Source organism: Glossina fuscipes, unplaced genomic scaffold, assembly GCF_014805625.2.
Source record: "Glossina fuscipes isolate IAEA_lab_2018 unplaced genomic scaffold, Yale_Gfus_2 61594, whole genome shotgun sequence".
NCBI lineage: Eukaryota > Metazoa > Arthropoda > Insecta > Diptera > Glossinidae > Glossina > Glossina fuscipes.
In genome coordinates, this window is record NW_024003803.1 from 1 (window position 1) to 66,834 (window position 66,834).

At 33.5% G+C, this 66,834-nt stretch overlaps 2 protein-coding genes and 1 long non-coding RNA gene across 4 annotated transcripts; 1 reads left to right on the forward strand and 2 right to left on the reverse strand.

Moving 5' to 3' along the window:
- Nucleotides 1-8,877: 8,877 nt before the first annotated feature.
- Nucleotides 8,878-41,959, forward strand: LOC119643740. Of its 2 annotated transcripts, XM_038043200.1 has the most exons (6): nt 8,879-9,124; nt 16,654-17,004; nt 17,072-17,957; nt 35,589-35,803; nt 35,869-39,390; nt 39,452-41,959. In XM_038043200.1, the coding sequence occupies exons 3-6, from the start codon at nt 17,086-17,088 to the stop codon at nt 39,472-39,474; spliced, it is 4,632 nt and encodes a 1,543-aa protein (XP_037899128.1). In that variant the 5' UTR covers nt 8,879-9,124; nt 16,654-17,004; nt 17,072-17,085; the 3' UTR covers nt 39,475-41,959. The 2 variants fall into 2 exon arrangements, with proteins under 2 accessions (XP_037899127.1, XP_037899128.1); XM_038043199.1 differs by having other exon boundaries at nt 8,878-9,124; nt 16,654-17,957.
- Nucleotides 19,657-20,726, reverse strand: LOC119643742. The gene is made up of 2 exons (XR_005248407.1): nt 20,154-20,726; nt 19,657-20,088 (listed from the first exon to the last, which is right to left on the reverse strand). It is a non-coding gene; the product is annotated as an uncharacterized LOC119643742 (long non-coding RNA).
- An 8,479-nt stretch (nt 41,960-50,438) lies between the features above and the next one.
- LOC119643765 lies at nt 50,439-52,310 on the reverse strand. Its single transcript, XM_038043230.1, has one exon. It carries the CDS (start codon nt 52,308-52,310, stop codon nt 50,439-50,441), a length of 1,872 nt encoding a protein of 623 aa, XP_037899158.1.
- Nucleotides 52,311-66,834: the final 14,524 nt, after the last annotated feature.

The window sequence follows — 66,834 nt, forward strand, 5'->3', positions numbered from 1 at the left end:
TCAGAATATAAGTATAAACGTTAATAAAGACTTTAAATTAATAAAGACTCAAACGAACCTTTAAATATTGGGTGGTATCACTACAGACGTAAGAAAGATTATTATTGCGAAGAAAATTCCCAAGTCACCATCTGCAATTGACCATTGTTTGTGCATCGCAAAGGAATTGAACATTCCCTTAAAAAATTTCCCGCTCTTTTGGTGTTAAACCTCCCTGGATTTTGAAAGACTGCTCTTTTGACATCTCACTGTCTATGCACAAGAAAGAAGATACTCCAAATTACGTCTTCAGGAATCTAATAGCTGAGAAAACCCAAGTATTGGACAATGCTGGTTGGAATCTTTTGTACACAGACGGCTCAAAATCTCCTGGTCTGCCTCCTGCTTGTGCGGTGGTAGATGCTACAGGACGGGTTCTTCTCAACCACATATTTCACGAAAGCACTTCAACTTTCACAACGGAAGCCAGAGCTATCCTTCACGCTGCCAACCTTGCCCATAAAAACAAACTCAAAACCGTCATTGTTACGGACAGTTTGTCTGTATTACAAGCTACCCGGAACCCTTCGACTTCGAGATGGAGCACCATCAACAAATTAAGGAATATAATATTCCCGACGGAAAATTAAAATGTTATGGGTACCAAGTCACATCGGTTTACTGGGAAATGAGCAGGCTGATCGAGCGGCAAAGTATGCTGCTTCTGCTCCTCTGATTGTGGATGATGATATGGAAAAGTTGGATCTTCAAAGATACATTGGAAGAAAAGTTATAGAGAAAATTGCAAGAGAAAATTTACAATACCATCATAAACACTACTCTTCCATTAACCCTCAATTAACTCCACTTTTATATCCAACAAATGTTGAGAAAACCAAGGTTCAAACATTTTCGAGGATTCGCCTTGGTCATACAATTGCAACTCGCCAATGGATCTTAAAGAGGACTTCCTCCCCAATCTGCAGTTGTGGACAAACTCTCACTATAACGCACATTCTCTGCGACTGCCTTAACTTTTCCTTGGCTATTGCATTTGGAACGATTAACCTTTTGGACATTCTAAAATCAGCTTCAGAATCGAATATCAATTCTATATATTACCTTATTAATACTACTAAGCTCATTATCTAATGTACATTTATTTAAATTAGAGCCGATAGCCTGTGTTGCTAGTGCTCAATGTCTTTTTTTTTAGTCTAAAAATGTATTTCATTAGTCTAAAATTATAATAATAATAATAAATTCGCGTTATATTTTTCACAATTGAGTTACTTTATATCGATTTTATGGATATAAAAGTGGAATTCCGCGAGTTAAGCAAAGAATAGAAATGTAACGTATTTTTTACGTAATTCAGTTTCATTGTTCAAAGTGTAGTTTATTTTCTATAATATATCAATTGAATTAAAATGTGGAAACACGAAATAAATTAACTCTATCAAAAATTTTTTGATGGTGTTTATTGTACTTGTCACTAGCTTTTTTAGTTCTAGAACCAATCTACTATTTTTGCATTTAACCAGTATCTTTCTTTACACTAATTTTACACGAAATTATAATATTATAAGAATCAATATGATAGTGTAATGGAGCGAATTATGTTTTCTAATAATATTTATATGCATATTATTATGATTTTTTATTGATAAATTATGCCATTCCAATCTATATTTACCATACCGTTTATCTTCACACACTCGTGGGGACATTTCTACCTGCATCATATGAATCATCGCAGATATGTAGAAAACACTGCACAAACCTAATGGAGTTTACAGGAAAAGATAAAAGTTTGAAAATGAGACATGCGTGAAAGAACTTGTATAAATAACAGGTGATTGCAAAAATTTTGATTACTTTTTAACTTGAAAAAAGCATTTATTGAAAAAAATTTGTACAATATATATTAATCAAAATAGTCTCCATCATTTTTTATTTTTATATTTTCGGCAACACGGCGATATCTTGTCGAAAGAACTTATATTAGTTTGGCAGCCATCCACCAACGGATCCATTTTCGCACTTCTTCCATATTGCGGACCCGCGTAACACCCAAGCCATGCTGTACCGATTTGAACAAGTGGTAATCAGGAGTCGCAACCCTTACAACACGTGCCCAAAGAATGACATTTTCAAGCAATTCGTGTCGCCACTTTTAAACCGTTGAATCCAAAAAAAAAAAACCGTTGAGATATGATGGAGCGGCATCACTGCGGCAAGACTGTCAATGTGTTTTGTGGGATTCGGCAGCAGATGTCTTCAAATAAACAACAAAAATAATGAATTTGGAAGAAGAATTTTTAGCGCTCTATGACTAGCGTCGGCATACGCTGAACAAATCAATAATATTAAATGAAAAGCTGTTATTTTATGTAGACAAAGGTCAAAACCATCGAATTCAACTTTATATACGCTGGTATTTCTCATTTCTTTACCATTTTTGCCCGTAAGTGCTGCTGATGAAAATTTCTACAAACACCTAATGCATGTTTAATATTTATTTTAAACATGCTTATATAAGTGTGCCGACTGGATTCGCTCACGAAATCGTTTGTTTGCATGTATATCGCGCTGTATGTACAATAGAGTGATAGGAGGACTCTTACGTATGAATGCATATGTATTGCGTATGAAAATGTAGACAATGCAAAGCAATACGTACATGGCAAACATGCGTACGACTTACTATAGAATAGGTGAGCTCATATGACGTATTGCATACAAATATGAATAAATATTATTGAAGATATATAAGTGTTTTTGAAGTAAAGATATAAGTATAGTCTCTCAATACATGTGAAATTGGTTCATTCAAGATATTTATATGTATATTGTAACGTCCGCGTACAATTATGCCATTATGCAAAAAAAAAAAAAAGAAAAAAACCATCTAGTCATCTATCTTGCAAAATGACTCTATTATCCAAGAGAGAACTATGAAAAGAGGGAAATTCCAGAGTCCGTCTGTGTGATTTGAGCATATTATTTTTTTTTGTTTGTTTTTGAAGTTCTGAGCAGTTTTGGTGTAGTACTTTCTCGTGTTAATGTCTCGCTCAACGGTATTTAAGAGAAAAGAAGGGAAGAAATTAAACACGACCAAAAGAGAAAAAGGGGGGTCATAGTGAAATACACAACAATGCAGTAGACAGTTCTGGTTTTGATATTTTGTGTTCGAAAAACAGGAGAGTCTAGAGAGAGTCTAAAAAAACCAACGCGTTAAGAGAGACGTTACAGAACTTAGAGGTTTTTGTTCTTAGTATCGGACAAAATGCACAAAAGTGTTAATAGTAAAGCAAAGTATTAAAGAAAACTAGAAAAAGAAAAAAAAAAAAGAAAAAAACCAAAACGAAGAAATGCTTATAAACACAGTACAACGATACAAAAATTTTATAAAATACTTTATGAGAAATGTGAAAAAGGATATATACATATGTTTGGATATAAATGCAAATGTTAGATCTTTTTACCGTTGAGTCATTGAATAAATTAATTATGTACATGATGAAAGGAATAAATAAAAGATATATATATAGAGAAATTAAATATACATACACATGTTTGCAACTAGCGGCAATAAGTGGACTTTTTCTTTCTTATAAAAAAAGAAAGAAAAAAAGAAACTGTTAAGCTTTCGAACGGTAAAGTATGGCAAGGCCGAGAACGGATGCAAAATAAGAAAAAGAAGGCGCAATGAAGAAACAATTTCTATGCGAAAAGCAAATAAGATCACGCATAATAGATGGAAATATACAAAACTTTATATATTTGAAAAGTAAAAATAATAAGGACGTGCGACCACTAAAAATTAAGATTCGAGCAAATAACATTGTTTTCAGTTTTCAATGTCCAGCTTTTGAATAAATTGCTACAACTCTGCTTTCAGAAATTTATTTTAGAAAAAAAAAACAAAAAAATTGAACAATTTTTGAGGGAAATTAATTGGCGCCTGCTTGTGTGCATTGGGAAAGAAAAAAACAGGGAAATCTGCAAAAACAAAAGGGAAAAGTAAATGTGGCACCATTTCATTTACACCGTGTGCGACGCTTACGTCACCATGACACACTTCATGGCAAACAACTCTCAACGGCAATTCACTGCACCAATCGCTCACTTAACGTACACGAGGGTGCAAATAGCAGATAAAACTGTTGTAACATTAGTCATAAACATCATCGCCACCACAATAATAATCGTGTTAGGAGCAAGAAATACAAATAGAATGTAGAACGCTAACGAGTGCAGAGGTTTGACTAATTTACACCTGCCTACTATAACTAATTTGTGGTCCGATTTGTGCGTTCCAGATAAGAGGAGGAGAGCTGCACCGATGGCGGAAACGAACATCCAATTTTTGCCTTACTGTAGTCCGCCAGCCGAATAGCCAGCTTCATATCTCTATGTTGAAGCGTGAGATAAGTCATTGTTTTAATTTTTATTTTTCTTCTTTTTAGTTGTGGTCAAATATATATGTAAATAACGAAAAAAAAGAGAAGGAAAAAACAATAATAATATGATAAAAATATATATGTTTAAAAAAGACTTTAAGAGTATAACGCAATCTTTACACTCCATAACGCACATAATATAAATATAAACAAAAAAAAGGAAAGTAAGCATTATAGGTGCTGCTGCGGCGGAGTATGGGTGAGTGTGCGTGCGGGCGAGGTTAGGGGACAGGGAATATGCACTGACGGACTAGGAAAGGACCAACGAACCGCGAACAGTGCAGACAACGGGCCTCACAGACGAATTTAATCGTGCGCCTAGTCGAACCGCGCGAACACATTAAAAAATGAAACATTACTTTATTTTTTTATTTTTGTCATACGGCAAGTCGTAGAAATTTCGCAAGGCTCTACCGCGAAGGAGCTAGGCCAGTGTATATATTATTATAATGTTAAATCCATGTGGATGGCAAAATGAGGTTTCGTTGATTTTGCACGTCACATCTTTTATAATCATTTGTATTGTTGGTGTCGCTTGTATTTTGATTTTTACTGGTCCAACACTATCCGCTTCGAAATTGTTTTCGTAGTGCTTATTTTCATTGTTCAACTTGCAAATATCTAAGCAAGTCTTTCTTCCGTCTTCGCCCCTCGAAAAATAAAATAACCTTATACCGAGTCAGGCCAGCAATTTCGTACGCAGCATTGTCGGTTTTTTTTCTCAAAGGGACCCACGCTTCTATGGACCACACTTCCCTCTCGAATTAAGTAGAGAGATTGCGAAAATCTTTTCTTTGAATACATAAACCTAGGCAAAACTTTAAACTTTAGCTAGCGTGTTGTAAGATATCCCTCTTCGAAATGAATACGTGGTGTAAGGACTTCAGCAGGACTTTTGCGTTCCAGCGGATATTTTCTAGCCATTTTTGCTTCATTTCATCATTTTTTGGAAATTGAAAATATCTAATTTTGTATCTCAAATTTTGCTGACTACATTTTTTCTTTTGGGTTTCCTACAATTAATGTTTAACAATTCTTATGTTTTCGGCCTAATTCTTCATTTTACAGAAATTTTCTTGTTTTTTATATATAAATATTCAACTCTTATTTAATGCATGGCGCCAAGCAATTTATATGTACTTGCCTTACTTTACTTAAGAGTATATATGATATATTTTAAATGAGAAGACCCTTGAAAATAGCAGCGAATGCATATTATTTTCAATCTTTTCTTTTGTGATGACAATTTATAAATTCTTTTTTAATTTTTTTAAAACCATATGTTGGCAACAGATTAAAAAATTAGAAAATTCCGTTTTTTAAAGACCTTCATTTAAATGTAGGAATTATATTATAGTTATTTTGAGGACCACATAATATTTAATTCAAAAACATAACCATTATTGTAGAATATAAATAGTATAATAATTGTACAATATAAATAGAAAGTTAGATATCATATGTCAAATACATGTGTAACCCAACAAAATTACTACATGTATAAGTAATAAGCAAATTAAATAAAAATACATATAATAAATTACTACATAGCTTATTTAATAGTAAAAAATGTCTTTAAATTTCTTAATATGAAAATTTTCATTAAAATTTGTGTAAGTATTTGGCAAACATAAAATTTGTAATTCTTCAATGGCAAATAAACGATGAAAAGAAATCATGTGACACATATATTCTCTTGGGTTTTTTCGAACATACATACTTATATGTACATCGTGATGCATATTCACTTAAAAATGCAGAATTCTTTATGCTTCCGCTTTGCAAACGCTTGAAAGAATACGACGTCATATTAGGAAACCATTAATAGAATCTGTGCCCACACAAATCATGAGGATGAGAGAGCAAGTTGTCAAATTGCTAGTAATTAAGGCGTTGCAACTGTTACTCATAATAGATACACAAGAAGGCCGCACTAATCTTCTAGTTTGAACTTTTGAAAAAAATGTCGGACTATTGGTATATTTCGTTGTCCCCGGCATCATCAAAAATTATACCCGAATATAAATGATTGTTTTTCATGCAGACGCATAGATGCATGCATATACGCAAACACTCAAACCAGTCGGCGTTTAATTATGCTATTGCAACATCTTAAGAGAACCCACAATGAAGCGGGGCTTGATTGCCAGGTATAAGAATTAAAGATGAATAGATTGAAAGCAATGAATACGAATACGACGAAGACGCTCTGGATGAAAAAGTTCTTAATTTTATTCAAAGCTTTACGTAAATTAGCAAATCATATCGATTACATATAACATGTTAACAAATTAAGCAAAAAGGCGAACACGTACAAACTTTCTTGCACTAAATAACAATAAATTTACACGAATATAGAAGAGATGGAATTTTTCCATAAAAAGGATTTCTTTTGTTGGATGATATACCTTTTTTTGATTGAATTGATAAATGACAAACGAAAAGTACGTAAATGTTTGCATCTCATGGAATTTGTGATATCACCAACGTAATGCGGAATATGCGTTATTAATTATCGTTAGGGGCGATTGTAATAGTGATTTCTTCTCAGGACAAAAAACGCGTGTTCCTTTAGTTTCTTATTTCTATTCCTTACTACTGGGAATTTACTCACGCAAGTTACTCTTCAGCAGCAAATCAAAAGTACATGGGTCCATTCTCATAGTTTTGTAACATTTATCATGGTTTTACAACCAGATATTTTTAAATTCAAGCAATTGATTTACTTTGATAAACTTGTTATTCAAAAGCTTTATTCATTTTTACATTTATTTTGCTATTGTTGTTTTTCATATATTGGTGATTTATATTCATGTTGATATTCTTTATTATTAACATATCAAATCCCAACGTAGCTGTTTACATATAGACAAATTTTCTTATTCTCACCTATCCAATTATATGTTAAGGAAATTATTCTACTTTAACTCCAATTTTTCTACCGAATATCAGGTTTTCATAACAAAATTTTTAACCTAACCTACGATATAATGTAACCATTTAGCGTATAATCAAAATAACAGGAATCAAAATACAAAATAGTATATATAGGAAATTAAAAATTAACTTTCGATCTTTCTTTTCTTTCTTATTTTCTTTAAAGAAAATGTTATATAACTCCCCCTTGCCGGATACATTATATAATAAAGCCGATGGCATTTAGGAAGATAACACAATCAAGCTTGAAGTTTTAATCACATGGTGCTTGATTGCTTTCTTAAGTGTGGGAATTGTATTCGTTAGGTTATGCAAGTTATTGCACATGAAATTAGAAATTTCAGGTTCTGACGTCTATTCCCCATTTATGCTGTTCACAATTGTATAACTCATGTGTTATTTATTTCAAGTAAAACTCGTAAGTCTTGATAACTTCAATAAAGAACAGGACATATTGAAGTTTTGGGTCGATTCAAGCAAAATCTTTAATGAGAAAAGATTCTTAGTCAGAAATCCTTACCACTACACAATACCTTGACAGTATAGTTATTCGGAAGTTATTATAATGAAAATCTGTTGTAAAAATGACTATTTAAGACTAATTTTTGTTAGACACACAATCTAAATTAGAATTTTGAGAAATTAATAAGGTCAAAGAATGTTTTATATTAATTTTCTTATTTCGACTCTCCGAACCATATGGCTGAAACACAATGAAGTTTCGCTTATATTGTCACAAATTAAGTAAACAAATAGTTGACGCAATGAAAGCTGCATTTGTTTGCCCTGCAACATTATTTTAGAAGAGAAAATAAACATGTTTATATATAGTAATAATCATTTTGAAGTTGAATAATAGAAGCAAGAATGAAAATGTAGTTTATGACCTTTCAAAAACACTTTAGCAAATGCAGTTTATATCGAAAATTTATCGTTTTTATTGCCTTCTTAAATTTTCTTTAAAATAATGCATGGTAAAAATTGAAATTGCACACAATATAATAAGCAAAAGGGGTTAAACCAACGGAATATGATATATAATATGAGATAAACAACTTACAAATTTGAAATAAGTTTTCCTATTTGTTCTCCTACATTTTTCTTCCTCTTGTTTAATTTCTACGTGTACATACACCACCATATGATTTTCCAAATCCCTCATAGACCTCATTGTAAGAACTTGAACCATTTCTGGAGATGCGCCGCTTCAATGAGTCCGCTTACATTATTTTCCGTTTGTGCTATTTTTATTTACAGACCCAAAAACGAAGTGAAGTTTCAATATGTCACTGCTTCTAATCTACAAATTCCTACAACTCATTGTAAAAAGTTGGCAAAGTTTTATACCTATTCCGGAAAACGTAATTTAGCTTGGCAATCCTTAAGGAATTTTCTGCGCTCTAAAATTATAAAAATTTGGCAACATGATTAATTTGTATACATGTTAGGGGCAGCCATTTTGTAAACTATTTTTGTGTTTTTGTGTTACAAAAACGGCACATCTTAAGCACGATCTATAAATTAAAGAAAAAAGGTGTAATTTAAAGAACTGCGAGAATTTCTTAATTTCTATATTAACAAATTATACGTGTGCTTAACTAATTTCGGGCTCTTAGACTAATTTGATAGCTTGGTCATTGTTTTGGATTACGTTTTTTACAGCGTGATTTTTAAAATTGTAATAAAGAGGAAAATGAGAGAAAGTCAAAATATGTATTGTTGTTAAAAGTAGAGTAAACAAAGTGAGTTTAACTAAGAAATTAATAATTCTACTTTTTGTCTCTTTTTCATTTTAACAATTTAAATTTTTGATATCTCAACATGGCTCATCCATTCCACATATGTGTTCTATTTCTTGAAAAGGTACATGTATTTTTAGAAAATAGTGCATCCTTCACATATCAACTTTTTTTTTTTTTTGGTATGTCGAATGGAGATGGACTAAGCCAATAGATTTGTGGCTTATATGTCCAGATATCAACTTTAACTAACTACGCGAATCGTAAATTAAAAATATGATAATAGTGCGCTTCAAATTTGTCAAATTGTGATATAGTTTCACGCTCTCTAATCACTTATTTTGTAATCAAAAAAAAAAAAAAAAATACAGGCGTAATTTGACAATTGGTGTTTACCTTTAGGTGATATTGGAATTATCTATGAGCGATGAATATTTCAACAAAGTTATTGTTAATTGAACTGTTTGCTCATTTTCAAGTGTGAGTAAAATAAGCCAAAATACATACATACGTTAGGTACAATTTGCTGTCTTGTTACGTATACGTACAAGTTTTGATAACAGGCACCAAGCGACTACCGTTCGCATAAGTCCATAACTGCAAATATTTTTATTTTGTGAAACATGATATAATTTTCCTTGTATTCCTAACATAGAAAAGTAACGCATCGTTCCGTGTACATTAATCAACGGAAACCGGCATAAACCACCTTAACACAAGTTTATTTTTACTCAATGCAAAGTTTCAATATTACGCGAGAAATACTTAAACATCGCAATCGCCTGATGATTTCTATTGAAATGCAATATTCCTCTGCTAGCTGAGCGCCAGAAGTTATATGTAATCGTATGCTATACTTATAATCTGAATATTCCATATCTAATACATAACACAGGATTTACTTTTATATGACATTAATTTAAGTTCCGGATACGATATATATAATATACCACGCTTACTTAAATATTTTGAAATTCATTTTATATACTATTTTGGCAATCAATGCAGCCGAAATTCACATGTGTCATTTCCGAGTAGACATTCTTCGTCTTTTATTAATGGGAGTACAGACACATTATTCCACTTTCAGCACGTATTCAATTACTCCGGTATATCGATGGTGTTTACAAATGGAGTCTTCAAATACACAATTCGTTCCCACTTTCGCATCACACTAATGCATTATCATATTTGGGATTTCAGTAACCTATAATATACAGGGCTAACTTTGCACATTGTCAAATCTTATTTGACTATACCCCTTTGTTTCAAGAATGTTGCGTCGTTGCAGCGTACCTTAGCAAGACAACAGAAGTCCCGTAAATTTCTTCAACAAGTTCGCCATACCGGATTATATTCTATAGGATTAATTACACAAAGTAGAGAAACAATTTGATTTAGCTTAAAAGTTGTTGATTCCTACTTTATGTACACAATAAGTCAGATTTATATTCGATCTCGTACTAATCTCTTGATATCAACTATTTGCGGAGAGTTCTTCAACTTATTGATGATTGTTTATATGTAGGTTAAACGAATCACACAGTTTCGGAAGAAACGTTTTAAACATTATAAAAAAGATTTCTTGTGAAGAATGTAAGAAAGGCAAGAAGATAATATCGAACATATAAGTTTTAAGAAAGCGTTCAAAATAGAGGGAGCAATGGGAAACCTTAGGTAGTCGAAAACATCCATTACAATTTTTTCGATCGTATTGGATAATCTGACAGGTAAAAGGAGCAATTATTGGTGCAAAGAATTTTAGCATAATTCTGCCACTTATAGAAAACTAATAAGTGGATTATAAGGTGCAGGCCTCGTAGTTTAGAGAAAACAAAACCTTTTTCAAACCTGAATTTAAGAACTTTTTTTCCATGTTTTTGCCACTGCCGTATTGATGGCTCCATTAATATTTGTTCTTTTGATCTTATTTGCAGCTTTACAGTAGAAATCTCTATTGAAGCTCGACGATTTTTTCAATAGCTTAACTTTTGCGGGCTTTCTTGGCGATTTTAGAACCTTTTAAAAAAGAAAACATCGACGCTACTTTTTAAGCGCAATTTTTCGAAAAATTCGAGGATTCGCAATTCTCGCAAGGCGGTCATTGTTTTTCTAAAGAAGCCACGCCTCTATTTTGTTTCTAAAAATCTAGAAAGCAGTAGTGTACCGTAAGATTTGTGCTTTTAAAAATGCAGTAACCCATATGTTAGTAAGCTGCATTTTTTTAAAGTAAACTTTTAAGCATGTATCGAGTGAACACAAAGTGATGTTATTCCTTTAACACAGTTTGTTAATAATAACTCTAACCTGTTAGCTTAAAAGAATTTTTTAGTATTCTAAGAGTTGTTTCGGTGGTAAGAATATAGTTCTTATTATTTTAAAGAAAATTACTTTCCAAAGAGCCACAATGTCCAGGGACACCAAATGTTTAAATCGCAAAAATTGACCGTGGATAGTATCTTAACCAAACTTCAAATAATCAGATGCTATATGCGGCAAATCCTCATTATCGAAAACAAAATCAAATGGTTTTGGTGTCAAGCTAATGGCTTGTATTTGGAGCTACGGGTTGTTAGTAGAAAATCAGATACAAGTCCGTTCCGCTTGACACGGTACTTGTTAAATAGGGTTTTGATACATCACGACACAAAATTTGCTAACGTAATAACATGCTTTCGATACAAAATGATTTTAAAAACTCGATTGTATGGTTTTATCATTTAGTTTATTTTATATGTAAAGATCAATAGACTAGCTGCAATATTCGATGAAAAATAATTTTGTGATGGTTACCATAATTTTTGAATATATTTTTAATTATTGTGTGACTTTGGATTTTTGGCCTTAAACAAAGTGGAAAGCACGTAGAGCTCCAATATTTTTTGATGATTTTAATTGATATAAGAAGATTATTAAATAATCACAATTTGGTCGTAGAGATCTTGCAAAGGCGTCCAATTTAAAATCCAATGCTCCCAGTGATTAACTTAATACTGGATACCGAATTTATTTGCTGAGTTTTTGCAATCGGCGTACATGTGTAACAATGTTACAAATGTAAATCTGGATATAAACAAAAGATTCCCGTACAATGACAATATAACTTTTAGTTTGCTTGATATTCATACTGTTGTGGGAACATGGTACTCGTGTATATCAAATTTAATACAAGCCGTAATGATGTGTCTAGATGTGCTGAGAATTTACATGCAGCATTAACGTAAATTATATAACGTGTCGATTAGTTCTGGAAGTGGAACAAGTCATTTATTTGTCCGATTTTCCAGGATGGTTGTAAAACGGATATTTCTAATTGCTGGGGCATTGCTATGCTAAGGTCCATTCTCAAACTATTTGAACAAAACTATTCCTAAGAAAAGAAGAAAATATATTATCAACTTGTTTGTGGGTTTGGGCTTTTCTTCTATGTGAAGGATGTTAAGAAGGTCGGATTACATTAAGGGAGACGCCTCCCAGTTTAGATTCGATGTAGATGATCATTTTGTAGGTGCGTCGAATTGTGACCTGCCAAATAATAGTAAACCTTAGACAAATCTGAATCTCCATGAGGCTCTCTCATTCTCTTATGTATCATGCCATGAGTTAAATGTGGTACTTCATAAAATTAAATGTGAATCAATCGGTTATGATGGATTTACTACTATCTTCATCAAACTTATATTTTCGTATAATGTTAAATTGTTAATGTTCCATGTTAATTCCATATTGGCTCAGTCGGTTTTCCCTTTGAACTGGAAGAAGGCAGGTGTGATGCCTATACCTAAAGTTAAAACTGTCCATTCTACTGATGATTTGAGACCTATTTCAATGCTGCCGGCTATTTCCAAAGTTGTATGGTTCTCACATGACGTCGCTGCTAGATTTGGATCTGTCGAAGACATTCAACAGAGTCAATCACCGGAGACTTATTATGAAGCTAACTGGGCAGTTTGGTTTTTCTAAATTGGCGTGTAGGCCGACTAGCTGGGATATCTCGATTTATTCGCATCAATGGAGTTCATTCTTCTACCTGACGGGTATACGCCGGGGTACTCCAATATTTTGTATTGTAGCCTTTGCTCTTCATGTTGTATGTTAATGACCTGCCTGGTCTTGTGCGTAGTAATTTTTGTAACCCATACTTCTTTGTGGATGACATATTTCTCCCATTTTGTAGAGAGAGTTGCGATTGGAAGGTGCTGCAGGAGATTATGAGAGTCTACGACAACTTTTGAATTGGTTTATGGATAATTCCTTACTGATTAACCCAACAAATGTTGAGAAAACCAAGGTCCAAACATTTTCGAGAATTCGCCTTGGTCATACAATTGCAACTCGCCAATGGATCTTGAAGAGGACTTCCTCCCCAATCTGCAGTTGTGGACAAACTCTCACTATAACGCACATTCTCTGCGACTGCCTTAACTTTTCCTTGGCTATTGCATTTGGAACGATTAACCTTTTGGTCATTCTAAAATCAGCTTCAGAATCGAATATCAATTCTATATATTACCTTATTAATACTACTAAGCTCATTATCTAATGTACATTTATTTAAATTAGAGCCAACAGCCTGTGTTGCTAGTGCTCAATGTCTTATTTTTTTAGTCAAGGAATTTATTTCATTAGTCTAAAATTATAATAATAATAATAATAAGCCGAAGAAATCTAGGGCTAAGCCTAAGGCTAAGGTACTGAAATTGTGGACTTACATAAGTGGTTAGGTATATATATTGATAATAACCTCACCTTTGCGAAACATATGGAATTCATTCATGGAAAGGCTGTGGGTACCTCACAGTCTATTTATTCCAATAGTACCTATTTACCGCAGTGGATTAAATACAGACTTGCCCATGCTCTATTGATGAAACAAGCTCTATATCGGCTGTAAGTGCTTGCTGGTACTACTGCAGGTAACTTTTTGAGGATTAGTCAAATTGTTAATTCTTTGGTACGCTATGTTTATGGTTTACGTGGCAGAGAGCATGTGCCTGAGTATGTTAAGGAGTTCTTGGGATATACTTTCGCAACATTTTCATTATGGTGTGGTTTTGTGCATTTTTATTCAGCAGTTAAATGTGGCCTGTCTCTTAATCTATGCTCTGAATTTATTTTTATGAATTCCATTGGAAATCCACAGGTCTCTACACCTTTGATTAGATGTAATTGAATTGAGACTTTATTTTGTGGTCTGTGTAGCGCTTTACTGGAACTACTTACCGCTAGACTAATGTATTTTTTCGCACATTGGAAACGCTTTTCGGGTTAAGCCTTTTAGGTATCTTACCACAGTTGTATAGTGGATAATATGTCATTCGCTTAATTTAGTGGAGGGTGTATTTTCCTAATACACTGGATTGTGAGAGTAGGTAACATGCTGTTACCTAAGATCTGTTAGCGATGCTCAAAAAAAAAAAGAAAAGAATAAATAAATAAATAGAAGAAAAAATAAGAAATGCTACCACAATGGGACTTATTGCTTAATCTTATTATCGAAACAATTTTCTATGGATTGGGACCCAAATAGCTTACGGCGAACTGTATGGGGCATTCTACTAATTTTAAATTGTAAAGTGTCAGCGGTAAACCGTAATTATTTTTAGTTTGTTATTGGATAAGTGGATTTATTAATTAATTCAAGCGATATGCACTTTATATGCTGCGTTTGTGCTTATTAAACTTTTATTCTCTTATGGCGAAGTTTACAATATTATTATTTGTATATACGTAGTATTAAATTTAAACTTAAGCGGTTCATTGCGAATTGTATATGCGTTAGCTGCAGTTAGTTCAATACATTAAATTGGCTCTTGAAGAGCTTTGTATTGTTTTCTGAATACATGTAAATGATTAAAATAAATAAATAAATCAATAATTAATGAAACCTTTAACGATGGAAAACAAACGGATATAACATACACTGATTTCCGCAAGTCTGCTGATAAGGTCAGTCACTAACTACATACGTCTAACTCAATTGGAGAACGTTGGCTTCAATGAACATTTTGTGAAATTGGTATGCTCTTATCTAACCCTGATAATCTGTTTAATAATGTATCATGGAAATAGCTCGTCATACACTCTCGATTTTTTCAAGATATTCATTTTGGTCCTGTTTTGTCTTCTTTATAAATGACTTAGTTGAAAACACTCTCGCTGACTCTCGCATGCATGCTGATAATGCTAAACGTATCTATAGGTCCAGCGATAGTCAACCCATCAGTATATTAACATGACTTTTCTTACTGAATTAACGCGTTTAATACATTATAAAAAATGAATTGTTATTAGTTATCCGCCTTAGTGGCCGAGTGGGCAAGAGTCTCGACTACAACTCAATGGCCGTGGGTTCAAATCTCAAGTCCGGTGGAGTTTTTAATAAAGCCAAAAGCCTTAGATATGCTAGTGCTTTAAGACTTTAGTCTTAGAATTTATTCTCTGATAATAATAATAATATGTTTAAAGTTTCTCAAACTTGTATGTTTACGGTTAAATTTTTGATGTGGGTAATGTTTGACTATATGATAACGAATAATATATAATTATTTATATATATTAAACTGTTCTGATCGACAACGCGATATGTTAATAAGTGTGATGGCAATGGTCATGCTACTTATACGCGTACGAATTGCCTTCGCAAAATCGAGGAAATGTACATCGCAGGGTATGTTTTTCATTTTATGACGAACTTGGTTTATCACATCTATAAGGGTAAAGACAATTTTATTCTTATTATTAAAAATTGGTTTAAAACCAATATTCTAGATGCACTGATATTGTGATATTTTAGAATGCTGATGCTGTCCCATCATACCCCAAGTGTCAGTTTTGATTTTAACGATGTAAAAGTGATGATTTTGATATCAATGACAAAAAACGGCCTGAAGAACCAAACAAGTTCAACAACAATGATTTACAAGACTTACGGGACAAAGTCAAACTCTCAAAAAACTTTCGAAGAGCTTAGCAATTGATGAATAAATTTTTCCTAGACGTTTACATGCGATGCGAACGATCCGAACGGAGGAAAAATTGGTACCTCGTAAATTGACTGAAAATGCTATATTAGCCAATTGTTGTAAGAGTCTCCCAGGGATAGACTCTTGCGGCTCGAGTAGGTAGTTCTGCCACCGCCAGTGTACTTATCAGACATGACGCCTTCCGTTTAGTACTTGTTTTAACATGGCTTGGCTGGCACGAGGCTCTGCAAAGTCGATGATTGGATCGTTCCTAAACCAATATAATTTCCTTTGAGACGATATCGCCATCTTGCAGGAAATATGGCAAAATTTTGTAGAAAATAATGGAAAATATTTAGATCAATGTATATTGCATCAATTTTTTGCAATTATAAATCCTCCTAGCATCAGAAATTGTGACCTTAGTAAGAGATTTCATATAAGACAATTGTTGCAGTTTCTAGCAGTTAAAAATATTCCAGAAATTAAAAAAAAATTTTAGTTTCTTATTTTTACATAGCAAGTGTTATTACATTGCTGAATTTAATATTTTTTTTCTATTTTTAGAATATTTGTGTCAACATCGATCATAGAAAAAATGAAGGTTACACTATTCCGTATCCTTTCCTGTTATTCCCTGCACCCGTCGCATATTAATACTAAGTTCTTCATTTACTCAATCATCATAAAGAATTTATTTACAGAATTTTACTTTACTTCGATTTGTTAACAAAACTGCAACGAGAAATAAAAATAATAAGGCTATCTTCATAAATGAATGAGTGTTCACTTAATCGTTTGTTGATGGAATCTACCTTGTGTTTTTATGAGAGAGACTGTAAGGAGAAAGTGTTGACATCTGCAATGGAGTTTCGCGGTGTTGGAAATGTAAATAAAATTTCCCGCGCCGCGATTTTGGTATGTAGTCCTAAAAGGTACGAAAGTGGTAATAGTGACAAATGTGAACTTAAAAGTCCGTATACAGCAGAAAATAACTATATGACCCAAGGTTTGAATCGGTGGCAGCAGCAAAGACGACGTTATTATGCTCGATTAAAAAGTAGACACGAAGAAGTTTGCTTGTATGCGAATACTGTCTGTGATGAATCTATTGCGAAAATGGCAAGAAAGCAATCATTTTCTTTCACAATTTTCAAAGGCATTTGGAGTTTTTGTTTCAATATTCTAAAAGATTTTATTATATCAACTAAATGCTTTGCCCGCGAGGAATCTGAAATCGAATATGCGATGTTGGACTGTCATATCACTTACGAACCACTTGATTTTGATGAAGCCAGAGATATAATAAGTAACAGAAGATGTAACGTGTTACGTGCTAAAATCGTAAATTGGAGGCGTTCAACATCACTGACGACGATGTGTAAAGCAAGGAATGCTTCACTGTGGTCATTTTTTCAATGCGTACAGAAAATTCACAAATTACTACACTTGATGCTATTAATGTTACTCATGTTAACTCAAGTTGTGCGTGGGACACACGCTAGTTTATTAGACACAAATTTTACGAGGAGCGATTTAGCGTTGTTGGCTCCAGATAGTACAAGTGATTTAATATCATACAGTAGAAATTACAGTAACAGTAATAAACCAAAAATTAAAGTATATTCTGACGACATTAATTCTCACTTGAATGGGAGTTTGAGTTCCTTTTCGTCACACAAGGGTACGATTGTGTCGCCGGTGTCTGGCAGCGTATATTTGGAAAAATTGGACAGCCTAGAACGAAGTTTAGCTGCTGTATTAATTAAGGTTGCTTATGGTACAACCTCAACTACAAAACGAAGTATTCCAGACAATAGCAACGTACCAAGTTTAACTACTATTGCAACACCGTTATTAACAACTCTCAGGTAATTCGTTTGTAAACTTTATGCCCTATATTATATACCGTTGAACAAAAAAAAATTGAAAACAAATCGGGACAAGTTTTGGGGGATGATTATTTAGGATTAAGGAGGTTTTAAACCTTAATTTTCGTAGCATATAGTGGATAAGGTATCAGTAAATACAATCTACACGCAACATATATGCAAGTGGCCATGCAGAATTTCACTTGTAAAGCTCCTTCATATAAAAACTGTAACAAAAAAAAAAAAAAAAAAAAAATTGTTTTAATTGTTGCTAATTCAAGATGAACCATTTCTGCCTTCGAATCATAACGCCCATATTTTGAAAAGAAATGTTTGTTAAATTTAAACGTGCTATGGAATACAATAGCGACTAGATTGCTTTCATATATGTTGCCCTATGTAAATAATTTGTACAAAATAACACTATTTCGGTATAGCGCGCTCACAATGATTGCATATGAACTGCAGTGAAATCATATGGTTTGAAAACTTGACCATATCGTTAAATTTTGTTTACATAAATACTAGCATAGCGCAAAAAAATTCTACAAAAGCGAGTTTTTGAAGAAAAATACAAATAATAAAGCGAACAACAATATTTCCCATATAGAAATAAGTGGCGATAAACTTTAATTCAACAGTTTCTTTATTTTTACTAAAAATTTAAATGATCACTTGAAAATCATTTGGTGCTCGAAGTATTAAGCACATGACTATGTTATCTATTCATAAATACGTCATGACCTCTCGGTGTTTTGTGTATCAATGCAAATGAACACAGCGAAATTAGAATTTTGTGTAGAATTTTCATTGGTGTTATGACGTATTGGGAACTATATACTCGCATTACACGAAAGCAAATTGTATATTGAAAGCGGGAGCATGATGCACGATGCAAATACAGTCTTTCTCTTCACAGTTTAACCAACATTTTCGTAGACAGCGTAGAAGCGACATAGGTACCGATAAACGTCCGAAAAGGTATAATGAATAAACAACACAAACATTGTTAAAGATTCTTAAACTTTTTCAGTTATTTACAAAACTCTACTGTTAAACTCTCTCTCGCTCTGTCTCTTTTTCTGCCTCTCTGCCTTCCCTTTGACTTATAGGCCATGGACGGAAGAAACCGCCAAATAATTTCATTCTTTTCAAGAGCACTATAGCGTGTACGTCATTTACAGAAAAAAACAAATTTTCATCTGTTAAGAAAGAAATAATTTTTTTCTCTGTTAATGTTAGTACGACAAGTGTTATTTTCGTCACTAACTAAAGGTTCGATTTTTTTTTGTTCATTCGAAAGGTATTTTCTATCGATTCACGTGATGTAGGTGAACCTTGTTGACATTTTCTAATTTAGCCGCGCTAGAGTCTCAAACTTGAGTGTTTTTCCATAGCCGTTTTTTGCTAACGTACCAAATTTTCAAAAACTTTTTAAAAAATAGTTCCTAGAAGGTGAATTTGAATTTGCTTAGCTTGTTTGAAAAGTATGCTCATATAGATTCATGAGGTGTCGATAAAAATCACCATTTCCAATTTGGATGGAATATGCTTGCAAGTAAAACGATATGGGGGATATGGTCTCTGTAAGTTAAATTCGAACTAATCTTCACCCCTTTAACGATTTTCGTACCTGCGGGCATAAGTCTGTTAAACGCAATTTTAATTTTTCAATTAAGGCTATTTTTTATAAAATTAATTTTTTTTTGATGTTTCATCATATAAGCTGCAAGTTAGAATGAACATTTATTAAAAACTAATTGACAATCTCTTATATCTCTCTTATATATATATAAAAAAAAAACCAAATATGTTATATGAAGAGAATGTTGTTTAAACAGAATCGTGTGGGGTACCACCACAGTAACTGTTCGTAGCGCTTTGTTAGTGGCTTTTCAAGTAGGTGTGCATGACCGTTAGTAGCTGCTCCACTCTACGCTCGCCGCTGATTTTGCATTGCTTTTTGTAAGTTTCATATTTCGGAAAAAGGCTGTATTTATAAATAAACGAATCGCAATCATTTTTTCATTTAATACCGTCAAACCGAGAAAATGTGTTTCCGAGAGTATCTAGCCGATTTTCAAATGTGATCTGTAATCATCAGTTCAGAAGTGCGGAAGATGTGAATGTTCTAGAAAACGAACAACATAAGCGTGATTGACGCATAAGCTTACTATTTTAAGCAGAAATACTTACGTTAATTTTATGATATAATGTCTTAACAACACTTCAAAAGTAAAAATAACATACTTCTTGTAATGCTTATGATATCCATTTCGAACTACCATTTGCTTGTTAGACGATCTTAAACAATAACTGTAACTCAACTGTTTCTGCCCTTAACGCATCACAAGTTACATCCAAAAGTACCGTTCCTTCGGTTCCTATCGACATTGAAGACTTTTGCGTTGTGTCTGTAACTTGAAGTCTAACATGTCTGTTCAGGATACTATAAACAATCGACACGATATAAAATTTATAAATACGTATGAGCGCTTTCAAATTCGAATCATCCGGACAGCTCATTTTTCTCATCATAAAAAAATCAGTGATACTACAAAGACTCTACAACACTCATGTACATGTCGTTTTTCTATTCAAAAAATTTAGCAAATTTTACATACTGCTGCGCATGCACAGCTGTTGATTTGGCAACCGATTATTCGCCGAAGGTATTTGTTATATTGCGTGTTTGTCAATAATGAGCCTAAATGACTACAGCTACGTAGTTATTTAAGCTCAATACATATACTACATCAATGCCATATCTGACTGCATCTGTGGTTTCTCTTTGTTAGGCGAGAATTCGACACCATTTAATTTTCAACTTATTTATTTTCTAACTACAAAGCTTATAAAGAACAAATCCGCACATAGTTATACACTTTTTTAGTGTGCAAATATTTTCACAATTAAATGATGATTCAGAAATCAAGCTTATAACACTTGGAAGAGAACAATCTTTTACGATAACATTATCCATAAGGCAGCTAAAGGTCAATTTGTTTTCGAGTCGTATTCCGAGACATTGTGTAAACTGCATGAATTCAATATATATATAATATATATTAACATTAAATCTGACGCCGTTATTTGTGTGATGCTTGAAAATAACGGCTTTAGATGTGTCTTCGTTAAAGATGAAAAAACTGTTGAGTATCCAATTACTAATTTTTGCAAGACGTTCGCTTAATTTTGTTTCGAAAGAATCGATTAGGGTTTAAAAGGAAGAAAATGTCATCGGCATAGGAAAAATAAGGTCTTGGAATAGAATTTTTTTTTAATTGATAAGAGTCTTCGTTCGGTTGCTTAGCCTACAATAAGTCTGCCAATTATCGTTATTTCAATGTTGAGCGCAGTGTTGATATGCTATGTCTTTAACTATGCGTGCGTACGCAATCTCCCGAAAGTGAAGCCACTGACCAGAATTTAGTGATAGAATTAGGAATAAAATATAGAAGATCGTGAAGTAAATCATATCAGAAGTTCAATTGATAATTTACACAGTTGGTCAAATGTAAGAAAGAACAAGTAACAACACTAAAGTCGGACAAAGCTGCCCATTCGACACCCTATACCATTTTGTCTAGTACAGTTATTCACTCATTTAATAGAACATCAAAAATTACACATTATTTTCATGAAAAGGCCTACTTTTTGTGAAAGTCCACATATTGGAGAACGCCCAAAACGTCGCATGGCGTAATCAAAATTTAACACTCCTAATTTATTTTCTAAAAATGTTATTATTTTTAGTCCCCATCATAAAAAACTGTTAATTAGACTTTATCTCCATATAAGGGCTTGCGTTTCATGATAATTCCCATATATGTTGGAGTCTAGAAAATAGCTCTACGAGATCTAAATTCCTCCCGTTACTATGGACCAATTTTCATCATGAAGCATTAAAATTAGAGCTTTTTCTGAAGAGTTTACTATTCCTGAGAAATCTTATGTCGAATGGGGTCCAAAGAGTAGATCCATCTGGCTCAAATTTGGTTCAGTAAATTTTTATGTCAAATTACTATCATGGACAAATGTTCATCATAAAACATCAACAGTTAGGTGTCTTTAGGCTTACATTTCATTGGAATCATTATATGCGGTGGTATCTAAAATATAGATCTATGCACTCCAAATTGGGTAAGTCTGATTTGTATGTCAATATGTTACTATGAACTAATTCTCACCATGAAATATTGGATATTAAACCTTTTTGCCTTTTTTTTCAGTTTTCGTAGAAACGGTTTTACGATTGTAAATTGCTCCCGCCGAACTAAATTTTTCGTATCAATTTAGGTTGTTGAATACTACTGAATTTAGAATGTTGAATACGACTCAATTTAGAATGTTGAAAGACTACTTTTGTCCAACAACTTTGAAAGCATTTTTTTATGGGGAGTGGTCGAAAAAGTGGATATAACCAAACAGTTTTTAATTGCGTTTGTTCTTGCGTCAAAGCACGTCAGTGTACCAAATTACAACAAAATATAAAAAAATGTGACCTATAGCTCGAACACAAAAATACATGAACAGATAAGTTCAGAACGACTTAAAAAATGATTCTCAATCATTCGGTATAATAAAAGGCGGGTCTATCTTAAGCCCTCCTCGGTGTTACATACGTCCGAACAAGTTTAATATATCCTATACCACAAGTAGGTATAAAAATCTCATGCCGTCAGTAGCTAATAATGGTATTTATACCTGCTCTACTGTAATTAGCGAAAAAGCTAACGTAACCAATGCAATCTACTTTAATAGAGAGACTAAGAAAAATTATGGCGTGATAACATATAGCAGGAATAATTCTTTTACCAGCACTAGCAGTAATAGATAAAGGGTATAGATTGATGTTGAGGATGGATGTGGGTTAGTAAGAAGCTATGTCTATAGGATAACCCATTACGGTAGTAGAGGGATTGGAGATCGAATAATTTGGAAGGCTGAAATAAATCATAATTGAAATTATCTACAAAAGTATTAGAGCTGTAACAAATCCACATCCAATTTTTCGAAAAATGTTTCGCCTCTTTTAGGAAGGTAGACTACTTCAATGTGAGCTTCGCTGTTATGATAAGTCATTTCTATATACATTGCAGTCTGGAATTATTCTCTTTAAAGGAAGTCGTACGACAAAAATTTTAAAGGTTTATATGGAATGTTAGTAAACACATAGAATGTAGTTGACCGAAAATGCTTAATAATTTCACAATTCAGGTGAGGTCTACCAAAGGTGTCGTCGCCACTTGAGAGCGTTAAAATAGTTAGTATTGCGAATAGGTCCAAAATTATTATTGATGGACAAATAAATAGAGTAGGTGGTTACAACGCCGTAATATTTTGTAAGGAGCAGTGATATAGATGAGCAATGTTGATGCACTAAACACCCTGAAGAAAATTTGTTAGCATTGTATACTTAACACTTTCAACCCTAGTCGTGGACTTTTACGCTTCGGAAATTAGTCAATACTAACTTATTGATTTAATATTAACTTTCAATAAGTAAGTAATAAATAAGATTAAAAGACAACATGGAGTAAGTAAAATGAACGGAATATTATACATTATTTTCTACTTTCAAGTACTATACTTTCTCTACTTCTCTAAGGGATGCAATGGTTGTACAGACCTCTTCAAGACTTGTTGATTTTGTAGTCGGACGTCACAGCCTCTTACCCGGTCATTTCAGTCTTGGTACGTCGCATTCATTTTAGTTGACATAAGTATATGTTACGCCAACGCTTCAAGTAATTTTTAATCAAGGAGTATAAGATACATTTACAATTCGTTATAAAATGAGATAAGCTTAAAGCTTCCAAATCGTTACAATGGCTGGTAACATGTGTAATTGGTCGGGCATTCGCAATACTGTCGACTTCTGCTAAAAGTGTTGTTAGGTTTTCTGAAAACAACTTTAAACGATTTTAAACAATTTTTCATGTTTGTCGCAAGACGCTCGAAAAATCCATGCCAACATGCTGCTCGTTCTGGAATAAATTTCCATGTAATATTTTGGTTAGTCGCCATGTTTTGTACTTCGTACTTTTAACAACTTTTCAAGTTTTCTAAGTTCTAAGTCAACTCTTTTAAAAGTTTTTGCGTTCTTTGAAATAGTTACACCTGGCGCACCTCTTCTTGCAGTGAATTTTAAAAAACCATGTAGACAACTTTTCGTACTCATGTCCTCAACCAATTCTACATGAACAGCTCGTATGGCTACACAAATAAAGGGTACAATGTACAACTTTTTTCACTTTATTATCTTCAGCTGCTGTATAAAGAGGACTAGCAAAATCAATGCTTGGAGTTTCGAAAGGTTTGCTAGTAGCTACACGTTCGCTAGATAATACACTCAATGTTTCCATTGTACTCTCCATAAAAACGTACGCAAGCAAAGTAATGCTGGAGAATTCGCTTTATCAATTGTCGTGTCTGTACAATCCAGTATTTGGCCCGAGTGAACGCTAATACCACTGAAGAACCGCCGTGATGTGTTTTCCTATAAACGTACAACACTGTAAATTTACTCAAATATGATATTATCGGTAAAATGATTATATTTCTCATGTCAGTGCAAAATTCACCTTCAGGTAGCGTACAACCAGCTTTCAACAAATCTTTAATTGTGTTTCTTTGCTAATTTTTTTATTTTCTTCCGAAGCAGTTATTTCTTTACTGTAGTATAGCATTTGTTCACATTTAATTGAATAGATTTCCGCTTGTAATTTAATCGATGTAAGATTTTCAAGTTCGTTATTTGTTTTCTTTTCTACATTCGCTCTTAATGAAGTTCTAATTCGCCGTATAAATCAAATACGTAAGCTTTAGTCCGCAGAAATTGTATTATTTCACTAAACTTCTCAATAAGAGGAGTGTGTATTTCAACTTCATCTTCTGGGAGGTTCACCTAAAAATTTAATGCTTTTTCAATAAACTTTCGTTCTGACCAGTCACTTTCGCTAAACAACAAGGGCCCGTGTGTCCTTATTTGGGATTTAACTGATTCGTTTGGTTTCATACGTTGCAGTGTCTCGAATCATAGACATTAGTTAAACTGGTGGGTGGTTTTGACTGCTTACCTTTGCCATTTATTCTGCTTAAAATTATAAGCGAATCTATCCACAGGATAGTAGAGTTTACTTTAAAATCTAAAGAATTTAATAGAAATGGCTTTAGTCTTGCAGCTTCCAAAGCTGCAGTTAAGAAAAAAAGATGCAAGGGAGACTTCTCTACTCTCTTGTTTCATTGAACTTAGGCTATTTTTGAAACATCTCAAATTTGTTGTTATCTCATCATTTTTTGTTATGTGTCAAACGTATGCCACTTCTCCAAAAGCTGGAAAATGTGAACGTCTTTTATTGATTCGCTGGAATGTGGCAGACATCTAATACTAATTTCACCTAAAATACTCAGTTCATCTTGCGAAAATTGAAAATTGTTTAGAATTTCGCCCCTTGAAAATCCGTTTTCTCCTTCCATATGGTTTGCTTCTTTAATAGTATAAATTGTTCATTACGTCAACGCTAATTTCATCGCTAACGGTGCAGATATTTATTCCTAAAACCTTTTCGCTTTATTATGCCTTGTTTATTCCCAACTATACTGAATATCACAGCGTCATTTGTATCGAATTTCTGTAAGTTAAAATTAGCATCTTTATCTCGGTTGCAATTTCAAAAATACATTTAGCTTTTTCTTGACTGCTAACACTCATAATCAAATCGTCGACCTTAAACGATTGTCGTCGCTTACGTAATGCCGAATTTCGCTGTCATACTGTAGAAGTTTCTCATTGCAATCTCTTTCTGCAATTGCTTTATTATTACGAGAACGAGTGCAAGAGTTTTTTTCCACGTCAATTTCATAACGTCACAGCCGTTCATACATTTTATTTGATTCATGGTGTTCTCATATTCTAAGTTCAAGAAATTTGATATATCAAAAATTTTTTTGTGATTATTACAATATTCTCGGACGTTTAATACAACAGCTTTGAATAGTTCAACCGAAAAATGTTTTTACTGCTATCAATTCATTATCAATCTTTCTAGTCTCTTTTGTGCAAAATTTTCAATACCATCGCTGCCCAATAAGCAAATTAATGGTGGTCGTTGGATTTTTGGTAATAATTGAATTGTCCACTACTTTTACCTTTATACGATTAGGCAAATTGTTCATTGTTGTTTGACATATAAGATTATCATTATAGATTGATTCAACCACTGTTGCTTTTATTGTTATCATTCTCTTCTCATGTTGAATTCATAAATTTATTTGTACTATTTTATTTTGCGTTACTTTCATTATTTGCGAATGCCGCGATATTTGAGTTCATCTTAAATTGTTTTAGTTTTCTTTAGTTTTTCTATTATATACGTTCGCTGACTACCGTTTTCCATTATTATTTTTGAAAACACTTGGTCGCTTTTGTTAACGCTGCTTATTATGATTTTTCACTAGAGAATTGTTTGTCGCTCTCTGATAATTGTGGCATTTCTAATTCTTCTTTAATGAGGTTGAATAAGAAACGCTAGTTGTGGTTGTTGTTGTCACAATTTTTTTTTTAAGCTATCAATATTGAGACACATATATTAGGTCTTTACAAAAAGTTTTACCACGTTTTCACTTGAAAAAGGCATTTATTGTGGAAAATTGGTACAATATATATTAATCAAAATAGTTACCATAATTTTTTACAACATTTTACCATATTTTTGGCAACATGGCGATATCATGTCGAAAGAACTCGTATTGGTTTGTCAGCGACTCATTTTGACATTTCTTCACACCTAACGGATCCGCGTGCCAGTCAATGCTGTACCGATCTGAACAAGCGGTAATGAGGAGTCGCTCTGTCTGGTGAGCACGCTTGGAGCTACAACAGTGTATCCTGGACAACTCTTGCAACACTTGGCAGAATGACATTTTCAGGCAATTCGTGTCGCCACTTTTAAAGCGTTGAGCTCAAAACGGACAATTGTGATATGATGGAGCGGCATCACCATAACCCTCTGAACGTTTGGAGGTCTTCGGCATCAGATTTCTTCAAATAAACAACAAAACTAATCAATTTGGAGGAAGAAGAGTTTCGAGCGTTCCATGATTAACGTCTGCGTAGGGTAAACAAACCAATAATAATAAATGAAAAACCGAGATTTTATGTAGAGGAAAGTCAAAACTATCGAATTCAATCGGTATATACATTGGTATTTCCCATTTCTTTATAATTTTTACCTGTAGAAGTCGCTGATCATCATTTTTGCAAACACTTAATACTAGAAAATAATGTTTTTTACCACGAAAAATTAAACTATTTAATATTGAAAATAATTCCAAAACAATAACAAGCAAAGTTTGATGAATCGATTTCTGAATATGAAATATTAAAAATTGGAGTACATTTTTTTAATGAATAAATTATTAAAATAAAGGGAAAACTTATTCGAGTCGCATTTTGAAACATTTTGTGAGAAAATAGTGAAAGGGATCGAATTAAGAGAAAGTTAATTTCCCAACTAATGAAGTAAAAAAAGAAATAGTCTTCGAAAATAAAGAACATCAACTACAAGAATCCGAAAACATCAAATGATTAAATATTGGTAGCTGGCATCATATTTTATAAAAATAAAAAAAATAAGGAAGAGAACAGAAAAAGAAATCCTTCATAGTAGTGATTACTTAAAAAATTATTATCATTAACTGTTTGTGTGTTTAGCAGTTTAAGTAATTTCCCTTTTTAAATATTTTAATACTTATTAACACTCTATCGTCAGCGAATGCATTAGATGACAGGTAAGTCTTTAATTTTTTTTATTTCCTTCTCTTAACAATATAAAAGGCTAGAATAATTAATATTTTGGCCAAACAAGAATTTATATACAATTTCTATATATTACACATATTTATTTAAAAAAAAGAAAATATGTGTTGTAATTAACTAGAGTAATACTTTCCCTTGTCCATAGGCAGCGGGTTGGCGAGACTGTAGGGAAATGTCATTCCGCTTGAGAAGGTGATCTATTTATAATTGTTTTCCTAATACACACTCTTAGATTAGTTTTGTAATGTTAGATGTAAGATGAGGACAATTAGAATTACTTGAACCACCCTAGTAACCGACGAGCTAGGCCACAATATAGAGTGTGCTCTAATTTGTTTTTACTTTTGGTCAACTAGATAACTAAACTAAACTATTAAATACTACACTGTGCTATAATAGTGATGGCTTTATCATCGTACTCAATGACTGTCACATCTTTTCGCTTCGCCTTTTGGTTTTATTTGTGGTTTCATAGCCTGATCAGCTTTCCTTAGATTAGAATGTACATTGCGTATTTCGAGTATTTTTAAGTGATCCGAAACTGTGTTATATAATTTTATAACTTGGATATTCCTCGTAGCACGAAATAGCGCATCCATTTTTTTGAAATTTGTTTTATCGCTTTTGTAAATTTTCTTTTTTCAATTTGTAATATTTTCACTTCCTTAATTTATATTGCGACTGTCTGTTTTTTCCGCTCGGTTAACTAGTATTGTCGGTGTTTTTTTTTATAATTTTCCCATTCACGCAATTAATTACCGGCTGTCGCGGATTTTGGCACGATCTAGAAAATTTCTTAGCTTTCTCTATTTAACACTTTGAACTCTGTTTTTCGGCTTTTACGCTTCGCTATTAATTCAATACTAATTTAATATTAATTCACAGTAAGGTCTTAAATTAGCAGTTGAGCGACCGTTACTCACAATTTCAAGACCTTAGAAGTAAGACATACCTTGGCTACTATAAATATTGATGCAAATATTGATAGAGCATTCACTATTTAAAAAAAAAAAACACAGAATTTAAGGCCGGGAAATAAGTTAAATTCTGAGTGAAAACCTATCGTATTCTTTCATAAGTCTAGATGTACTACTTCGGCAAGGCGCTGTTGACCATTTTAAATTTTTTAAAAATTTTCTGCAAATATTGTTCATTTTGAGTTATATATCATTTATGCAAGCTAACAGATTATTGGTAGCAGATAGATTTTATTTGAAAAACATTAGAAATTCTCTTACCGCACATCATAAATGTCAATTTACGGCAGGAATAAAGTTATTTGTCAAAAACAAGCAAGCTTATATACACATCGTAGAATTGCCAACGTATATCAATTCAGTTCTATGTACATGAACACCGCCACAATCCTTTATTGTCCAGCCTACTTTATGTCCTTTATAACGTTGTATCAGGAGAGATAAGCATTTGGCCGCCGATCTCTTTCAGAATCTGTTTGTTTACTGCCGAGCAATTGTCTACTATTCACATAATGCGCATAATATTGTGATAGGCTTGGTTGCTCTATTAGTGTTGGTGGTATTAGATTTGCTAAGTAGCAAATAAATTGGGATAAGAGGTTCCGCTTAATTGTGCATAATTTTCAAAAGTTTAAGCAGCCATGACATAATCTTTTTTGCATTTATTAGGAATGCGCTACGTTCATAAAATGCAATCACTATTAACTATACAGCGCAATATCGCTTTCAAGCCCTGCACATCAGCAGGATTTTACAGCCAGTTGAATACTCATTCACCTCCTTCAGACGAAAGTTTCTTTTGTATTTAACCACCGCCAAAAAACTTTGGATAGTCGTTTTGCATTTTCTACCAGCGTCAATAAGTTCGTATTGTTATTAAATTTTAATCTCTTTAAACGGCCCCAACCTTTTCCAAACCTTTATATTGCCTAAATATAAACACCTGTGAATAAACCATGCGCTATGCTGTGGTTAGTTGCCGATATATGTAAACAGGCAAATAAAGTTACTCAGTCCTTTCTTCGACCGTGGCCGACAAAAGTTTTTAAAGGGCGAAAGTAGTGGAATCCAACATATCCAACTGTTGACTGTTAACGTTGCAAACCTTGCATTTGACAATGACTGGTCTCAACACCCATCACAGTTTGGCGATATATTTGCGAGTGAGCACTTGCAACCACTACAAGGTGATCAGATGTCAGCAAGGTAGATTTTTTTGTAAAGTGCTATAGTTCGCAACAAATCACCCTGAAGATAAAAGAATTTCTTCTTGATTAAGGCGAGCATGAAATGAAGCAGACTGCCTCTTCTGACTTTTTGTCTTGGTAGTTGCTTTAATATATAGGATGTGTTAATGCTGGACCCTGCGCTGTTTTATACGTTGAATGCGAGAGCATGCAAATATACATTTACTTTTGAAAATCTCGCTATCAAAAATAAGCTTTACTCAAAGCGGCCAACCTTTGCAAAAAATCGAAAAAGTCCGACACAATAGCAGCTAAAACATATCTACGGAATTGATATTTAGAGCATAATAGCCTTAAACCATTTGCATAAGGGTGGAATAAGTAACTCAACATTTGAATTTCGCGTGAATTGTCAATGAAAAGTTTGGCTAAACAAATTTCTGTCAGCGCTACTGAAACGCATCGAAATCTAACCTGTACGGAATTAATATTGAGAGCATAACAGCGTTAAACCGTTGGACCTCGTGTGAATTGTCAATGAAATGTTTAGTTAACGAATTTCTGTCAGCGCTAGTGAAACGAATCGAAGTCGAACCATTTTTGAACCAAATTATTACTATTAAGAATGGCTAAAACACGGGAAGTCATTTGTAGGATATCATCCTCAATGAAAAGTGAACAAACTACTTCAAGTCCAGGGAGGACGCTGCGCTGTGTGTGTGTGTGTGTCAGAAAAGGGGGGAAAAGAAGCATTATGAGGCTCCATTAAATAATCCATTAAATATTGAGGGAATTCGCCGGTGAATTTTTAATGTATCGCTTTACAGCACGGAGCTTGCTCTGTCTGAATATTATTTGTTTCACTGCAGAAGTCTTAATGTTATTACGCTGACTTTAAAACAGACCTGCGAAATGTCCATTTTCACATTATTCTTTAAAAAAGTTAATCTGAAATGTGAGAAGAATGTGTCTGCAGTTTGTTGAAATACTAAACGTCTGTTTTTCTTTATTTGAAAATATTTTGTGACATGCCCATTCATAATTTGTACCATGGTTGCCATCACTGCATGTACATATGACCATTTCAAGTACGTTGCAATTGTGCACTGCAGCTACATTTTCTAATTTTTACAACGTATAGAAACATTTAACGAACTTAACCAACTAACGTACATATAATTACAGTTATGCTTTTATGCCCAATCCTACAAATCTAAACTTTTACCGAAAAAAGCGTACTTATTCTTGAATTCTTAAAATTTGTTTTTTGCACTTCAGGCTCCGCAGCAGTCAGCAAGATTAAGAATCAAAAATGTATTCGTTGCTACTTGTTCAATGTTCGATTATTAGTATTCCAGTATCTTGCTACAGACGATCTATGAATATTTTTAATGGATTCTTTTACTCGTTTCAGCCTTTTAGAACTTACTTTTTTGTTAATAATACAGCAGTTCCATTATACAAAGGAAATATTAGCTAATCTGTATTAACAGCTTAATAATGAGCATAAAAAAATTTTTTTTTTTGGTGTTGAGAACAGAGATGATTTAACTCTACGTTGTATGACAGCGTATTGAGTGATTTGGTGTATCTTCAATACCAACCTGCAGGCGACAACTTTCAATGTCGTCGCTCAATTTGAGGATGATACGTTCATTTTTCCAACCAGGAGAGTTTTTGCCGCCGACATAACAAAAATGGATACACAGAAATTTGATGCTGATCACGAGTATATTGTAGTGCACGGAAAGCAATTGCAGATGTCAACTTTCCCATTCGTGCAACGCGTAAAATAAGTTTCGGTAGAAACCGCGGAGTATCTGGAAATGTTGATAGGTTAGATTTTAGGAATTAAAAATGTAAAATTTCTGCTTTAGTCTGATGGGTGTTCTCTTCTTGTTCTTTATCATTTGAATGTAACACATGACGTACGTCAGTATTACATCTGATCGCAATTTTAAAACAAGCTAGAAAAGGAGCGATTCAATGTCGTAAGACTCTGTGAAAAAACTGCAACGTTAGAGGGTAGTATTATTCGATTTTTGTCCTGGCCCAGATCAGCTGGCATCCGATATTGCCCAACTACTCGTCAGTTTCATGTTTGATGTCTGTCCTATAGTAGCTACAACCAGCGCTAAGCACGTATTTTGAAATTTATAAATCCATAATAAAAACATTAATTTACATACAATAAAATTAAAATGCAGCGAAAACGTAAAAAAGAAGGTTTACTGGACATTCAACAACATCCTTACTGTGGGCGCTACTTTTTCCATAACAGTTTGAGCATCAAATAGAACAAAGGCAGCCATTGCTAACACGCCAATATACTATCCAGACGTAGAAATTCATTATGCTCCGCAAACAATAACGGCCATTATAGCAATATCAAGGTTATAGAGGTTTTAAGTAATCCTGTTATCATAGTCGTTGAATCAATGCAATGTAATTATGACTGTAGGAATGTAATTCCAAGACAAATAATAATGAACTTGAAACGATAATTACTGCAAAATCGACTAAATTTTGCATTGCGGCAAACAACGTGAAGTTTGTATAAATATTGACATACAAGTGCCTCATATCCACTGGTGAACTGAAGGTATTTGTTTCCTGAATAGCGGCTATTTTGTATTACAGAAATACCTAGTTTATAATGTCTTTGTTAAGAAAACTACGATTTTTAGTTTTTCTTATTTTAATTACGGAATCTTTTTGTTTGTTTATTTTGGTTTCTTTTGTCATTTAATTTTTCACAAAATTCTTACTTTATCACTATATCATTTGTCGTACACGGCATGTTACGTTTCTGCGGGTGCACAAGGGCTTAAGAAGGACCCAGCTTTTATTACACCGATCGATTCAGACAATGATTCTGAATTTGTGATCAAGCTACATATCGCGTTTCGCGCTTGGAAATGTTTCGTTTTGGTCCACTTTTTCAACTATTTTCCATACTACGCCCTATTTAAAAAGTCGTTACATGAAAAAAATTGCAATTTTGAAAATTTCTCGACAACAAAGTACTGGTGCGAACACTATAGGCGGGCTGGGGCAATTTATTGAATCTCCTCTCATATAACGAAAACTTAAGTTTGTATAATAAAAGGACCAGATCTCAACAATCTAGGCATATTTTGTGGGTCCTACCCTATATATATTAGTTTGGGAAAAAAGAAATCCATTATTTTTATATGAACTTCAGGACTTTATTTAACATGCTTCGGATTGTCCGATTTGGGTCAAATATGCACCGTTTTGTTGTATGATTTGTTGCCATTTTAAAGGTAACTTCCAAATGCCTCTCTCATAGAAGTCCTGGTCTCTATTTGCAAAAAACTCTAGTAGTCGATTTTCACAATCCTCCCTAGATTCCAATTTTTTATCATTAAAGAAATTTTGCAATGCAAGAAAAAGATGATAATCGTTTGGTGCCAAGTCCGGACTGTATGGCGGATGCATTAAAACTTCCCAACCAAGCTCCCGAAGTTTCTGGCGAGTCACTGTAGATGTGTGTGGCCTAGCGTTGTCCTGGTGGAACACGACACCTCTCCTGTTGGCCAATTCTGGCCGTTTCTGGTCAATTGCTATCTTCAAACGGTCCAGTTGTTGACAGTAGAGATCAGAATTTGGGGTTGGGCCATATGGAAGCAACTCATAATAAATAATCCCCTTCCAGTCCCACCAAATGCATAGCAGAATCTTCCTGGCCGTTTGAGGTGCTTCACCGCTCTTTGACCACGATCGTTTTCGCACAGGGTTATCGTATGTGATCCATTTCTCATCTCCAGTCACCATCCGTTTAAGAAATGGGTCTATCTCATTCCGTTTGGCCAATGCTTCGCAGAAGGAAATTCGATCCATCATGTTTTTTTCTGTTAATTGGTGTGGCACCCAAACATCGAGCTTCTTTTTGAATCCAGCTTTGTGTAAATGGTTTAAAACTGTTTTATGGTCGATTTTTAGCTCCTGGGCGATGTTACGACTGCTAACATGCCGGTCAACTTCGGTCATTTCTCCGATTTTATCGACATTTTCGACGACCGGCCTACCTGTGCGAGGTGCATCTTTAACATCAAAAATTCCTGAACGGAATCTACGAAACCAAAATTGCACATAATTGGCTGTTACAGTATCGGAACCATTAACACCATTCACAATTTTAGCCGCCTGGCTTGCATTTTCGCCTTTGTCAAAGAAAAACTGTAAAATGTACCGAATTTTCTCTTTGTTCACTTCCATTTTTAACACGCTGTAACTCACAACTGAATGCACCAAACAAAAAACAGCAAAAGAATTATTTTTACTGCGAAATGTCACCTTTCCAACGAGCATAAATCTGAAATTGTTTGATCGATACTTTACAAGAAATCTATCAGTGCAGCCATCTACCGAAAAAATAATGGATTTCTTTTTCCCCAAACTAAAACACTTCCACGAAAATTGATCGTTTGTAGTTAAGTTAGTTAAGTTAACAAAATTCACTGTACCAGATTTGGACCACCCACGCTTATCTTTCGGTCCTACCCTATAATTTTTTTTTTAAGGCAGAAAAAATGAACATTTCATATATTATGATGAAAGTTGATCCATAACAGTAATTTTATATAAAAATTAACTCCATAAAATTTGGACGACATATATCTACCTTTAGATCCTACCCTATATAAGGATTTGTACAAAAATTTTTGTTTTTTAGGGCAGGGGAAAAGTATTAGTTTTAATATTTTGTAATGAAAATTGATCCATAATAGTAGCTTGATCCAAAAATTATCTACGGTGAATTTTGAACACACACACATAACCATTCTTACGGGAAGTAAGCTTATATTTGCAAACAGTTCTAATTTTAAATATACAGTTCCACAATAGCAAATTCATATAAAAACAGGATATAAATTCCGCGTGCTATAGCAAAAATAAAAATTGTGTTGGACAATATGGGGATGATAGTCGGCCAGGCCATAGACTATAATGTTTTCACTTCTTTAAAAAATGCAGTAATTTCTTTTTCTTTAGTTAGTTTGACAAAATATGATGTCTATCAATATGAAGCAGAATCATCTGATATTTTGTTTGCACAAATTTTGCAGATTGCATTTAGATGTAGAAAAAGCTATCTACAAATTGACCGTCAATACGAATGAATTCTACGAGAATTTTAAGTGTTGGTGTTCAATCAAAAATTTTTTTCATTTTAAAGTAATTCAAAAGAGTAACACAGGTTTATTAATTTTCTTAATAAGTATGAATTGATCGATCGAAATAAGAAATATTCATTAAATCATAGGTTATGTTATCACTTTAGTCTCCGCAAATAGGTAACAAACAATTTTTGTATGTTTTAGTAGTTAAAACCGGCCCTACAATAAAGTTTTAATAGGAAATTTGATGAAAGTAAAGATTAGCTTTTAAGTTAATATGAATTTCCCTTACATTTTAAGATTTTTGGTTTATTAGAAAAAGCAGGAGATCGAGAAAAAATTAAACGATCTCTGTCATTAAATTCGTGCGTTTTCCATTATACAATATTTCTGTGATATTGATCACGAAACATTAAGAATTGCTGTTCGCTTTGTCAATTACACCATTTTTGATTGTTTGTTATAATATGCATGCAAAAATTCGACTTTTTGTTTTTTAGATATCCAGAAAAGACGCTACAACAATCGCAATTAAACTTGCACCACCGCAACTATGAATTGGATTTGGAAAGAGATCATGCATTGCCCACGTCAGCCCCCAACGCTGACATCCTTAAAAGCAATAATAACCCTACATATCCCAATCCTAATCGACATCATAATCATGATCGAGAAAAGCATCCACATTTATTGAACTCTACATCTGTTCCCTCACGTAAGAATAATTTTAAATCTATTATTGGTAATCAATGAATTATAGTCAAATTATTGTGCTTTCAGTACCCAATGTTTTAAAAAGAACCAATGGGCAATCTCCAACTATACCCATGTTTTCTGGCGATTTACCCTCATATTCTCCACCAGCTCGTTCCTTTTTTACGCCTCCTTTGCCTCCCGAATATCAACATCCATTTGCTGACAAGCCTACATTACGAGGTACAAGCAATGAAGGAGCTATAATTTTGAACGCAGGCGCTTTCATTAATCGACGTCCAATACCACCACCGAGCTTAATGCCGGGTCATGAACGAATACCTTTCCGTCCGCCTGACTTAACAATTTTAAATAGCGATAGTGGGCCAGGAGCTGCGCCACCATCATCTGCTACTTTTGCTGGCAGCAGCACCGTATCGTCTTTCACTTATTTTACTACAGTTGCCAATACACTCGATACTGAACGTAAAAAAGCTTTAAATACCCCTTCAAAAGGAAATTATTCATTACAATCCGAGGGTATAACTGATGATAAAGCAGGGAACCTAGAAGGAGTCATAAATTCATATAATGGAGGAATAAGCAATCCTTACACGGTTCATCACGACACTAGGAAAGAAGTTTTACCGAGTATCAGACGTATTCTCAGCGGTTCCAACGGGCGTAAAGGAGAGATTCCGGAAGTTTTGCTTAAGCATGTGACATCTCGTCCTAACCATCAATCATCGTCATCTCCTACGGTTTTAATAGATAGCACCCTCGGTACTCAGAATGGCAATGAAACACATGCGTACAGTGATACGTCGTTATCCAATTCAAACATAAATATAAGCATAAATATGAAAACACTGAATGATGGTGAATTTTATAACAATAACGAGGAATATAATTCCGATCACCAAAAAACTAGAATCTTGTCCAAGTCAGCACCTAGTGATACTATATTGGCAGCTTCTAACAGTGTTAGTTCAACACCTTCGGCGGCTGCAGCTATTGAAGGGGATGTGGCCATTGCATCTGCTGTGCCTTCACCTGCTATATCAACAACTTTCACTGACACCGATTTTTCGTTTCCCGATACGGCAGGTAGAAGTCATAACCAAGGAAGTAGTTCATCTTCATCTACGTTAGCCGCTGCAATAGGACACAATACTTGGAATATAGCATGGAACATACACGTATATTTCTCAGTGGTTCTTTTTACTATACTTACCGTCTATTCTTTATACAAAATGGTTACTTACAACAAACTTACTCATCTTTTTTCCCAATCATATTTTATTTGTATTCATCTTGTGCTTATATTTATCTGTACGGCACGCATTTTCTTTTTATGCTATGATGCGTATAATATTCATTCCAGTTTTCATATATTCTTATCGGAAATTCTATTAAATTTACCGTCTACTTTTCTTACAATATCTTTTTCTGTTTTAATACTGTTTTTGTCCTTGAAATCACTGAATTATAAAAACAATCGATACTCAGCTTTACTACGACCTCTCACAGTAGTAGTAGGTTGTGGTGTGCATGTCATACTCTGCATTACACTTCATTACGTAGAGTTCTATACGGTGCAAAACCATCAACAACACAGTATTTACCAACAACAACAGCAAGCCTTAAGACGTCAACAAATACAAATGCAACATCAACATTTCCAAAACGCCCAATATAATCCTTTCCAATATTCGTCCTTAAATCAACAAAAACATGGTGCAGCTGGAAATTTGATTGGTTCCGTCGCAGTAACAGGCCAATCGATGGGGTTTTCGCAGCAAACGAATATAGCAACCAGCATGTCGGCAACTCCTCCGCCCCCCCGCGTTCTTTCATTAATTTGTCAAATAATCTATATATTTGTGTGTTTTAGCTTGGGATTACTCTATTTATATTTATACCGAGTTCTAAAACGTATACTGAGAAGTAAATCGCAAAACTATATTCATGGATACCAGAATCTTTCTTATGCTATTCACATTACAATAGCGACAGCTCTTTTGTTTGTGTTATTGGCTACTTTACAAATATTTGGAGCCATTAGTATATCTACAACCCGTCCACTTATAACGCAAGCAAATTCCGAAATCGATTGGCTGCAATGGGGGTATCAGTTTTCGTTGCGTTTAATTGAAATAGCTATCATAACCCTAATATCGTGGGTTACTGGTTTAAAAAATAGTGGTGGTGGTGGCGGGGTAAATATCGGGTTAACAAATGGAGAAACGCAATTGACTATAGCTGGCCAAAGCGGTGGCAATAATATTTTCGGCTCCACTCAAGGCCTTTCATCTACGCGAGAAAAACAAGGAACACATCCACATCTTAATCATTCAAATGTAGCCGGATTTTTTCTGCCTTGTACTTCAAGTTCGAGCCAAGAACACTTTGAAACAGATTATCCCGTTGTGTGCAATGCCAACACCAATTTGCATACTTATACTATGCGAACAGGGAAGTTAATATATGACGATAGCTTTGCGTTGAACTCCTTGGGTAACACCAATAGTGTACCAATCACAGATGTGCAGCACAGTGCTGAAAACCAATTACAACAGACTGTGTATCAACATTCTTATGAAGATGGTTCAATGCATAGTTCAGTCCATCACAATAATTCGGAATGTGGTTCTCGCTTTCACCATGAACAACCACATTATAGTGATTATTTGACTGATAACGCAACTGATCACTATGAAAACCCAAATTTTGATTTAATTAACTCAGAGTCGGCAGCATCTGCTAATGGTTTGCTAAACAATACCAACAGTGGTGGCAGTGTTAATAAAAAATTTGGTAAAACTTCTACTACGTCCACTACAGCCTTAAGTAGCAACGAGTCCAATTGCGGTTCCCATTCCGCTTCTGCAGCATCGGCCGTTTCGCAACAACAAATGTTACTTTTACAAAGTGACGCTTGCTATTCGGAGCCATGCCAACAAAATTATGAGTTCAATAATTTCGAAAGACCGAAATTTCATGGGACTACACAGAAACCTTCACATGAGAACTGGTCAGATTCGCGTATTCAAACAATGTTCAATAATAAAAGAGAACAAAAAAAATCCTTTAATACATTAGATCGATGCGGATATGATAAACCAGAGAGGCGAAGCGAGAATTCCGCATATTCATGTAAATCCAACCCAGGCCATGATCAGCGTTATCCAACTTATAATTCATTTGAACGGGGTTCTTCGTGCAACGGAGTACGCAAAAGTGAAACTTTTAATAACATTGCAGGTAACACAACTAATGCAATACATGGACGTAATGCTTCTTCATCATCGGCGGCATCATCTACATCTTGTGGACCGCGAGCTTCCTCCGGAGTACAGACATTAACTACTGGAGAAAGGCATAATCACCACAATTTCCAGTCACACAGTTCGAAAGGTCCACCGCGAGCAACTACTAATAACGTAAATCAAAGGACACCAAATGCTACCCACGTGGCCGACATATTTGGACGACCTTTCGAAAGGGCGAGCATGAAAACGTCACAAAACTCAATGGTTAACGGCTTTGTTCAAAAACAGCAGCTTCAACATTACTCGGATGAAGACGAAAATGACATGATGTTAGCAGGTAGTAATATAGAGTGCACAAATTTAATTAATAATGAAGATGGTTCTTGTATTACAAGCAGCAATATCATCAAATCAACGCTGAATCCGGATGAGGTTCCAAAGATATTAGGTAATCTAACCGATTTCCAATTTCTTCCGCATCAGACTAATTTAAGCGGAATGATGCCTACTGCCAAAAAACTTGCCTTAGCACCAATATATTTCTCTTCCTCTAACCACCCTACATCATTACCATCATCACCGATAAATATATTTGGTTTAACTCGTAATAAGCAACATCTAAGCTCGTTTGAACCTTCTCGTCATGCATGCGCTGTTAATGAGCACTTCGGCTATCTATCTAGGATGAATTCTGGCACAACTCCTATATCATACCTTTCTGATAGCGCGCATAGCTCGAGCATGTTGGTAGCAGAGCATGGTTTCGTCAGGTTTCGACCTTTAGATAATATCAATAACTCTGAGTGTATTGGCATAAAGAATGCTTCATCACAAAATAATGACCAAGTCAGCAAATAAGGTATTTAAATTTATAACATAAATCTAGAAGCAAAATGGTTTACTGGCACGGATAACTATGGAAACATACATATTTTAAATGAATAAATGTTAGCATGTTTGAAACCATAAATTTTTTTTTATCGAAAGAAACGATTTGCAAATTTTAGTTTTGAAATAATTTTAAAAAGTAAATCATGATATTCTTTCATTGTTATATTCTTTTGTATTTCTTCCAAGGCAAACAATGACATGAGTATGCTATATAAAATGTGTACATTGAATAATTAAAAAAACTGATGGAAATCACAAACAACTTCGTTTATTGATGAATAGGATACTCTTTATTATACTTTATAACTGCCTCTCAACGTATAAAAGTTTTTGAAGTCTCTTTGTAAAAACTTTGTAATTTTCTTTAAAGAAAGCAACGCGAGCAGCATGATTTTCTAGTTCTACAAAATCAATTCATATTAATAAATATAGTGAAAATGATGAAAAAAAAAAAATAAAATAGTGAAAACATGAAAAGACAATCTAAAAAATATAGTGAAAATATAATGTGATTGAAGAAAAGCTCGTTTTGTTGGCGAGATGTGACCTGCTTCGTTTATTCTTGTAAACGTCAGGAGATTAAATATCGAGCTCCGAAATGTATTCAAAACAATTGGATTCATGTCGAGCGGTTGCTGTCGAACACTTCACATACATTGTCAAATTTTTGTTGTTTTCCTCAGTATTGTTATTGTCCAGCCGGTATTATTTTCGTTTATTTTACTTTACCCGGTGCTCGCTAGTTGTTATTTTAGCTTCAAACGCACAATTTGCTTCTGTCCGAAAAAATTATTGTCTGTGATTTTTGTTCATCTCACTGATTTATATAAACGCAGAGCGTTTATATTAGATTCTGGAAACATTCTTCTTCACGTAACATCTATTATACATGGCGATTTCAAAGCTTTTGGGCATCTTAAAATTTTCTTGCATTTATCCGGAAACTTCATAACGCAAACAATATTTGTATCAAAATTTTAGATGACGGTGGTTACATGGTTTTTAGATTGATATCTGCTCTCCATTATGAATAATCATAATCATATCTTGAGTTCCGTTTTAATAAACATATAAAATTTTAGCGCGTTATTTTTATTTTAAATCGCGACCTATAAAATACAAAAATGGAAGAATCGAAGTGACGAGTTTTAACTAATAATCACAAATTTGTTTCCGTAAGAATTTCAACGTTTAGCGTTGAACTAGAATATAAATACAGGCTTCTAATAAGCACTCCTTTGTTGATGTTACTGAAAATAGTTTGGATCGTATCATTTTTGCCACGCCGGCTTATATCGCCCTCTATTTTGCAAAAGTTGTTAAACAAATAAAACAAAAATTTCGGTTTTTACTATTTCTAGTCAAAAAGCCGTGAGAAATATTATTTTGACATGAAATGTGAAAAATTTTAATGTGGCGGGCCCGTTCATCAGCCCTCTCCCATATAAATGTCCCAGAAAGAAATCAGCTTTTATATGACAACAAGTTCTAATCTTTAGTATTTTATGAATATAGACCAGTATTTTGACAAAATGATTTTTATTGCGGAGGCTATTCCACATAAAACGTCTTATGAAAAGTCAGCCTTCACATGACAATAAGATCTTTCCCATATTACATGAGAACAGAATAAAAGTGGTGTATTATATTTGATGGCCGCCCTTGGCTTTGTATAATGTTTCTTTTTGCTTTTAGTAGGAATGTATGTGATTATAACATTGAACATAAATTGTGAAAAAGATTCTATGTAGTTTTCGTGCCATAGCATTTTTATGAAGATAGTTCCCCTGCGATTTAATCGTCTTGAACTTACCCAGTTTAAAAATAAGCAATCTTAAACTCAAAAAGTTTTTCCCGAAAACTTGATTATAAAAAGGTTTCTTACGGGATATGGGCATAATATTTCTGTCATTAACATGGCAAAATACAAAGAAGTAAGCATCTGACATATTACATATCTGGATTAACTGACACTTCATATGTTAAACATTTTTGAGAAATGTAGAGGAAATGGAGAAACAGAGTCGTTGATGCTTGCTGAAAACTGTTACTGAAATTCAATAATTTTGTTGATGATCTGTAAACGTGTTGATCTGTTTTCATCAATTCCTTGTACGTGCTCGTTCCAATTCTTACGAGAAACGTGCTTGCAGTATTAATTAGGTCCACAAATAGTAGAAAAAAGTGTTTTGTGACAATTCTGTGTATAAGAAGAAATGGAAAATTTGATTACAAGCAATTAAATAAATTGTTAGTTATATTAATGGTTTAAAAAAGTTATAGTGAATATTATATTGCATAAATCCAGATGTCCCAAACGTTTTTTTTTAAATTTTGGCAAACGGCCAATTTGATTGACCCAAAGACGATATTCTCTTTTCATTGTTAACGCTTCCACATCAACGTTGAGAGAGGTTATTAAGAGTAAACCTCCGCTAAACACATTCAATTGGCCACACAAAAAATGTAGCAGAAAAATATGTAAATATAAATTATGTATAAATAAGTTATTATATATACATATTATATACATGTGTTATATATGTATATATATATTATATATATGTATATATATATTATATATATGTATATATATCATATATATGTATATATATCATATATATGTATATATACATTACATATTAGATATATAAGGAAAAATTACAAGTGCATGTAGTTTGTATAAAAACCAAACTCAAAAACGTTTTCTCTATGCATTAAGAAGAAGAAACGATTCCTTTCCATTTCACGTTTATTACTTACAGTTTTCTAATGTCAGTAAGTAGTTTTCATCTTTAGGAATCTTGGCATGAAAAAAGAAAGCACATATATATATATACATATAAATATACACAATACGTACACAAGCAAAATGTCAATTTTCATAAACATAGCATTAAGATACATTTATTGCTTAATATTGCTTAATCTTTCCATTCAAGAATTGTAAATGCGTATGTGTACATTTACTTTCTTAAGAACATAAAGAATTTAAGTACTGATTAGTTAAGAGTATTGTTTATTAAGATAATTAAAATGAGATTTCATATACAATATTTAAAGTCTCGAAAGATGTAAGGCAGAGGTCTCCAAAGTGACACACAGGTCTCCAAAGTGACACACAGGTCTCCAGCTAATTGATAATTGCGTTAATACAGCCTCAGGGCAGGAGTCTGGGCAAAATCAGAAACGATAATAATGTCTTTTTATGACATATTTTTGGGATTAAAACAATTCAGTAATAGTGCTAACTCTTTTTAATATATAATTTAATTTGATGTATTTTATATTAAGTTTACAAAATTGCAAGCATTTTCGTTAGCGTTACATATATATATATAGATAAAATATCTAAGTTGGACCACTTTCACTTGAAGACCTCTGCTGACAAGTAGTAGCATAGCATTAAAAATAAGATTTAAATTCGCTTTAAACTTAACATTAGAAAAGCCTTAGATTATATAACATAAAAATTATTTATTTAATATCGTATTCAAATTCATAATGAATATAATTTACTTTTCATTACAATACCCTTAGATATAATAATAATACCGATGGCGATGTCATAGTAGTTAATAGTAAACAATAATTATTATAAAATAATAAAAAATAATGCAATTAATTATTATAATAACAAAAATAATAATAATGCTAAATACTAATAACAATAATGCTAAATAATAATAACAAATAAGATTATATTCGGCAGAGGCCGAAACTCCCATACCCATCACTATGTCTTTTGCATTTTATTCTTCAAGTTCTTTTATTTGATATCCACATCGCTGGTATTATTAACAAAAAATTAATCACTGTGTCTACTATATTCATTTTAGAATTAACCCATTTTTCGGCAGATATCTTTTATACCTTCATTTGAGGACCGTACAAAAGAATTTTAAACACATTGCTTTGTTTGCGTTATGATAAATAAGCATAAAACTTCAAAAAAGTGAAAAAAGATTATGTAATCGCTTGTAGCTTTGTGCGGGTGTGGCTTATTTGTTTTTCATTTTTGCACGAAAAGAGTAGAGTGTTTCACAAAGTAAATGTGAGCAATTTCAGTGTTCTAACTTTTATAATTTCTGAGTAACGAACAATAACATACAAATTGTTGTCAAGAAAAACGGAGTTGCGTTCAATTTATACTCCACTGCGGGCTTTTGCTTCAACTAATATGGCTCATTTTCAATATCAAACTGCGAAAACTTTAAACGTTTCTAGCAAATTTGTAGTCGATGTCATTTTTGCGATCAGGAAAGTACCAACAACAAATAACACACATACAGACAGATACGGCAAAATCAGTTCAGAATTTCACGTTGATCAAAAATATATATTTTTTATAGGGTCTCAGAAGCTTCCTTTAGTAGAGTTACATATATTATGCGAAAAGTAAAATGAGTGTACCCCCATATTGCAGTGGTGGGTATAAAAATAATAACAAATATAATAAAAACAAATTGTAAAAAGTAAATTATGACAGTAATAATAATAATAATCAGAAATGAATTAAAATAATGAAAAGTATAAAATGGAAGGAAAAATTTGGAAATAAATAATGCCCTGTGCAACAATTATAACAATAAGAACATTATATGCGCACCAAAAGAATTATAATCGACGTAAACAAAGAAAAATAAAAGGAAAATGCGAACAAATTTAAGAAAAAGCAAAAAAATCCTTGAGAACAAATCTAATTATATAACACTAATAAATATAATATATATATAAAAACAATTAAATATTAAAGCAAAAAAAAAAAAAAAAAAAAATTTAAACAACCTAAAATTTGATTACTACTTCTTACTGGGAAAAGATAAAAGTGTGTCTAGTAAGAAATTCTTCTCATTATGTATACGCTACTACGCTTAATATCAAAAAACGTTATCACGTTTTCTTCTTGATTAAAAGTATTCCCAGAAATAATGGAAAACAGAGGATATAATCGAGATTCGATATTAAGACCATATGCCTCATAAACTCTCCAATAAATCTAAAAAAATACAGTCCATGCATAGGGACACTAATTTATTATTTTTCATGTAAAAATATAGATACATTAAAATTTTATATCGCTAAAGCAGGCACCAGGTTGGTACGTGTGGTCGTTGTTATATTGAAATGTATTTAGGAAAGTGAATTGGCTTGCGAATAAATCAATATCAGGTGGAAACTGCCCTTTTACGTAAGTATTACATTACATTAAAAACTTTGCCTTCCGAGATGGTTATAGTTTTTAGGTTGCCTATTTATAAACATTACTTTATTTTAGCTTTCTTTAGTATATTGTAATGAATGTAATGCTGTTTAATGATGAAGCGTTCAAATATTTGTTTACGGGAAGATTCCCTATGAATCCTTCCCAAAGTGTTAGTGAATGTAGTTTAGCAGTTTAGCCCTAAGGTGCTCGGCTTCAGTGCGCCAAGTCTTTACGTCTTTTATAATGCCAATAAGTCTCGGCATAAGACGGTCCCTAAACTTTATGTTTCAGGCGGACTGAACGCCTTGTATTTCCAGCGAGTTAAACGCTAGGTTGAATTGTTTGATAACAACTGAATTTCTTTATTTTCTTTTGCACTTTTCATACTTAAATTTTACACTAAATTATTCTTATCTAAACAGGATTGTAATTGGTTACTAAATTATCCTTATCACTCACTAACTTATTCTTATCTAAACAGAATTATAATTGTTTACATGCGACATCGTATTGCATTACGATATACAATACTCATCCTAGTGAAGTGTGACATAAATTTTATTTTTATTTTACCAAAAGGATTATGCTGAAGTCGCATAATTCTGTCACACTTTAAGTGGATGCATACGATAGTATGCGATCACACTACAAAATATTGTTTTGCAGTATTAAAAAGGAAAAGTAATCATCTAATAAATAGGAATATGAAATTGAAGGCATTTAAATTCATATGTGTACATGGCCAAGAGAAACCACTAGCAGTGGCAGCCCAGACAGCGTGCTAATAAGGACATTAGTTACTAATTACAAACAACAAAGTCGGTCCCAAAACACTACTTTGGGGTACACCAGCTTGAATATTATAAATATAAAATCAAGTTCTCTGTCGTAATTTTATCTATCACTAAGATACTATTTTAGAATTATATAGTAATGTATTGGAAGTCGTTTTTAAGTTTATCAAGCAATTTCGTCCTTGAAGCAAGTGCGTGCCATGGTTTAACAAGAGAATTAAATATTATAACCGTAGGTAAAACGAATAATCCTGAAACGTTCCGTTTACGACTAGTTCCCCTATTCTGCTGCAAGGCATAGATTTAATTACCTCAACCATTTATATTAATGCAGATACTTTCAGTTGATAAAATCCTTACTGCTCGTTAATCCTAAATAACCTTTTAAGTTTGTCAACTCCAAAAGAAAAATTTCCGTATATGCCTCGCATGTTTCTTGCAATAGCTCTGAATCGTCTGATGATATTGAAACCTCAAATCTCTTTGCTGAATTCTTCAGGCGAAATTTCACCGTTAACTATCCGTATCCGAAAATTAACTCGGTTTCGGTTTCTAACTTGATTATTTCAGAAAATGACGTTTTACATGGTTTGAGGTCTCTAAAATATAGTTAGCGCATGGGCCTGTGATTCCATCATGTATATTCAAATCATGCTCTGATGAGCTAAGTGCTGTTATAATGATTTTTAATCAGTCCTTGAAATCAGGTTTGTGTTCGAAGAGTAGTTTCTTTATTTCAATTCACAAATAGGGAAATAGATGTCACGTCGACAACAAGAATGTCATATAGAAATTGTTTGAGCGAATAGTTACTCAGAATTACCTTTTGCTATTAAATCATATATTTCTCCATTCCAGCACGTCTTTCGGAAAGGAATTCTGTCACGGAACTTTTGGAATTTACTTGCCAAGTTTTCAAGGCTTCTTCTCGCACGGATATCGTATACACTGATTTTAGTAAAGCGTTTGACTTAGTTAACCATAACTTATTAGTCTTCAAACTCTATGTCTCTGGCTCTCCTATCTACTTAGTGAAATTTTGTTTAACTTCATCGCCTCACGTAAACCGACGTCTAGCGTCGCTCAAGGCAGCCATTATACATTAATGATTTCCCTTAGGTGATTACATCCAGCCAGTTGTTAATGTGCTCTGACGATGTTAAAATGATTTCTTCCTTCTCTTCGAAATCGTATCAACTTCAAATTGTTTTAAATAATTTGGTTACATGTGGCTCCTTAAATTGTATGGAATTAATTCTAAAAAAATACAAGAAACTTTCCTTCTCAAGGAGGAAGCCATTGTGTTGAGTATTCATTCGTGAATACTGAGTATTTCATCGATTCACACAAGAAAACGTAAATTCGTCTGTGGTTTTAGGGGTCTGTTCGACCGAAGATTACGTTTTAATTTCCACATTAATCTCTCTTTTGGTAAAGCTAGATCCGGGCTAGGTCTCATTAATATGTGTTCCAATAGAGCTTAAGGGTCCTTACATTGTAAAAAAGGTATACATGTGCTTAGTTAGATCAGTACTTGGGTATGCATCTGTTGTGTTGTCTCCTCCCTATAGATGTTATGTTCAATTGAATCCGCCCAAGAGCAATTCTTGCTATTTGCCCTTAAAAATTCGGGGTGGGATTCACTTGTCTCTCTGCCGCCTTATGGAAGTAGGTTGCTTCTGTTATCCTGACCGTCACTTGAGAAACGTAGATTTACTCTTGGTAATTCCTTTTTAATCAAGTTAATTAATGGTACTATCGATTGGCACATTGCTTGGTGAGGTAAGCTTTAATGTCCTTAATCGCTCCTCTAGGCACTTTATTTTTATTAAGCTTAGTCAATGTAAATATAATGATGAGAGGTTTAATCCGTTCACATTGTGTGCAGAAAACTAAATAAGGTCTATCACTTAATCTCAATATTGGACTACTTAAAGTGTATCAAAACAAACTTGCGCAATGTGCCCATGTCGCATTTGAACTAATGTGCAATATTAATATCTCACTGTGATTCGGAAATTAACTGATGTTTACTCTTATCGGTTGCCAAGCTTTTTCATGTGTGCAATGGTTTATGGGTTCATTTGCAAACTGCATCTGTACTGGCTGTGGGTGCGCCTGTATGCTCGCTGTGTACATTCTTTTTTTTATTCCTTATTTAGACTGTTATTTAAAATTTATATATGAATTATTATTTAACGGTTTGTGTGTTTTTTTTTTCTTTTCGTTACATCTGCTTATATAGTCTATACTAGTGTTTAATAATAAGAAGTATAAGACTTACTTCTATCTTTGTACAGTGTGGGAATTCTCATCTATAATTCATTCCATTGCTTGCAGAGATGGACTTACCACCGAAGTGAATGTTTCTACGAATTCTTTTTCTTTACTTCGATCTGTTTCCAAAATCCGTAACCGACCCTCGACGAACCCCAAAAATTGTTTTAAGATTGGAAACGCTCTTGAATATTCAAAACACTGAAGTAAATGTGTTGTTTTGTTAAATTTTTTTAGAAAAATTGGGATTAAAAGCGGATCCCAGCCATCGGTTTGGACTTCTAAATTATCCATATCGTGTATGCTTCTAAAACCCGCAACAGATGCTACGTCTGAGTATTTCGGTTAATTAAGTAGTCTTTGCATTACAGCAGTCACCAGCACACTTTCTTTATCACACCTAGCATGGAGAGCTTTTCTTGCCGTGTTATAGTTGTCCTTAGTGAGACTGAGATTATTAGGCAGAGATGCGGCTCCGATCAAATTGGACTTCAAATACCACGTTTTCTCTGCGGAAAAGATAGGTCGTTCGTGCGCAAGTTCAAGGAAGAGTTCTATTCTAGCCGACGCCGCGAAAGTTTGGTAATGATATCCCTGTCAAATTTTGTAGAGTTATTGCAGGAGTTATCGTTGCTGTTATAAGTTGCTTGGCGGCCCTTTAATTTAATTTCACTATCTGCGTCGCAATCGAATAATCGCGCTCCGAGTATTCATTGAGGCATAACCGGTTCATCCGATATCAAGCGAAAAATTATTTGCTTGCTTGCGCAATTATTGAACCACGGTCCATTTCTCGTCTAACTGTTTTGTCTTGGTTGCAAGATATATATGGAATATGAACGAAATCATCACCTTGAATGGCTGCCAGCGTATTTAGAATTTGGTCGATTTATATCTCCTTCTCTTGATTCTAATGACAGCAGCTCCTGACATCGACTATCCGGACCTGGGTTCCCTTTGCATTTGGAGATTATGTTGTATATCTTCCATTAACTTCTAGAATCTGTCGCTTATAGTCGTAAATATGTCCCTTTTGTAGTAGGAATGATTTTTTCTTGACTGGGGGTGCATATGCATTTGGTTGTTTCGTTGATTGAAGATTTCCACGGCTCCTTGAATTCCTTCTTTTTTTGCAGGTATTCTAGATCCTTTGGGGACTTTTTGTAGGTCAGTTAGTCCTTCTGGAGATCGATATCTAGCTCTTCCTGCTGGATCACGAGTTCATCAAAAGTAACCATTGCTTCTCTTACACTTGCAGTAGGCTATTCTTTCCGATGGTTCATGTGCTTTCTATTGAATCGCCTTCCGAGTTGAAGCGGTGGGAATTAGAGATAGTTTCAATGAAAGCACAGATTACGTTGAATCTAATGCTAAAAAAATTCCAAAGCGTCAATGAAACAATTTATCATTTCTTTCTAGCATCTTTTTATTAAAACGCCTTTAAAAGGAAAAGTTGTACTACAATTTCTTTAACATATGCGGAAATTTGAAGTTTTTTAGTTGACATAATTACTTGGTAAAAAAAATGAAGTTATTTTAGAGGTGTCTCATATAAAAGAAAAAAAACGGTAGACAAACATAAAAGAGACAAATTCAAGCCAGATGGCAAATTAATAATAGCTAAAAAGTCAAGCCATACAAAAGAAACACTGGAATTTCACCATTAACAACATTTTTTTTTGTTTTTGCCGTAAGAAGGTTAATGTACAAAATGAAAATATACTGAAAATGTTAAATATAAAAGGAAATATGCAAATGAACGCTGACACTAATCTTCACACTTATCCAAAATGAAGTGTGTATAATGGCAAAACGAGCCGTCGATTGCATTTTTTTTTGTACAAACACATTTCGTAGCCTTGTAAAGTGTTCACCAATTACGTGCCTACATTTAAATAAATGTTTATTTATATATATAGCGCGTTGTGTGATAATATTGGGAGTACGGGATTTAAAAGACGATTCCAAGTGTTTTAAAAAAAATCTTAACACTATCTGCAATAAGATTTCCTACAACGATTATAATTGGTAAATCAATCCTCATGTTATAACATAATAGACTCTTGAATAAACCAATTGGTTTCAAGGCGTCTCATTTCTCATCGTGACAAATATATACAACATTTTATCATCGTGCCATTTTCAGCTATATACAGCAACCTGACATCTACAGTTATATACAACATCTTCATCAGTCCATAGCATTAAACTTCAACATTATATTTCGCGGCACACCACTTGTAGTGTTGCAAGTTGCTTGCTTATGGGAACGCGAGTATAGTATTTTAAATTATGATATTTTAACCAAAACCTTTTCCCTTTAAGAAGAGACCAAGTGTTGAATTCAAAAAAGTTAAATTTCGCATCCTGTAGTATCCTTTTTAGATGAAATTTAGTGGACTTCACTGTAGCTTCCCAAAGGCCACCAAAATGCGGAGAGCACTGAGGTATGGTTTTCCAAATTATGCTACGCGAAGCACATTCATTAAATATAATATCTGTACTTTTAAACATTTTGTAAAGCTCATGCAACTCGTTTTTTGCACCAATAAAATTAGTTGCATTGTCACTGTAAATCACTAAGCATAGGCCACGTCGCCCAATGAAACGCCTTAAAGCAGCTAAGAAAGCTTGAGCAGATAAATCTTCTACCAACTCTAAATGTATGGCCTTTGTACAAAACCCTATGAAAACAGATATATAGCCTTTTGTAGAAATAATACCACGTCTGCCATAATATATTTGAAATGGACCACAAAAATCGACACCTATTACATTAAACGGTCTTGATTGTTGAACTCGTAAATCAGGTAAATCGACCATAAAATGGTTCTGTTTAATTGGATTAGTATGAAAGCATAAGACACAACTTCGACATATAGATCGACAGATAACCTTGCCGTGGATTGGCCAATAAGATTGACGTATTACGCTTAGTAATGTTTGTGGGCCAACATGATGATTAATTTTATGATAGTAGCGTGCCAGTGTGTACTTAAAAGCGTGATTTTTTGGTAATAGTATAGGATGTTTACTGTTGAAGTCCAGGTTACAGTTTCTTAATCGGCCACCCACTCTTAGTAAACCGTTATTATCAAAGAATGGTGATAAAGACTGTATATGACTTTTGGCATTAAGGTTAGCACCCTTTTGTACAGCTGCCATTTCAGCATGAAAAGAAATGACTTGTATGTATTTGATAATGTTTAGACGAGATGCGTCAAGTTCTGTAGCATCCAATGAACCGTATTTTCTTTTAGCCTTAAATTCACAATTATATATAAAACGCAGCATGTAAGCGACTGTGTTAAGCAAACGTACATAATCGTTGTGAAATTTAATACTAATGATTAAATCATGTTGTTGTGAAATTGTTGTTGTTAATATCATCTTTATAGGTTTTCTTTCTAATCTGTTATCATCGTATATTAAATTGTGTGGAAATTGTGGCCAAATAGACGAGGCTAATGTTAAAAAATTTGGCCCGGGAAACCAAAATGTTGAATGCATTAATTCAGCTGGTAACACAACACGAGATAATATATCAGCTGGGTTTAAATTGGATGGAATATGTCTCCATTGCGAGCGTGTTGAAACTTGTAGAATGATTGCCACCCTATTAGCAATAAAGGTACTCCAATTGCATGAGTCTTCTGATATCCAACTCAACACTATGGTTGAGTCGATCCAGAAGCAAATGTTGCTAAATTGTATAAAATCGTAGACTTCTTGAACTTTCTTAACGAGTTGTACCATTGTTACAGCAGCGCAGACTTCTAATCTTGGCAAACTACATTTCTTGATAGGTGCCATCTTTAATTTGGCACAAAGCAAATTTGAAGTTATCTTCGTCTCGTTATTTATACATCTGATGTATACACATGCACTATATGTGCTTGCTGAACTGTCAGAGAACACATGAATTTCATATTTTGCATCAGGAGTGATTGCTAAGCGATCCACTTCTAAATCGATTAAATTACATAATTGCCGTCTAAAATTTGACCACGCCATCTGGTATTTAATAGGCAATTCGTCATCCCAATCCAAATCTAACCGCCACAATTGTTGAATGAAAATTTTAGCCATTTTTATGAGTGGCGATATTAGGCCTATCGGATCAAAAAAATTGTAAAATTTTAGATAAAATTGTTCTTTTAGTATAATTTTCGTTGAATTTTATATCAATCTTGTAAAGAAATTTATCCTTTGCAGGATCCCAAACAATTCCAAGAGTTTTGATCGGATTTAAATTTTTAATGGTGAATAAAGTTTCACGATTTTCTTTAGGAATGTGTTTAATCAAATCTTGATGATTTGCACACCATTTGTTTAGGCTGAAACCTCCTTTAGATAAAATAGAAATTAATTGTGCTTGTAATTGCATGGCTTCATGAAGTGTGTTACAACCCGTTAGGAGATCATCTACATAAAAATATGTGTCTGTAGCATTAGCAGCTAACGGAAAATTATGTAGTTCATCAATACCTAATTGTTTTAATGCGCGCGTGGCTAAAAATGATGCAGATGCAGTTCCATATGTAACTGTAGTTAGTTGGTATAGCTGTACTGGTTGATCGCCTTGTGAACGCCATAACACAAAATATTATCGCCAGTCATCGGGATCGAGAGCAATTTGACGATACATTTTAGTTATATCAGCTGTGAATACAGAAGTGTAAGATCGAAACCATAAAGCTACCGGAAATAAATCAGGTTAGTGGCCCAACCATAAGAAGCTCGTTCAAAGATTTACCAGATGTGGTTGTTGATGACGCATCAAATACGACGCGTAACTTTGTTTTGGAACTCGAAAGTTTATGTACGCAGTGGTGCGGTAACATGTAATGTGGTTGTGAAAAATCAAATGATTGTACAATTTCCATATGTGAAAGTTGAATATATTTATTTATAAATTTAGTATAATCACTACGTAATTGTTAATTTGTTCCAAACTTTCGCTCAAGTGCCAGAAAGCGTTTAAAAGCAATGGCGTAAGAGTTACCCAACAAAGATGTTGATGATTTGAAAGGCAACTTTACACCAAATCGTCCGTCTGGCAACCTTGTAAAATTATTTTGAAAATGTAACTCACACTGCTCTTCTTCTTGTCATAATTTTGGCGAGCATTCCTTAAAACTTTCAATTTCCCAAAATGCTTTAATAGCATCAGACAGGTGATCATTTTGTTGAACGTTAGATATTTGTAATGAGTTGCACTTGACATTTGCAATTGAATTTGCATGGTGTGGAAGTGTGCCCGCGACAATCCAGCCTAAACGTGTATTGGTTAATATTGGGACGATTGCGTCCTAAGGCAATTTTACCATTCTCCAAAATATCAAAAAATATGTCACCACCCAATAACATGTCGGCTCGTTGTGGTATATTAAACCGTTCATCTGCTAATGTTCTGGTATGTTCCAGTTTGAAATATCAATTTCAGCATCAGGAAGGGTACCGCTTATTTGGTCAACTATGTGAGCTCCAAGAGTAATCGAGAATGGTTTAAGTAGCGATTCAATATTTGTGATACATTTAAAGTTTGATGTTTCCACAGTTTTATTTGCACATTGAAATTGAATTGGAGCGTATTGACGCTTTAGACCGGTCATATGAACCATGCGTTCAGAAATCATATTAATTTGTGAACCACCAACCAATAGAACACGACAAGGAAAGCGTTGGTTGTATTTCGATATAATATAAACAATTGTTGTAGTTAGTGTATTTCGTTCTGTGTGTTGTTTTTTCAAAGCAGCAACATTTTTAGGTTGTGCTTGATCACTCATGTTATGATTTGCATTTTCTGCAGGTTCGATATGACTTGTTTCATTGATTTGATTATGTTTTGAAGCAGTGTAATTTGCCACTTGCGGGCGTTCAAAATGTAATAGTGAATGATGGCCTCTGCCACATGTGTGACAACGACCTTTAGAGGTGCAATCAGATAAATTATGATTTTTGAATTTAAGACAATTGACACAAAGTTTAAGTGCACGTACTTTGTTCAATCTGTCAGCAGTAGATAAGCTTAAAAAATCAGAAAAGCGATATATAACTTGACCCGGTTTTTGACAAAAGCTGCAGCAATTTTTAATGGTAACAAAAGACTTTGCTGTTCTTTGAACCCTTTTTGGCTCTATAGCACGGCTAGTGGGAGCACCACCGGGTAAAGAAACAGAACTTAAATTACTCTCAAGAATTTGACAACGTCCTTTTAAAAAATTTTATAATTCAGAGAGTGTTGGTAAACGATCAACTGGCGCCTTTTCATTCCACTTATTCAATGTATCGGGACCAACCTTAGATGTTATGATGTATACCATAAGATCGTCCCATGATTCAACTGTACGATTAATATTTTTCAAACCTATAAGGTGATTGTTCATGGTATCGATTAATTCTCGTAAATTAGCTGCATTCGCATGAATGATCTTAGGATGCTGAAAAATTTGTTTGATATGCTGCTTCCCAATAATTTTCTTGTTGTCTTTCAACCTTTGTAATATTATTTCATAATTTTCAGCAATGATTTTTATGCCAGTTATAGGAGCCTTTGCGGCCGGACTCAATTTAGATACCAAATGATGCAATTTAGTAAAGGTGTTAAGCCTTTCATTGTTGTGCACCAATGATGTAAATTCATCGAACCAAGCTATCCATGTAGTAACATCATTTTTGGCAGTTTTACAGTGTCGTATTTTTCATCAGATAATATCGCATGGGAAACATGAATTGTTTGGTTCGAATCTGAATTGTTGGGTCTTGATGTGCACACTTTCAACGTTGTTGCTATATAATTCTTCACATTTTGATCTATTTGGTTGAGAGATTTCATCAAAATCCTTTTCTTTAATTTTTGTTTGTACTTTGTTGAAAGCATCGAAAGCACTGTCTAAAGCTTTGAGTCTTGTATTTTATTCATCTAAAGAAACGCCACTTGAATCTTCTTGTATACGTTTTACAAAATCATTGACACGGTCAATTTGCTGTTCGGTCACCGTACGACGGACCTTTAAAGCTAATAGCGCTTTATCAAGTTTTTTGGTGGAGCATTGCACGGCATCAACTCCAGTTTTTAATTCCGTTTGATCATCCATGAAAAGGCACGTGGTTAATTGACGTAATTATTATGCAAATTGTTTAAGATACTTATCTCGCCGGGGCCTCCAAAATGTAGTGTTGCAAGTTGCTTGCTTATGAGAAAGCGAGTATAGTATTTTAAATTATGATATTTTAACCAAAACTTTTTCCCTTTAAGATGATAAAGCAGGAGCACAAGAAAAGACTTCTTTAAAAGACAAAGCAAAAGACAATAATAATAATATATTTTATTGAAAAGGCATATGTGTAATAAAGCAAGAAAGGCAAAAAAAAAAAAAACCAAAATGGTATTGCCATTCACGATTACGTCTGAACATCACTGCTATGTTTTTTTTATTGTATTTATTTTTTGATATATCTCATGCTAGCATGTGGCTAGTTTTGGTTAATATATAAATAAATATATATGTGCAAGTGCAACTCAGCTAATACGCTCCCTCTAGTTAATAAACACACGTTAACACTTTCTTGTGTATTATCAAAACCGAAAATATATGTGCACATTTATTTTAAAGTTTTAGTTTTATTATGAGTGGAAGGTAGAATAGAGCGATTATCGGACCCAACATCGGGGTTCAAAGAGTCCATAAGTAAAGTAGGATAGACAATGGCTAACGATCTGCCCGTTTGCTAAGTAGGTTCCGTCCGTACATTTATTCCTATAAGGGTGAAACATCCCACTTTCTTTAGATGTCTGAAGCGTCTGTGGCGTGTCCGTGAGACAAAAATTTAAAAGTGCCCAATCTCTCCCGAACTAGCTAGCTCAGCAATGACACGTGGACCCCTGAATATGACCTCCGCGCCTCTTCAAACGGCACGTAAGTGTGGCCCTGCAAATAATAAAGTCCGTGGCCAATATTTGGACAGAGCTCTGAGGAGCCGTCGTTACACCATCCTGTTTTATAAAAAAAGGAGAGAAAAGAATTTCTTTTATGGTTTGGTGCAGTTACACAGAAGATAAGAAGAGTACAAAATGTGAAGTCGTGGAACGAATGACTGAGATTACTACTGTCCAGTGTGACTAACGGAAAACGTTGTAAAAGAATGATAAATATATTGATTATCCCGCGAATGCTTTGTATTTAAAAAAAAAAAAAAAAACGTTACTACAGTGTCGTCCTGTTAGAAAACACAGAAAAGAACGGACGACAAGATAATTGACAAATATAGGGTATAGGCATTGATTTTATCTTTAGTTAGTGTAGTAATAGTAGCATCCCGCTTAGGCAAGGGTAAGATTTGAAAACTGCAATGTTACATGTAAGTATCCCAGCAACAATCAGTTTAATTAAGCAAATATATGCAGTTGTTCTGTTCATTGCCAAATGATTGGTTTCTTTATTAAAATTAAAGCTTATATATAACTCTTAAAAAAGTAAAAGAATAACAATAAAAATAACAAATAACCATTGTTGCGTATTTTAGTGCATATGAAGACGAAAAGAATAAATGCGGAAGGAAAAGTGTAGATCAGCTCATTTATCGCCGGTTACTTCGCAATTGCAAAATTTTTTTTTTGGTAATGACTTAGATAATGCAATTTACCGAATTATGCTATCACGTATGTTTAAAAACAATTTGGATATTGTATAGTGGAAAGGGCCATACTAGAAAAACATATGTATATTACCGAAAGAAAAAATATTTTTGTTTGTAAAAGAAAAACCATTTTTTTGTGTGCCCTTATAAATCGGTTTCGTAACCGACACATTACCTGTGTTTTGCAAGTGAAATGTATAATAGTGTCGTTACATATGTTTTGTAAAAGTACAGTAAAAAAATAACAAAGAATTGTTATTGTTTGGTTAAGTATTTCTTAAGGTTATTCGGTACTTAAGTATTAACGCCACCAGGGCAAAAGTTCCATCATAAAAGCCAATAAAAAGCAACCTTACTTACTTATTTGTATGCCAATAAAAAGCAACCTTGTTATTTCAATGATTACTCACGTAGTTACGCGCGAAATTATATTTGGTTTTCTTATTATCTTGTTGTTTGCTGAGTTTTAGCCGAATTTTTGATGTTACGAAAATGCGTATTTAGGATTTGCCAACCACAGAACTGGACGCAATTTTTCCAGGAGCGAAATATTTTACATAAAGAACGAAAATGTTCCATTTTTCATGGCATGAAGCTTCATTTTGGGGAACGTAGCTTTTGGAAATGTAGTCTAAAATAGTGTGGTCAGCCAGTGGGACTTGGAAAAGACAACTGGCCTCACTTAAGCAGAAATGGGTGGCACATATAGAGAAACAAAGGATTCATTTATTAACACTGTTCGTAGTAGAACCGGTTCCACCCTTCTTGATAAAATTATTGAAAACATTGTAGATGGTAGCACAATTTATTCTGACAGTTGGAAAGGTTACCAAACAAATAGAATAGAAATAAACGGATTTCATCACGCTAAAGTTAATCATAAATACAATTTTATTCATCCTGATATAGGAGTTCATACACAAACAGTTGACAGAATGTGCGGCAACGCTAAATGGAGAAATAAGAGACGTAGGGTTTTGAATCTATCTTGAATTCTTTATCGGTTAATTTTCCACTAAAATCATAATAAATACTTCACTTTTAAAAATGGTTTTTTGGCTTCTAAAGTGTTTTGATTTTAACCATTAAATTTTTGCCGCGTTAATACGTAAGTAATCATGCAAATAACAAAGTCACTATATATTTTAAACCAATAAACTTTTGTCGCGTTTATACGTAAGTAATCATTGAAATAACAAGGTTGCTTTTTATTGGCAGACAAATAAGTAAGCCTGCTTTTTATTGGCTTTTATAACGGAATTTTTGCCGTGTTGGCGTTAATACGTAAGTACCGGTTATTCTTATGTATCAGTTTTGTTTTGTTGTTAGAAATTTTGTTAGTTACATTAGGATTTCCAGCTTAACTACTTTATATGGAGCAATATAGCGTAGTTCATCTCTTTTTAGCAGAATTAGATATGCTTTTTTTAAAGATTTCGTTTATGTTTTTCTTTTAAGGTGCTATATATGATTTACTTGACATCTATAATTTGTCTTCTTGATCACTTTAGTGGCAAGTTCCAAGTTGAAGTCTGCCATTCTATTCCGATCTTTTAGACCTGGTGTTATCTGATTTTGTGTGTGTTCTTCATGTATGTTTAATAGACCTCACGTGGCAGATTGTGATCCCGAGAATGACATTCGAAGTAAGCAATGAAAGTAAGTGCATCTGCTCATTTTCATTTTTAAAATACTAATAACCATAATTATAAAATAATAATAATAAAAGTAATTATTCTTTGCCGGTTATTGATCCTATGATCAAAAGACAAAAAGGTTTGAAAAGGCTCTGGGTTCTGACATTTTGCTTAGGCAGTAATTTGGGTGTGGTCAACAATATCAAAACAATAAGTTGCAAAGTCGAGAGCGGATTGTGTAATTGTTAACGGAAATTAAAGATGACCTTAAGTTGTTCCAAGGAAAAGTTAAAGTGCCACCTAAATTTGAAAATAAAGATTCGGATTATTTTCCCATTTTTATTTTCATTCATTATTTCCATTGGGAACTTCAACTTTAAACTTTATTTCTTTTTATTTTTTTTATATATATTAATACATTAATATACAAATTTATTTACAAAGATTGTATAAGGTTTTTTAAATTAAATTAATTGCTAGTGCTCAATGTCTTTTTTTTAGTCTAAGAATTCAATTCATTAGTCTAAAATTAAAATAATAATAATAATAAATTAATTGCCGATCAAAGCTGCGGCTTGTGTTATTTACATAAAAGCCAACTTTTTCTCTATTACTTATCTATTTTATTTCAATACAATTCAATTTAAAAGTGGAGGAGATATTACGGCTCTTATTTCTGCGTTTACAAATACTGCACTTCATCGTATCTGCTCTTCCGCTAGATGAATTGACTTGAATAGGATTTTTAAAAAATATATTTAATGCTAAAGATTATATACATTAATGAATCTCTCAATAATGTTCCGTGCCTTGCAATGAATTTTATATGGATAATGACGTGAGTAAAGGATCCATTCCGCTTGATGTGTAGATATTCCTTTTCTTGATTATTTCATAACAACATTTTACTTATCATTTTTCTGGATTGTTTAGTATAATGGATAATATATAAATATTCAGCATAGTGATGAGGCGCTATTTGCTGATCCTTTGCGCTTTATCACTAACAGCATTAGTGTAGGATATCAATATTTTATATAAAAACTAATTTTATTTATTTTTAAATTATTTTATAGTAGTCTTAGCAGTTTTAAATTTTCTTGGAGTTTGATATAAGTTTTCTTGTTAAATCAATTTACATTTTTTGAGTTAGTTATAAATAATAATTTAACAAAGACTAAATAAATAATTTCATATTAAAATTACGATGCAATTTCAAATTTGCAATTTGCAAAAAAAAAATTTGCAATTTCAAATTTTTCGGTGACTAAATATACAAATATGCTATATACACAATTGGCAAATTCCATGCAAAGTGTTGCAACGCCTGTCAACACGCTTTAAAGTTTTCATCAATCAGTAAAACATGAATAATAAGAAAAACCGCTAATTTGGTTAACAACTGATTTTAAAAATAAATTTAGTGGGTGAAATACTAAACATAAAATTTCGCTATTAAACATTTTGGATCGCAATTAAGAAAAATAAATAACAAAGTAAAGGAAGAAAGCTTTCTCAAAAACTGACAGTGATTGACCATTGGACATGAAAATTTAACTTTTTTTTATATAGCTTGATAGACTCTTAAGAATAACAATGCACAGTTGTATGTGGAATTTGAAGAAAAATAGTGAATCATAACCATATACAAACATATATAAGTAAATGGATCTTTTATTGAAGGCATAAATAAAAAATAAACACAAAAAAAAAAAAAAAATTAAAAAACATATGCAACGCTTTTTACAAATTTGTCGATTATTACACATCCTCAGAAGCAATTTCAGATTTCAAAGGTTTGTGCGTTGAAATTTCCAAATGCTATATAAGTTCTCGTAGTTGAGTCATGAGGGTGCCATAGGTGTTTCTGAAATGTGCCGTAATTAGGATAAACTATTTATAGCAGATGTGACTACTTTTTCGCGTTAGCTGACCAATTATGTATATTCCGAGGATTATTTACATAATTGAGTGGAAATTCAAAAGGGGCCAATTTCGTGATCCAGTGCATGCAAATAGCGAAAAGAGTATCAAGTATCTTGAAACACAAAAAACATATCCAATAAAATACAGGGAGTGAAGCAACAAAGAGAAACGTTGTCACGAGTCAAACGAATAACATATATAAAAACAATTTTTATTCTTATATGTCAACATTTTCTTTTTATTATTTGTCATTTGAAATTAACTGAATTCTCATATATTGCCGTTTACTTCTATCTAAACATAAATAAATATGTGTGTATATGCAAGTACATACTCCTATATGTGTACACATGCTCTTATGTACATGTATTCCTCTTTTATTGACGGACAGTTGCATATATTTTGCATTTATTTAGTGATTACTGTTACATGCATGTATGCTGTATTTATTTACTGTTGTTTTCACATTTACAATTTTATATATATGTAGCGATTATATTATATATGTGCATATAAAATAGATTATTGTTAATTGCATCTATTGTAGATTTCCTTCCATAATTTTCTCTTTAACTTTTCTCCCAATGTATCTTTGAAGATTCAACTGTTTCTTCACATCATTCATAATTAAAAGTGCAGAAGTAGCATACCTCGCCGCTCGGTCAGCCTGCTAATTTCCCAGGAAACTGATATGACTAGGTACCCAAAGTATTTTAATTTTTTCGCAAAGTGTTGAAACGTTATTCTTTAATTTGTTGATGGTGCTCCCTCTCGGAATCGAAGGATTCCGTATAGCTTTAAATAGAGACAAACTATCAATAACAATGACGGTTTTGAGCTTGTCTTTATGGCAAAGGTTCACAGCGTGAAGGTTAGCTTTGGCTTCGGTTGTGAAAGTTGAAGTACTTTAGTGAAATATGTGCTTTAGAAGAACTTGTACTGAAGCATCCATTAGGACACAAGCAGTTCGTAGCACGGAAGATTTTGGGCCGTCTGTGTATAACAGATTCCAACCGTTATTCTCCAATACTTGGGTTTTTCCAGCAAGTCTTCTTTCTAGTGCATTGTCAACGAAATGTCAAAAGAGTAAGTTTTAAAAACCCGTGGAGATTTAAAACTAAAATAATGGAAAATTGGTTAGGGAATATTCAATTCCTTTGCGTCGTACAAACAACAGTCAATTGCGAATGGTGACTTTCGAATTTTCTTTACAATAATAATATTCTTCACATCTTCACCGAGAATAAATTTATTTGAATTAAGAAGCTTGGAGACTATTTTAGCTTTTAACTCATAAAGTCTATTTTTTCAAGCTGGGAGACCCAATTCAATTATAATATTACTTATGGGCGTCGTCCGTAAAGCACGTAAAGCATAGCAACTTGCTCTGAGGGCTTGGTGATAGATAAGGATATTGATATTACGTTTACAGCTATTGCCATAAATTATCAAAGCATAGTCAATCTTGCTTAAAAAAAGCATTTTGGTAAGATAAGCGATAGTGTTAATGTGCGCATGGCTTTTCCAAGCAACGTGTTGTATGAAATTCACTCTTCTTAAAATACAATCTTTTGACCAAAGACAGTTTGTTTTCCAACGATATTTGATGGAGCCCTAGAATAAGGAGCGTCTGCATATTTTGTACTGGTAAGTCATTAATAAGCATTAGTCGATTTCCTGCCTTACAAATCTCCCTTCGACAAATGTGCTTATTTTATATTGAAATTATAGCGCTTGGCGAGTTACTTTTTGTGGAGGTCTCTCGTAGAATAGATTTGAGGATGTTGATTGTCTTCGTGCTATCTTTTTCTTTTGTTAAATTCTACACATCGTTCGCGTAGAGACAATATCCAATTTTCAGTTTACCTCAAAGAATTTTACTAATTCTATTAAAAGCGATCTGAAAACCGTGACAGAAAAAGAAGATCCTTGTGGAATGTCATTCACGATTGTTAACTCTAACTTTAAACCGCCGATGCGACATGAAGGATTTTTTCAAGTTGAAAAAACTGCGTCCAACAGTTCATGGGGCTTAAAATGAGGTGAATGGCAATTCTGTCAAATGTTGTTACATGATTCCAAAATTCCTTTGGTTGTAAAACAATCAATATCAGTAAAATAATCAATCAGTAAAAGAGCGTCGATGCGCCTCCTACCCCGCTTGGAGCCAACTTGTTTTGTAATCAAGTTCTTGGTCTGAAGAAACCAAGATAATCTAGATGCTATACTCTTCGCCAATACTTTCGAGAGACAAGATGAGAGAGAGACATCTTTAGACTTTGGGTTCAGAACACCAGCCGCCAATTCCCAGATGTAGGGAAGGTGACCAGTCAAAATGACCGTATTATATAGGTCCAATAATTTTTTTTTTCTTGAGTCACACAGAGCACTGACAATTTGGAATGAGATGCGATCTAGAACAGGTGTCCTCCTCTTCGATTTGGAGAGACAACTTTCAAATTCTAAGCTAGATATACAATTTTCCAGGAATATAGGGCATCGGTCAGTAGCATTCAAAATAGAAATTGGACTTCTTTTATTATCAATCAAGTCGCTAGAGAAATTATTGTCAGAGAAGTATTCTCACTATACTTTTCTGAAATAATTAGAACTCTCACCTGCGTCAATTAAGGTTTTGTTGGGAGTGCATGTCGCAGAAATTTCGTTCGAATTTGAAGTCCCGCCGTGTCTGTTGATTTTGTGGTTCTGTAAATTCTTTTCGAGAAAAGGTTAAAACTGAGTACCTTTGGTTTTCGTAATTCCTTTCTGAGTTGGCCATTTTATATAATAACAAATAATCTTGGTCAAGGCATCTTTTAAGAGCGGTACCGTAAACCCATCTTGTTTTTTCTCAATAATGAAAGCGTCTTGCTTCACCAAGAAAGTCTAGCTCGTTTAAAACAACTGTTGGAGAATAAATTATAAAGCTCTTGCTGAGAAAACTATTGTGGAATATAAAGCAAAAGCACTGTAAATTTATTGTTTGAGATTGTTTGTATTGGCATGGCTTGTATGTTTGAGCTTAAATTAATGCTTTTGTGAGGGATATTGGATTTCACCAAAAACACCATCTCCTTGCTTGGAATATTAATTTAAAGCAGCATTCATCAAGTATTTAGTATATAATTTGGGTGGAATAGGATTAAAAGAAATTCTACAATGGGTCTCTTGAAGCGAAGTAAAGGTACAATTATGAGTGTACAGAGTTCATCACATTTACTAATAACTTCCTTAACGCTGCATTGTCGAATTTTAAATACTTTATTTAATTATAGTGACATGAAAACGGAATGATAGGCAGGTTATGTTGACAGCGTCTCCGTCGAAAATGTCGCTATAAAAGTTTTGCGTGAATAATTTATTCTTATCAGCAGAACAATCGGTACTTAGGTGATTGCTTACATTTGAAGGGTAACGAGTAGGCACCCGTGAATAATTTGAAATTGAAGGTTGATTGAAGGATGAAAGATTGGATTAATTACAACTTGTAATTTGTGGAATGGAGTTGAGAGCTGGTAATTCTGGGGTATTGAGTTTCGCAATATTTAGGATACGTGCCTTTTTTTCAATATTTGCTATAGCTTTGATGTTCTCAATATTATTTTTGGCGGGTGATGGATCTGATTTCTCAATATGATTTTTGGCTGATAATAGAGCAGGTTTGTTATTAGCAGGCGTTGGAGTTAAAGCGATAGCCGCGTAGGTATTACTTTTTTTAATTCTTTGGATTCCAGTTAGATTTATTTACTTGCGTTGCGCTTCGTCTATGATGCAGTCATATTTTAATTTAACGTGAATGAATGAATTCAACGCATTTGTACATAACGTGAGCGTTGTTTCTCTAACGTCGAGTGCTGCGCATTGCAATTTATGCAGAAACTGCGGGTACAATATTCAGCATGTGTAGGAAGTCCACACCTAGCACAAGAAAGTGCGTTATTGCATCTTTTTGCAGTATGATCCAGTTGTTGACAGTATCTCATGAAAACCAAGTAAACATTTATGGTGCCTTATCTGTGCCATGCAGCTGACGACTGGCGAAAAGATTAATAAAAATTGGTAGAAAATTTAACGGGAAAATGAATTAAATATGTCGTAATGAATTTAGGTAATAGTAACTTGATTGTAAAAGGATACATTAGCAGAATATTTGCGGAAGAACAAGTCAGCCAAAAGTAGTTGAAACAATACTTGTAGATACAAGTACACACAATCTTTTTAATAAGTCTATCGATAAATATTTCCAAGTTTTAATAATAATAAGACGAAAGATAAAATTCATAGTGGGATGTAAAGACGAATTGAAAAGAGCTAACGTTTTATAATAGGATACGAGTTCAAAAATTAACCATTATAATGTAAATTCAATTCAATTGAAATATACATATATATAAATATAATATGATGTCAGCGTTAACGAGTTATTAGTATTTGCGCCGAATGTTAGATATTCGTTCGTAATATATTTGGTGTCGATTGTCTTGGTTAGGCTTTCATGGATTTCGAGGTGTTTTTTAAAGACATTGTTTTTAAAAAGGCATAAAAAATTAGCTTACCCTTTTCTTTTTCGGTTGGTTTTGCTTCAAATATAAGAAAGTGTTCAGTATTATTTGCTGACTTTGCTATATACGTGTATGCTGCTGGAATGTAGAGTTCCACTTTGCACTTGTACACCCACATCAACAGTTTGAGGTAACCGATAGCGGACAGAAGTCAAAATTATACTTCATGTAGGGGAGCAAGTTTTTCCGTTGTCATTTAATTTAATAAATTTATAAACTTCAAACGCCTTGACTGCTCACTTCACGAACTATTTCGTGAACCTTTAAAACGACGTTGTGCCTTCAACCGAGTTGAATTTGTTGTGTAGTTTAGCGTAAGTTAGACATAAATTAGTTATTGAATTTCACCTCCTGAGGTTCTCTCTCGGGCGCGGATTATCAACGAAAACAAGTAAATTACCATCGAGAATCGAGATAGAGTCTATATACGATGCAATGCCATCCAGTAGGAGAAGGTGTTATATGTATCTTCAACGCCACTACGCATTTTTTATGAGAAAGAGATGGAAGATGTAGATAATGTCGGTTATAGTGACTTTTGGGATGCGCTGCATTGAGAAAAATTTTTGTTGAATAACACATGCTTCTTTTGTGGGATTAGTCACGCCTTTTTTTGGGTTTGGTGGTTAAAAAAGCTGTGGTTCATTTTACCCAAAGGGCTGAGTCACGCTATTTTTTGCTGATTGCACCCACCCGAAGGTGTCCGAATGTACCTAGGGTGACATTCATGAGAGTTTTTTTGAACACGGGGGTTCGGGTGTTGAGGTTTTCGAGGGTGTTGTTGTGATGGTGTTGCAAAACTATGTTGGAAACTAAGTGTACCCTACCGTCGTATGTAGTTATTTGTGCTGTGTCGTGTGCTGTGTGAATATATTATGGTTTTTTAATTGATTCACTGTCCTATCTTAACACTATTAATGTATGATCTAGATTTGTTTTCTAACCGCAAAAAAACCTAGAACTTGTACAAATATTCTTCTGTTATTAATCATGTGTGCTAAAAACAAGAGAATTAATTAATTAATTAATGTATGGGGTGCTATTAATACGAATTTTAGTTTTATCCAGAGCGTTGTGTGGTGATCTTGCAATGTATGTATGTATGTGTGTGTGTTTGGTAGGGTTTTATTCATACGCATTTTGGCTTACACAGAGTGTTGCAAAAACAAGTTCTATGCTTAGTATACCCTACAATAGGAAGCTAATTGTATGTATTGCGATGTTGTGTTGCAAATCAAGTTCCAAACTTAGTATACTTTACAGCATAGGACGTTTGTTGTGTGTCAATGCATTACTATTGTAAGGTAAAAATAAGCAAGAAAACTACAAAAAAATTGAATTATTTAAAAAGTATTTTTTTTGTTTTGATTAAGGTGATATTTTTAGGAACTTTTGAGGTTTTCAGAAGAATGTGTGAGGTAAGCAGAAAAAAATTTAATTAAATAGAAAATATTTTATTTTTGTGAACTTTTCGGGTTTATGAGACTAGATTTTAGGGTATAAAAGCCGTCTAGCATTTATAAGTATATAACATTCTAAAGTATATCACCAACAGTATTTACCCGATACCCGAATATTCTATCCGATAAATTCAACGGCATAGACGATCAGATGTAAAAGGATCTTTCATCAGGACAAATTGATATCGGGAAAGAGATGATTAACAACGAAAAATATTATTATTTTAATTTTAAACGAGTAGAACAATAAGTACTCAGTATATATACATATATATATATATTTACAAATCTTTAATATTTATTTAAGTATTCAATTAAAAAAATAAAAACCAAGAATAAAAAAATTAGGTATTTGTTTTTATTTTTTCTCATATATTTTTTA

What these genes read in the sequence shown, in the direction of transcription:
- LOC119643740 (XM_038043199.1), top strand. Translation starts at nt 16,861, where the DNA reads ATGAATGAGTGTTCACTTAATCGTTTGTTGATGGAATCTACCTTGTGT. An exon ending in CTCTACATCTGTTCCCTCAC is followed by an intron (nt 35,804 to 35,868) that starts GTAAGAATAATT and finishes TTGTGCTTTCAG; the next exon opens with TACCCAATGTTTTAAAAAGA. An exon ending in AAATGACATGATGTTAGCAG is followed by an intron (nt 39,391 to 39,451) that starts GTAGTAATATAG and finishes TATTACAAGCAG; the next exon opens with CAATATCATCAAATCAACGC.
- LOC119643765 (XM_038043230.1), bottom strand. Translation starts at nt 52,310, where the DNA reads ATGGCTAAAATTTTCATTCAACAATTGTGGCGGTTAGATTTGGATTGG.